Source organism: Leucoraja erinacea, chromosome 21 (genome assembly GCF_028641065.1).
Source record: "Leucoraja erinacea ecotype New England chromosome 21, Leri_hhj_1, whole genome shotgun sequence".
Classification (NCBI taxonomy): Eukaryota; Metazoa; Chordata; class Chondrichthyes; order Rajiformes; family Rajidae; genus Leucoraja; species Leucoraja erinaceus.
This window is the reverse complement of record NC_073397.1, coordinates 7,302,074-7,367,686: the sequence shown is the minus strand read 5'-3', so window position 1 is coordinate 7,367,686 and position 65,613 is coordinate 7,302,074. Positions and strand designations below refer to the sequence as shown.

Genomic DNA, 65,613 nt, shown 5'->3' with positions numbered 1-65,613 from the left:
TCCATCCTCACAATGGTTACACAACAGAAGAAACCATTCGGCTCATCAGACAGTGCAGCTCTTTGCAGAACTGCCAGAATGACGACCTGATCTTCATATCTTTCCCAGCAGTCTTGCACTGCCTGGGTGTTGTTGTTGCCCTGAACATGGTTTCTTTATCTTTGACGTTCAATTAACATTGGAAGTTGTAGTAGTAGTTCCAGACACTTCTTTCCATGAGTTCACAATTGGGGTATTTTGTATCCAAGTATCCATCTTTCACAGTTGGGAAATGTGATGGAGAAGTGACAGATGGAATTTAATCCTGACAAGTTTGAGGTAATATACTTGAGGAAGTCAAATTCTGGCAGACACATGGGGTACATGGCTGGGACCTTAGGAGCATTGATGTGCAGAGAGACTGAGGTACATGTGCATAGGTCCTGAAAGTGGTGACACAGGTGGATGGGGAAAGTCAAGAAAACACTTGGTATACTTGCCTACATAGGCTGAGGCATTGTATATATACATACATGTGTTGTCATGTTGTGCTTGTACAAAACTTTGGTTAGACTGCACTCAAGAGTACTGTGCATAGCTCCACACTACAGGTAGGATGTGACAACAATAGAGAGAGTGCTTTTCAAAGTTACAAGGAGTGTAGATTGGATATATAGTCAATCTTTTCATCCGAGCAGAGTCCAGAAAGAGAGGAAATTGTGTAAGGTGAGAGGGGAGAAATGTAAAGATCTGATGGATTGGTTTTTCCACACAGAGGGTGCTGATTATTTGTAATTAGCTACAGCAGGAGCTAGTGGAGGAAGATACTATTACAATATTTAAAGGGCATTTCGACAGGCAATTGGATAGGAAAGACATAGACATAGACCCAATGCAAGTGAATGGGATTAGTGTCCCAATTGGCATCATGGCCAGAAAGAGCCCAGTTCTATGCTGAATGTCTCCATGATCCTGACTCCTTCACTCATAGACCAGATACAGTGCCCTCCATAATGTTTGAGTCAAAGACCCATCATTTATTTATTTGCCTCTATACTCCACCATTTGAGATTTATAACAGAAAAAAAATCACATGTAGTGCACATTGTCAGATTTTAATAAAGGCCAGTTTTATACATTTTGGTTTCACAATGTAGAAATTACAGTAGTGTTTATACATAGCCCCCCTCCCCCTCCCAATTCAGGGCACCATAATGTTTGGGACACAGCAATGTCATGTAAATGAAAGTAGTCATGTTTAGTATTTTGTTGCATATCCTTTGCATGCAATGACTGCTTGATGTCTGTGATTCAGGATGTCTTCTCTGGTGATGCTCTTCCAGGCCTGTATTGCAGCTATCTTTAGCTTGTGCTTGTTTTGGGGGGGGCTAGTCCCCCTTCAGTTTTCTCTTCAGCATATAAAAGGCATGCCCAATTGGGTTCAGATCAGGTGATTGACTTGGCCACTCAAGAATTGACCATTTTCTAGCTTTGAAAAAACTCCTTTGTAGCTTTAGCAGTATGTTTGGGATCATTGTCTTGCTGTAGAATGAACGGCTGGCCATTGAGTTTTGAGGCATTTGTTTGGACTTGAGCAGATCGGATGTGTCTATACACTTCAGAATTCATTATGCTACTATCATCAGCAGTTCAGTGAGCCAGTACTTTCAGCAGCCATACATGCCCAGGCCATAACACCCCCACCACTGTGTATCACAGATGAGGTGGTATGCTTTGGATCTTGGGCAATTCCTTCTCTCCTCCATACTTTGCTCTTGCCATCACTCTGATATGTTAATCTTCGTCTCATCTGTCCACAAGACCTTTTTCCAGAACTGTGGTTGCTCTTTTAAGTACTTCTTGGCAAACTAACCTGGCCATCCTGTTTTTGTAGCTAACCAGTGGTTTGCATCTTGCAGTGTAGTCTCTGTATTTCTGTTCATGAAGTCTTCTGTGGACAGTGGTCATTGACAAATCCACACCTGACTCCTGGAGAGTGTTTCTGATCTGTAGGACAGGTGTTTGGGAATTTTTCTTTATTACAGAGAGACTTCTTCTGTCATCAGCTGTGGAGGTCTTCCTTGGCCTGCCAGTCCCTTTGCGATTAGTAAGCTCACCAGTGCTCTCTTTCTTCTTAATGTTCCAAACAATTGATTTTGGTAAGCCTAAGGTTTGGCTGATGTCTCTAACAGTTTTATTCTTGTTTCTCAGTCTCGTAATGGCTTCTTTGACTTTCATTGGCATAACTTTGGTCCTCATGTTGATGAACAGCAATAAAAGTTTCCAAAGGTGATGGAAAGACTGGAGGAAAGACTAGGTGTTGAGAGCTCTCTTATACCTGCATTAAGGAGGCATTTAAACACACCTGAGCATTACAAACACATGTGAAGCCATGTGTCCCAAACATTATGGTGCCCTGAAATGGAGGGACTATGTATAAACACAGCTGTAATTTCTACATGGTGAAAAAAAAGGCCTTTATTAAAATCTGACAATGTGCACTTTAACCACGTGATTTATTTTTTCTATTACAAATCTCGAAATGTGGAGTACAGAGGCAAATAAGTAAATGATGGGTCTTTGTCCCTAACATTATGGATGGCACTGTAAATGTAAAATTGTCCCTAAAGGTCACTTGGATAGGCAGGGTGAGTGGGCAAATGCATGGCAGATGCAGTATAATGTGGATAAATGTGAGGTTATCCACTTTGGTGGCAAAAACAGGAAAGCAGACTACTTTCTCAATGGTGGCCGATTAGGAAAAGGGGAGATGCAACGAGACCTAGGTGTCATGGTACACCAGTCATTGAAAGTAGGCATGCAGGTGCAGCAGGCAGTGAAGAAAGCGAATGGTTTGTTAGCATTCATAGCAAAAGGATTTGAGTATAGGAGCAGGGATGTTCTACTGCAGTTGTACAGGGTCTTGGTGAGACCACACCTGGAATATTGCGTACAGTTTTGGTCTCCTAATCTGAGGAAGGAGATTCTTGCAGTACAGAGAAGGGTCACCAGACTGATTCCTGGGATGTCAGGACTTTTATATGAAGATAGGCTGGATAGACTCGACTTGTACTCTAGAATTTAAAAGATTGAGGGGGGATCTTATAGAAACTTACGAAATTCTTAAGGGGTCGGACAGGCTAGATGCAGGAAGATTGTTCCCGATGTTGGGGAAGTCCAGAACAAGGAGTCACAGTTTAAGGATAAGGGCGAAATCTTTTAGGACCGAGATGAGAAAAACATTTTTCACACAGAGAGTGGTGAATCTGTGGAATTCTCTGCCACAGAAGGTAGTTGAGGCCAGTTCATTGGCTATATTTAAGAGGGAGTTAGTTGCGGCTAAAGGTATCGGGGGTGTGGAGAGAGAAGGCAGGTACAGGATACTGAGTTGGATGATCAGCCGTGATCATATTGAATGGCGGTGCAGGCTCAAAGGGCCGAATGGCCTACTCCTGCACCTATTTTCTATGTATCTATGTTTCTAATATGTGTAGGGTAGTGTTACTGTGCGGGGATCGCTGGTCCATGTGGACTCGGTGGGTGAAAGAGTTTGTTTCTGCACTGTACCGCCAAACTAAGGCCTAAAGGTCCTGTCCCACTATGGGGACCTTATTTGCGAGTTTAGGAGAGTTTGTGCTCGCCACAAGCACGCAGCATGGTCGAAACGTGGTCGTAGATGGTCACTGGTAAGTCTCCTTCATGGTCGAGAGAAGTTCCCACACAGTTTGGTCGAGGAATATTTTTCAACAACCTGAAAATTTTTCCCCCAGCAAAAATTGGTCGGCATGGAGAAAATCAATACTTTTGAACTGGTAGTGCAGTGGTACTGGGGTCGCCATGTCATTGTAGGTCGTCTAGGTTGCAGTAGGCAATCTCCTTTGCTGACCGGGCATTTTAATTGGCTCATTGGGGGGAAAAAAAAACGTTAGCACGAGTTTTCAGAACCAAGGAAAACCGACCGGTAATGTTAAATGCCCGCTAAACTTCACAACTATGTGTCTCTAGCTTATTAAAAGTTGTCTGCCTTCTTAAAAGTGTCTCCACTCCTTTTCTCCCCTTTCCCCACTTCTCTTCCCGTCGATCCAGCTCGTGGTTTTTCAGGCGAGTGCCCCCGACCTTGAAGGTCGCAGCCAGTTTGTTGAAAAGTCGCGCAAGTGGGACAGGCCCTTAAGGCGTATAGTCTGGCTATTAATAACTCCACCAACTGGTTATCATTTGCTCAGTTTATTGGTCTGCATGTTCACTTTGGAGATATAAAGCATCTGACCTGGTGCAGATCCAAGATTAGTCAGTGCTACAGGTCAGCCTGGTCCTCGGAACTGCGACTACAGAAACCGTGGTCCGGTGCGCAAGAGGACAGGGTAGGGCTCTCGGGAGAAGAGTCCCCAATGGAATAGCTGGAACAAAAGACTTTAGCAACTGGTTAAGTTCTGGTTGACTTCAAAGCTATCAGGAATTTTGATTCAAAGTCTTTAGTGCCTTCAATCACTTTGATGCCTCAGGTTCTGTTTGGAATGCTTTAGAATGTTTTGATCAAAAAAGTATTCAAGCTAGCAAATGATCAGGATTTTGAAATCAAAATAAGCAAAGTACTAGACTCCTTTGTTTGGAAAATTTTAAATGAACTAACGCAAATTTAAAAAAAATAAGTGAAGTTGGACAAAGTGCTGCAGGTCAGGCAGTTCATGTGTCTGGATGATGGCCTTTCATCAGAATGGTTCAATATAGAAATCCTGTGCTTGCTGTCCAATGCATGGAAATGCATCAACAGAAGCTCAGGTGAGTATCAAGGTTTTGCTGCAAGATCTGAAATGTGAAGTTTGTAAATTAACTCTGTTTAGCTCGCACAAAGCAATAAAAACAAATTCTATACTGATCATTCAGGAAGTCTTGCTCACACGCACTCACACTCACACACAAACACTCATACACATGCACAGAACACACACACTCAGCAAGATCTATATCTCCCTCTCTCTGCAAAGATACGGTCTCACTCTCAACTTCTCAATCTGACTTCATACTCAGTAATTAACTTCCATTCACACATATTTATGGACATGTACTTGTACGCTGTCTCACTCACACATATACTTAACTCACTCTCACTTAGTCCTGTGGGAAATTTGACCCTTGTCATGATTTTGTTGTTGCCGTGATAAAGAGACGTTTGAAAGGTAGGAGCTGGCAGTGAGGGTTTACTCTCCTCCCTCACAGTGCTGAGCAAGCAAAACCCGTCTCCAAGGAGATGTCAAACAAAACTCTGGTCACAATCACCAGCCGATGCCACAAGCAGTGAAACACTCAAGTGCTTGACAATTTTTACCCAGACTTTGTGGGGTGGGGTTGGGGTGGGGGGGTTGGGAAAACTGCTTTGATTTAATGTGATTTTAATGAAGGGCTCCACGCCAGGAGCAGTATTATCCATTTTTCAGCAGCTGGTCAAAGTGAGGGGGGGGTCCTGTTACTGTAACCCCCTTTGACACGTCATGGTGCCGAGGAAGACCTTCGACCTGGGAGTCCACCTGGAGGCCACAGGGGAGAAGTTCCGAATAACCGAATGTTCTAACAACATGACGATACAGGAGATGAAGTCTAAGCTGGAGCTGATTACTGCAATCCCCACCAACTACCAGAGGCTCTACTACATTGATGAGGGTAAGGCTCTGGGCTTCCTCTCCTTCCCGGTTCTCCTTTCATCATCACTCCATCTGGGGGTGAGGGGGGGGGAGGGGGTGAGAAGGTCAAGACAACATTGACCAGTTTTTCTGCCTGGCCTTCCACAAGTCCCATTGGTCACATGTTACCCACCATTGTTGCCTTAGTCCATCTTCCCAGCCAATAATAAAGCAAGCCGTGTCTTTGTTTTCCAACAGAAAACTCATAAGGTCATAAGAGATAGGAGCAGAATTAGACCATTTGACCCATCAAGTCCATTCCACCATTCAATCATGGTCGAATTGTCTCTCCCCCACTAATACTGCCTTCTCCCCATAGCCCCTGACACCCACACTAATCTATGTCTATACCTTAAAAATATCCATTGACTTGGCCTCCACAGCCTTCTGTGGCAAAGAATTCCACAGATTCACCACCCTCTGACTAAAGAAATTCCTCCTCCTTCCTAAAGGAAAGTCCTTTAATTCTCAGGGTATGGCCTCTAGTCCTCGATTCTCTCACTAGTAGAAACATCTTCTCCACATCCACTCTATCCAAGCCTTTCACTATTCGGAACATTTCAATGAGGTCCATCCTCATTCTTCTAAACTCCAGCGAGTACAGGCCCAGTGCCAGCAAACGCTCATCATATGATTCTTGACAGTCGGGCAAATGGACTTTCCCCTCAACATGTTTACTACAAAGACATTCAAACATGTCTGAACATAAACCCCCCCTGGGCTTTCCGTTGATAGTCTCCTGGAGATGTATGAATGCCCATGGACCACAGAATAATCTGAGAACATTGACCACATTTCCAGGAGCAAGGGTAATTATCCTCTGCTCGCCTTCACCCTTTCACCCCTTAACTGCCCCTCCCTGGTCTTGCATTTCATTGTTGCTTGGAAACAGGTCCTGTTAATGTATGCTGGCTACATAGGTGCCATCCTTGCCATACCACTGGGTCGCTGGAGGCAATTGACACAATGGATTCGCACGTTGTGTAGGCACGGGGTGAGCATTCTGCTGAAATCATTGAATGAGTCTAAATAGTATTGCAGTAACAACATCCGTGACATCTGGGGCAGGTCAGTGATCTTGCTGGGTACCACCTTCCAGCAAGGATCAAGGTAGTTAGTTTAGTTTGGAGATACAGCGCGGAAACGGGCCCTTCAACCTACCGCCCAGCAATCCCTACGCACACGCACACGCACACGCACGCACACGACAATTGTACCGAAGCCATTTAACCTCAAAACCTGTACGTCTTTGGAGTGTGGGAGGAAACCAGAGAAAACCCACGCAGGTCACGATGAGAACGTGCAAACTCCATATAGACAGCACCCGTAGTCAGGATCGAACTACTCCCATAAAAATGTTTGGCATCATCACCCGCATATCTGTTGCCTAAAACTTTCCATCTACGCTCCCTGGTCCTTGAATCATCTGCTGGTGGGAAGAACTGTTCTTTATGAAGTCCAGTTATCATCTTGTGCACCTCTATCAAATAATCTTCTTAAACTTCCTTGCTCCAGTTGGATGGAATTGCCGTGGCCTGGCGCTGTAAGGCAGCAGCTCCAACGCTGTGCCACCCAGTAACTGGGAGTTGGAGCTGAGTCTGATTTCTCCAAGCTTTACACTTGCTGACTAACCTTGTCTGCTGTGATACCTTCTCTGCTGTCTATAGTCGGTGTTCAGTTATGTTTTCCTTTACAAGCCACTTTTATTGGATTAAGAGATCACTTGTAGTCCGTTGCTGCCTAAACTATGGGTATCTTTTATTCTCTGGCACGTCATCATATGTGGGCAGAGTGGTTGAGCTGCTGCCTCATCGATCCAGTGATCAGGGTTCTGTACTGCCTTAGGGGAGATTATATGTTCTCACTCTGACTGTAAGGTTCCCCCAGCTGCTCAGCTTTCCACCATGTGGGCTGGTGATTAGATGGGCCACTGCAAATGACGCCAATGTGTAGCTGTGTGAGAAAAACTAATGAGAGAATCTGGTTGATCTAAGAGTCAGCATAATCTCGACGGGCCAAATTCCCATCTATGTCATAAGGAAATATGAAATCATTGTAATGGAGGTAAATTGTAGAGACAACCTGAACACAGCTTGATCACAGAGATGGATCACTGGATACTAGGGTTTCAATTACAGTCATGGAGTCATAGAGCTGGATAGCACGGAAACGGGCCCTTCGACATATCATTGTTACTTTTTCGTTTTCACCCTACAAACAGCTAACAATGGCCTGCTTCCTTTGTCATCGTTACTTTTTTTGTATATCTTTCATTCATTGTTCTTTATCTCTCTACATCGTCTTTATCTCTCGTTTCCTTTTCCCTAACTTCCACATATCTCTAGTCTCCCTCTCCCCTGTCTCTCAGTCCGAAGAAGGGTCTCGACCCGAAACCTCACCCATTCCTTCTCTCCAGAGATGCTGCCTGGCCCACTGAGTTACTCCAGCTTTTTGTGTCCCTTAAGCACACCTTGCCCATGCTAATTAAGGCGGCTAGTACCGTTTGCCTGCATTTGGCCCATAGCCCCATCAACTATCCATGTATATCTATCCAAATGTCCTTTGAACGTTGTACATGTATCTGCTTCTATTGCTTCATCTGGCAGCTCATTCCAGATATGGACTAACATCCACGTGAAAATGTTGCCCCTGAGGTCTCTCTAAATCTCTCTCTCCTCATCTGAAGGCCTATGCCCTCTACATTGAGAATCCTCTGCACTGGGAAAAAGATTGTGTTCACTTTACCCGTGCCCCTCATTATCCTGTCCACCTCAGTGAGGTCACCCCTAGGTCTCCTAAACTCTAAAGAAAAAAAGTCCCAGAACGTTAAGTGGCCAAATGCTCCGACTTGGCTGCCCCAAGTCACCTGGGTTTGTGCGACTGGTTTAATGCCTCGACCACTTCAAGCACAGCATTGTACCCCAGTTTTCAGTGTTGATGAAACTTAAAGGTGGCTACAAAATGATCATGCTTAACACTGCATGTCCTTCACAGGAGAAATGCCCGACAACGTCACCCTGAAATTCAACGGCATAATCAGCGGTGGGATAATAAGATTGAAAACCTGGCCTCAGGATGGTTTGGATAAACTGTTCGAAGCTGCTGCACTCGGTCATATGGATGAGGTATCACTAACCTAATGCGCAACTCCTACAAGTTTGACACCCAACATATCCGAGCATATGAAAGGTCCCTTCACCCTCTCCACATTCCTTCCTTGATTAGATAACCTCGGCACCACTTTCCTGCACTAATCCAAGATGTCTGAATGTGTTTTAGTACAGTTCACAACAGCATAGCAGAGACTAGAGATGGACATTATGGCAGGGTGTACGATTTCCCCATTAGAGTTTACAATGGCGATGGAGTTAGTGATTAATCACGGTGGGTCATTGGCATAAAGAGACGGCAGGACAGACTGTGCCTCCAATCAAGGCCTATATGGATGATATGATCTTGGTGACCACAACAGTAGCTTGTACAAGAAGGTTATTAGGGAAGATGAATGATAATTTTAAATGGGCTAGATCGAAGATTAAGAGGAAAGGTTTCATGTCGATGAAGAAGAAATCCTGTCTCTAGTGGAGAAGCCAGTTAAACGTATGGGTTGGCGGTAAAACGGGGAGTTGGATGACATTGAACCGGTTCAGCAACTTAGAAAAGATGTTACTGATGGATTAGAAAGGTTAGAGAAATCAGGGCTTCCAGGCACGTTGGAGCCGTGGTGTTTGCAGCTTGGGCTGTTCCCAAGGTTGATGTGGCCATTGACAGTTTATGAGATGCTAATTTATAAGGTGGAAAGGTTAGAGAGATTGGTTAGTTCATATATTAAGAAATGGTTAGGTGTTCCATGGTGTCTTTGTAATGTGGCTTTAAATGGGGAAAGGTATTCTCCATTTGCCATTGTCTAGCCTAAACTCCTCTGGGTTTAAGTGTGCTAAGGTGAGGTTAGAGATGCAAGGATACCTTGGTTAGTAATCTGGTGCCAAGTGTAACTAGAGGGAGGAAGTGGAACTCAAAGCAGTTAGTAGAAGAAGCACAAGCAGCTCTGAGGCATACTGACATTGTTGGTAGGGTGCAGCACGGGTAGGAGGCTTGGGGCTCAGCATAGGGAAACCAGTGTGGAGTAACACTCCAAAGACGCACAGGTTTGTAGGTTAATTGGCTTGGTAAATGTAAAAAAATTGTGTGTGTGTGTGTGTGTGTGTGTGTGTGTAGGATAGTGTTAATGTGTGACGATCGCTGGTCGGCGCTGACCCAGTGGGCCAAAGGGCCTGTTTCTGCTCTGTATCTCTAAACTAAACTTTAAAAAAATCATAGCTGCAACTTTCAAATCTTGGGATGCATCGGGTCCTGAGGTTACCTTGGCTTTGAACCCTGTTAATTTCTCCAATGCATTTCTTTCACAATGTCAATGTCTTCCATTCTGTTATTTGGTCTGTGCCTGCTCTCCACTACTTTGCAGGAGGCCTGTATTTTGCAGGAGACTTATTCCATGTACACGGGTACACTTCTTTCCTAATATAACGTCCCCTGCCTCAGTCTGGAAGAGATGCTGGCTTGAAGGGCCGAATGGCCTACTCCTGTCTCTTGTCTATCCACATTAACTTGTGCTAATCTTTTCCTTTATAAATATCTAGAGAAACGTATGGTCTGTTTTATAAAATCTTTTCACGGGTGCACCCTGGTGTTCTAGGTTCTTTATCTGGGCCTTGTACCTACTTTGTTGAATTCATAGAGTAACACGCCCTACAGCCAAACTCATCCAAACCAACCAAGATGCCAATCCAAGTTAGTCCCATTTGTCTGCATTTGGTCCATATCCTTATAAACCTTTCTTATCTATGTACCTTTTAAATGTTGTTGTTATACCTGTCTCAATTAGCTCCTCTCGCAGCTCATGCCTCATACCCTCTGAATGAAAATGTTCCCCCTCAGGTTCCTATTCCAATTTTCCTCTTTCACGTTAAACATATCCTCTGGTTCTTGATTCCCCTGGTTGACAAAAGATTCCATGCATTCCCTATCAATTCCCTTCATGATTTTAAGGTATAAAATCACCCTTAACCTTCTCTGCTAAAGTCCTATTTTGCCAAATCTCTCCATATTGCTCATGCCCTCGAGTCCTGGCAACATCCTCATAAATCTTTCCACCCTAATGAAGAGATGGCACAGTTAAGCAGCTGGTATAGCTGCTGTCTCTCAGCGCCAGGGGCTTGGGTTTAATCCTGACCTTGGGCGCTGCCTGTGTGCAGTTTGCACATTATCCCTGAGACCACGTGAGTGCCCTTTGGGTGCTCCACTTTCCTCCTATGTCCCAAGTACGTGGCTGGTCTGCAGGTTAATTGCCCTCTGTAAATTACCCCCAGTGTGAAGGGAGTAGATGAGAAAATAGCTAGTGTGACTGGGTGATTAATGGTGGGCTGTATCTCTAAAGTCTAGAGGGTTAGAGAGTCATGTAGCTCAGAAACAAGCCCTTGTGCCTAACTTGACCATGCTGGCCAAGATGCCTAAGACTACACGAGTCCCACTTAACTGTGTTTGGTCCTTATCCCTCTAAATCCGTCCTATTTATTTATTTGTTTATTTATTTTATTATTTAATTCGAAAAGAATAAAAAGCAAATGTGGAACAGCATACAAAAAACAAAACAAGAATATTTATAAAGTGTCATAAACAATATCAATAAATAAATTAAATCATATGTGTCCAAAAAAGAGCAGTAAGAAGCCAAAGCTTATTAATTCCCACCCCTTATTCAACTGCTCTTATACAAATTTAGCAGCTATATGTACACCAGCCACTATATGTACACCAAATTATTTACATTTGAACACTAATCAAATATTTACAAAGCCATACAAAAAAGAAAAAAAGAAAAAGAAAAGAACCAACCCGCATATACTATACAGTATCTTAGTCATATATACAACCCATCACTCTATAATCACCCTTCCCAATACAATCAGTATAACAAATATCACAATCGCCTATCCTCATCCCAATATCCTTTTAAACAAGTGTTTTTGTACATCTTTTTAAACTGAATTATGCTTGTGCTAAGTTTTATCTCCTGTTCCAGACCATTCCACACATTCACACCACAGATTGCTATGCACATACTTTTAAGAGTTGTTCTGACATTGAGTTTTTTTAAATTATGTTCCCCTCTCTAATTATACCCACCCTGACTTTCCATAAACAGTTTTTGTATATTTCTTGGAAGTAAATTATTTCTTTATTTATAGGATCGTATATTTAGTTGACTTTGATTCATTCTCTTCTAGTGTATATGAAATGAAGCCATTCAGTCACCAATGGCCTTTATTCCCTCCCACTGTGGGCAGTTTGGCGCTTGGACTTCATGACTGCCAGTCCACATTTACTGCTGAGATCCTAGTTGCTAGCATCTTCTCTCAAAGATGCTGACTAGCAAGTTAATGGAGGTGTGCAGGTGAGGAGGTATCAGCAGATAGCGTGGTCCTCTCCATGCTCAGATACCGTCTCCAGCAGGAGTTAGCGGAGGATGGACAAGGGCAAGGGTTGAGGTCAAGTATTCATTCTGGGGACATATCATGTCCCTGCAGCATCTGCTGAGGGGATGAGTGAACTCCAGGGAACCTCAATGGCCCTATAGTTATTATGGGAACACCTTCACCACACAGATTGCCATGGTTTGTTGTGGTCGCTCCTCATCACTGCCTTCTCGGGTATGTGCTGGTGTGCCACAGAAACCAAATTTGGTGCTCATTGCCTTGCAGCTCCTGGCTCTCGGCGTTACCAAGGACAGTGACTATACCACTCCAAATTCGAAGCGCATGGATGCCAAGGCGAGGGCAGCCTGGATTTCGGAGCGTAACTTTGTTGCGTTACTTATCGCCGCTCACAGAGGGCACGTTGACATCGTCAGGTACCTTCTGAAGAATGGTAAGAGTCTGGTACAGACTGTGGAGTGCCCAAAAAAATGTAGGACTCTTGTTTAAAATGTATATAGACATTTGCAGGTCAACATGTACACTTTATCACCTCTTGCAGTCAGTCTGGGGGCTACTACCTCACAGCCTAAATTTGGGATGAATTGTAGGCACAGACTTGTTGGGCCGAATGGCCTGTTTCCATGCAGTGTATCTCAATGACTCCAGAGAGATATTTGGGCTTTCCCCATGGTCACTAACTGGTGTATTGGATTGGAGTTGGACCAGGTCAAGGCAGTACACACCATGATTCTCTCTTCCCTCCTCTGCTGGATTCTCTGTCAACAGGTTCCAATCTGAACACCAAGACAATAGATGGGCACTCTGCCCTGCACATGGCAGTGGTTGGGGCCAGTGGTCAGTGCATCACCTTCCTGCTGTCGGAAGGGGGAATTGCCATTGGTGTTGACCGTACAGGGCGGACAGTCCTGGACATGGCTCGTGTAACGGATCACAAGGAGAACGTTGGCAAGCTCCTGCAGTACCAGTGGATGAAGCGGACCGCTGACCTCAAACCGGCCGCCCCCATTGAGGAGGCGGACCTCTTTGCCCATCAGCGTTTCGACTCCACGCTGAAGACGTGGAAGACGGGCACGCACGGAAAGATCTACATGGCCAACCTGCTGAAGCCACGGGGGCCCCGGGGAGCCCGGGCTGAGCAGAAACATCACATCCCACGCAAGGGTGGCAGAAAGAGGCCCATGCCTGGCATCAGAGAGGCTCGCCCATCTGGACTAGACCTAGCCAGCAGCAAGGCCCACATGTCATTGGAACACATCTAGGCGGTGCCAGCCGCCGCTGCTGCTGCTGGGCACCAACGCCAACAGCCCAGTGGCAACTACCAGAGCTCAGCTCCCCACCTCAGACTGGCTGGATGGATGAGAGGGGGCATGGAGGAGACGAGTGCGAGTAGGGTTATCAAAGGGGAAGGAGGCTGGTGTGGGAGGACGGGGGGGGGGGGGGGGAGGGGTTTGGGGAGGGGGCAAGGCAGAGGAAATCGAGTGGAAATAGATGTGGAGGAGAGAAGAGATGGCAGTAGCAGGGTATGCTGGAGGAGGGGGATGTTGTGGTAGAGGTGTGGAGTGAGAATGGAGGTTGTGAGTGAGAGGGAAAGTGTTGGATGAGAAGGAACAGACGAGGGAGAAGTGGGGAGAGCAGGGACGAGTGGGAATGGGAGATGAAGGGGGTAGGAGGTGGAGGGCCACGGAGGAGGGGAATAATGGGAAGGTGTAAGATGTGAAAATGGGGGAAGATGGGAAGGGGAAGGAAGAGTGGAGGAGGGGATGGAGGAAGGGAGGGGGAGTGTTGCAGGATGTGAATAAGAGCGAAGAGGAGAAGGGCGAGGATGGGGGTCGAGGCAGTGAAGGGCACTGCAAGTACAGGGAGCAGGGAGCTGGCCACAGCTGCTCTGTGGTTGTGAAGCCTCTGCCTTCGAGCAGTAACTCATTGCTTGTAACCCAAGTCGATGGCCTGGTGCAGGCCCAATGCCCACCTCTGCCCATGAACTGTGTCCTCTACCCCCTATACGCCAAACCCTGGCCTTTGCCCCCTAAACTCTGCACCTTGAACCCTGCCCTCCACACCCTGCATCCTGCCAACATCCACAATTATCCTTCATGCTGCCGCTGGGACTGGAGACAGATGAAGGGAACCAAAGGCTAAACCCGCGGTGAAGTGAAAGGTTGTTGATCAGGATCGGGCACTAGACGTCAAGGGCATCAAGGTTGAAAAATAAAAATAAATCTTATCTAAAGTTTTCTGCAGTTCCTTGTCTAGTGCAGGTGAATGAGGATGAAGCGGTGATCCTGTGGAGGGTGAACAAGACATCACAACATCACCCACAGAGGTTGCTGATCTCACTCGTCAGCCCTGGCAGCCTGCAATTGATGTAATTCAAACTATAGCCTTGTCTTCTGGAACCTTGTGTGTTATTATAGCTATCCCTGAGCACCATGATATTTATTGTCCCTGGCCACACTCTAGCTTGGGAACACTAGACATTTAACCCAATCTCTTGGAGACCCAGTAAAATACTGATTAATTGTTACTTTCGTATCATATGTGACATGGCCCAGTGAAATTGTTTGTTTTGCGTACCATACACAAAGTAGGCAAAGAGTCACCACGTATAGGGCACCGACATAGTCACTAAATGTCCAATGTAGTCCCCAATGGTCACTTTTTGTTCTGGGTGCCCCTCTCACCCCCCAGACCGGGTCCCTCTTTGTTCTCTCGGCAGCGCGTCCACGACTGACCTCCGGCACTCATCGCCGGCCCGTCCGACCTCCGACACCCACCACGCACGTATCCGACCTCCAGGACTAATGCTGGCCCGTCCTCGGCCGCCAGTCACCGGGTCCACTCTTGGACAGCTCTGTGCGGGGGCGGGAACTTCCGACAGCCCATATACCCACCATCCTCTGTGTGGAAAGCCTATCCCTCGGGTCCCCTGTAAACCTTTCCCCTCTCACCTTAAATGATGCTCTGTAGTTTCTGTCATTGGCAGTCTAGTGGGCGACTGAACCCACAGCTGTGGCTCACATAGGATTCTCAGATACCACTCTCCTCACCACTGCCTGCTCCTCTCAATCCCTATGATCCATGTCTTCCCTTCATCACCCCCTGCCATGTGTGGTGGCAGGCAGGAGATAGGACTGTTCGGTGAACCTTTGTTACTTTGTCGGCACCTGACTCTTGTGTACTCCCAAGGTGAGCTCTGTGGTGTGACTTTACCGGGATGGACACAAAACCAAACATTTGATTGTACCCAGGTACATGTGACAATAACGATTTATTGAGATACATGCTTCCTCTGCAGCAGTCATGACACCTAAAGGGCATTTCCAGTTGCTTTCCGGGCGGCAGCTGCGGAGGTGGGATTGGTTGTCATGCTCCTGTGCTCCCCTCTAGACTCATGAGCTGGTCTCCTGTAAGCACCCTCCGTCTCCTGAGTGACTGACTGCTGTCTGGAGGATTGTGGAATAGCCGCTATCTTCAATCCTCAGCGTTGAATTTAAATCCACCGGTCATCCCATCTCCCACTGGATCACCTACAAAATCCTGGTCCTCGCCTACAAAGCCCTCCACCATCTGGCCCCCCTATATCTCACTGACCTCCTCTCCCCTACCAACCCTCACGGTCCCTCAGATCCACATCAGCCAGTCTCCTCTCCATCCACAAATCCAACCTCTGCAGTTTTGGGGACAGAGCCTTCTCCAGGGCAGCTCCCAGGCTCTGGAACTCCCTCCCCCAACTGATCCGCAGTTCCGTGTCCCTCACCATCTTCCAGTCCCGCCTCAAGACCCATCTCTTCACCTCTGCCTATCCTTAGCCCCACGTCCCCCTCCCTTTTCATCTGTGCTTGAATTGCCTCATATTGTGTTTTGAATTGAATTCTGTCTTTAATTTGTGTACTAGTCATGTCTCTACTATTTATTTAATTCCGCATACACGTTTTTCCTCTACTTGCTAAATTTTTGTAAGGTGTCCTTGAGACTCTTGAAAGGCGCCCATAAATAAAATTTATTATTATTATTATTCATTCTGTTTCTCATACTCCACACATGAATGTGATGATGAATAATTATTTGAAATGCATCAGAACATATCAATTTCAAGTGTGGGGGGGTGGTGGGTGTATGTATATATAGTGTGCGCGCGTGAGTGTATGTGTGCGTGTGTAAATGCGTGTGTGTGTGTGCGCGCACGCTCGCGCACGTACATTGGAATTGGTGGGAGAGGTGGAATATTTCGTTGGGGGACCAGCCCTCCCGTGTGAAGCTCGGACCCAACTGGTCCCACTTAGTCTAGTGTGCTATCAAAGTTGCCAGGAGTAACTGGGACGACAAGGGTTGGGGAATCCATGCTCTGGGGCAAGGATCTGAAAGAATTGCTGATAGATCAGATCTCATAACTTTTTTTTAATTTTCATCGATGGGAAACGCCCTCGAGGCTGGCTCAGTGGAGGAGGACGTGAGTAAGGTGGCCAAAAAGCACAGTGATACAGAGTAGCGTTTTTTTCTAAAATTAATATACAGCGCAGACAGGAAGTGGTCAAGATGAGACTTTTAATGATATCGATAACAATGTTATTTCACTTATTTATGAACAACTAATGATGAGTAGATACCGGTACACCAGAACTAAACACAGTCAGTCAATAAGAAAAAATTGTACAAATCCAGAATCAACAAATGTACCCCCTGGGTAGGTGAAATTTACACCCTGGGGGTAAATTTACCCCAGGTTGGGAACCCTTGCCCGAGAGGGATCTATCCTCTCGATGAAGTTCCTTCCTGACAGATATTTCCCTCTACATTCCTTCACCTCTCTATCTGCCCCCATTCAAACAGTTCAGGTAATAATCCAGGGATGGTCTCAGCCGCAGTCCTATTCAAACAGCTTGGCATTGTAAATTATTGTCACATACAGTACACAAATATATCATGGAAAACTTGGTGTTCTATCCAGATAAATCATCCATACATGATTACACTCAAACTATACGTGAGGGCGCCAGCTCGCTCGTAATATTTCCCTGTGGACCTGGGTCCTTGGAGTTGTGATTCAGTAAATTTACCCCCCCAGGTTGGGAACCCTTTCCGAGAGGGATCTATCCTCTCGATGAAGTTCCTTCCTGACAGATATTTCCCTCTACATTCCTTCACCTCTCTATCTGCCCCCCATTCAAACAGTTTGGGTAATAATCCAGGGATGGTCTCAGCCCTGTCCTATTCAAACAGCTTGGCATTGTAAATTATTGTCACATACAGTACACAAATATATCATGGAAAACTTGGTGTTCTATCCAGATAAATCATCCATACATGATTACACTCAAACTATACGTGAGGGCGCCAGCTCGCTTTTCCCTGTGTTTGATGCAATATTTCAGCACCCGGGGTTTGGAATGGACCTGGGTCCTTGGAGTTGTGAGGCATCGGCTCCACTAACTGCACCACTGTGCTGCTGCACAGAGAACTCTCCACATCTCAGCCAGTGTTGCCTCACCCGCTGGGTATTTTCAGAATTATTTGTTTTATTTGTAAACTAACAGTCTGCTATATGTCTGATGTTGTGGTTATTAAATGCTCAAAGAGACATTCTGCAAGAAGAAATGTTGGTGTTGTATGCCCTTTGGGGGAAAGACTGCCAAGCCATGCAAAATGATCTACAGTTTCCAATTCGAAACTGTCCGTGCAGATGTTCTTTGATGGGACTGATGACTGATTAGTGCCAGCAAAGGACTGATGAAGAATATTTATGGAGACTTGTGGAGAATGTTTGTTGTATTGTTAGCTCCAGACTATTGTAAGCTTCATGTTGGTAGTTAAAGGTTGTAGGTCCTTCTTTGAGAGTTTCACCACAGCACCGTCATCTGTCTACAAGAGTTTGATTTTGGTTGTTGATGTTAGTGTGAGGGTGAGAGGGTTAAGAAATTGTTGGATCTCTGAGGTTGACTGCTAATGTCCCATGGCAGGAGCTGCTGGGAGAGTAGAGGAGAGGATGGGTGTCAGTATACAACTGAGAAGGCAAGGAGCCCACAGGCAGATTAACTGGACCAGAGGCTAGCAGGTGATTGTGGAGGAGCCTTGCAATAGTGGGGAACTCGTTCAGAAACATCACCCTCAAGCAGAAGTCAAAAGCAGAGCTTTCGCCATCAGCTCAAAGGTGTGGGTTAGAGGAGTGGAGAAATCAAAGAGCTATCGTTATGTGGATAAAGACAAACACATCTCAGTGTTTGCTGACACAATTGAGATGGGGAGTTTTCTCCATGAAGCAAAGATGCTCTGGTCCAACCTCACATGGCTCAGTGGTGCAGAGATCTGAAGATGATGAGAAAATCATTGTTTACACACTGAGTGCTGAATCTGTGGAATTCTCTGCCACAGAAGGTAGTTGAGGCCAGTTCATTGGCTAAATTTAAGAGGGAGTTAGATGTGGCCCTTGTGGCTAAAGGGATCAGGGGGTATAGAGAGAAGGCAGGGATGGGATACTGAGTTGAATGATCAGCCATGATCATATCAAATGGCGGTGCTGGCTTGAAGGGCCGAATGGCCTACTTCTGCACCTATTTTCTATGTTTCTATGATAGCAGCCATCAGGACCCTCAACATGATGACCCACTGTGAACAGCATAAATGAGAATGATGGTGATCAGGGAAATCCCAGTGGGAGGGGAAAGGTAGATAAGATGGCTAATTTCAAGAGAGAGTTAAATAGAGCTCTTAAAGTTAGCGGAGTCAAAGGATGTAGGGAGAAGGCAGGAACAGGGCACTGATTGTGGATGATCAGCCATGATCACATTGAATGGTGGTTCTGACTCGAAGGGCTGAATGGCCTACTCCTGCACCTATTGTCTACTTGGGTTTATAAATACAGAAAAAAACATCACTTTAGAAATTTGTAAATGAGTGCTGGGACCTCAGCCGAGACATTGTGGAAAGTGTAGAGGGGATGTTTGTTAGGATATTAGCAGGGATAGCGATGGGGAGTGATTGGCGACACTACCACTAATCTTGAAACGGAAAAGGACACAAAGTGCTGGAGTAACTCAACAGGTCAGGCAGCATCCCTGGGGAACATGGATCGGTGATGGTTCGGGGTTGGGACCCTTCTTCAGACTGATCTTATAACAGGTGCTGAAATGAAGATGGAGTGTTTGGAAGATTTTTTGTGGATGTCAGATGTACTGTCTAGTGGGGCACCATTGCTGATGGTGCAGATTGGGGTTTAATCTTCCACCAATAATACTTCTGGCCACTCCACGGGGTCCTGGTGGACGAGCTGTTATTGAGGCATAAACCTTGAGCTGGAAGTTCAGAAACTGTTCACAGGGACAAACATGAATCTGCACCTTAAAGATATCTACAGGAACATTTGCCAGACGGGCATGGAAAGGCCAGAGTGAATCCTCGGAAAAATAACTGAGTAAACTTTCAGATTTATCACTGTCATAACACAGAAGGTTTCTCAGTCCCAGGTGGACATAAAGGATAGAGATGTACAACTTTTACATGCATGAGAGGGGAATATCATCCTCACTGGACTAGCCCTCCCAACAACAGCATTCCACTCAAATGATAATGATGAAATGGGGAGAAAGATACCTTCCTTCAGACTGATTCCAATCTACAACAAGTTACATAGACACAAACAAAATCCCTATTTGTTGAGGAACAATTTATTGCAAAGCTGAATTACAGTTTCTAAGTGAGATAATGCCTTGCGAATATTTCTCATGGGTTTTTCTTGTCAATTAAGACAGAATAATTAAAGAGCCCTCACTGACTGAACAGTCTGCACTCTGCTATTCTATCTCAATTGGCGTTACATTCTTAAAGATAGTGGAATAAATACTGACATTGAGGATTATTGTGTCTGAGAGTATTATGGAATTGAGATTAGTTTGTCTATGACTCGCCAAGTTTAAAGGAACTTGATGGTATATAAGGGACAAGGGGAAGGAAAGAATTCAAAAGATATTTTGTGGAAAGACGCCTTTCTTTCAAAGGTTTCCAAAATGCTTTTTTAAATCTAGTGGAAGGAACGGTATTTCCAATTAATATACAACTTTAAAAACCGCGTGGACAACCAGGAGTAGCGACTACACTGAAATTAAAAGCAGCAGTCTTCAGCATCATTGTGAAGACCAGCGGACTCGCGGTGAAGTGATCAGTTACTCGATGCTGTCTTCTGGCCACTTCATCTGATGGAGAAAGCTCCATTTTCCTCGCCGGGGGCTTCCATATCGCTCCAGCTCCAGTCCTGGCACCGCTGACCTCCAGCCAATGAGACCTTGCGTTGTCTGTGGAACAGCGGGAGACGGCCCCACCTACAGAAGCAAACACACACACACACATACAGATTTGCAACGAAACATATATAACTAAATAATGGTGGAGATGGGGTGAATATAATACTGGAAGGTGGAAATACAATCAAGCAGTTTGCAGGTACAATCGCAACGTTTAAGAAACATTTAGACAGGTACATGGATAGCTAGATAGATATAGATATAGATATGCCATTTATTGTCACTATACATGTACAATGAAATTAAAAGCTGCTCGTACTCAGTGCATACATATAATTTAGTACAAAAAACAAGAAACAGAAAAAAACAAAAACAGAATGGAGAAGGGGGGGGGGGGGGGGGGATAGGGGCACAATTCTGTGGCGCTATATACATATATACAGATGGAAGTCCGGGTTTGTTTAGAGGGATATGGGCCAAACCCAGGCAGGTGGGACTAGTGTAGAAGGGGCATGTTGCGTCCAAAGGGTCTGTCTCCACGCTGTGAATGGCTCCTATGACTCTAATAGTAAATGCTGGAAATGCTCAACAGGTTTGGCAGTATTTATGACGAAAGAAAGAACTGTAACATGTCACGCCGAGGACTTGTATGTAGAGAGCTGGGGAAGTGGGTGTGGTGTGGGGAAGACTAAAAGGGAAAGTTGGTCGGCAATAGGCAGGAGAAATAACATGACCATGGTGACAATGGCGCATTGGTGAAGGGGGGAGGTGAATGAGATGGTGTTAGGACAGAAAACAATGGGTCTGGAGCAGGTGTGAATGAGAATACTAAAAACCAAAGATCCTATATAGCTCTCTGCTATATAGCTCTGCTATATAGCTCTGCTATATAGCTCTGCTATATAGCTCTGCTATATAGCTCTGCTATATAGCTCTGCTATATAGCTCTGCTATATAGCTCTGCTATAGGATCTTTGCTAAAAACATCGCAGTGTGGTCAGGATCTGGACGTAATGTTGAACAAGGAAGGCTACATCAGACCCTCATTCCTGTAAACGTTACATCTTTAACCGTACCTGTATAAGCATCAAACCAGGTGAAGATTATTCTGTTCTTCTGTGAATTCTTCTTTTCCATTTACATCCCCCAGACATGTCCTTTGTTTGTTTGCCTATTACTGCTGCCTCTTGCCTTGCATCACCATCTATATTTGTCATTTAATTTCTCCTGCCCTCCATTCTAACACAGAACCTCCCTTTCCTCTTTTCTCCCCACACCTCCACTCTACCCCCCTTCCCCTCTGGGGATACTCAGCATTTGTGGAGAACAGAACGGTTAGCATCCTGGGTCAATTATCCATTGATGCTGCTTTAAATATGTTTGTAATATATAGATGTAATATATTTGGATAGAAATGTAAGTGAGCTGATTAGTATTTTGATAGATGACGATAAAGTTGTTGTGGAGAGTGAGGAAGTGGCAAAGGGATTGAGGAGGATATCGATCAGTTTGAAATTTGGGCAGAGAAATGACAGATGGAGTTAATTGCGGACAAGTGTGAAGTGTTGCAATTTGGGAGGTCAAATGTAAGAGCAAGTTATACAAGAAATGTTAGGATCCTAAGGAACGTTGTACAGAGGGATGTACAACTCCAGAGCTTGCTGAAAACGACAATATAGGTAGATAAGATAGTAAAGATGGAGTATGGTATATGTCCCTTCATAGATTGGGTTGTTGAGTATAACACCCAACCAGAGCTGGGCCCTGAACTGTTTTTCCCATGGGAACGATCAATGTGCCCCTGCAAATCTTCATGATCTTGGCTTTGCTGAACTGGCCTGTTCCGTTCATTTCTGTCTCCCCTTTGTGGGAATGTACTCACTCCCCTTGTTGGACCTCCGCAAGGGGAAGATGTTCCCAAGGAGCTCCATAATTATGTTCTAACAACCAGGAAAGAACGATCCTTAATGGGGGGGTGAAGGTGAGAAGGCCATGATCTGAGTGGGATTGAGAGATTTGTACAGAAGCACGGTGTGTGCCAGGTAACATGGGATCTTGTTTAACTGGAATTCAACAGAATGAAAGGCACTCCAACCTTGATGTACTTGCTGATTGGGGACGCTGGCCGAACCTTCAGGTGTTCGGGAGTAAGCAGTCTGCATTTATTTCTCAGCTTCTCCTGCTCAGCCTTAATCTGAAAGAAATGAAACGGCTCTTATTGTAATGGGCTTCTCATTCCCCATCCAGCTTTGACTTTGACTCAGTTACCCTTAGGGAGAATGTTAGCAGGTTGTCTAAGCACGTCTTCACTTTCCAGCTGAGGTCAAAGGATTGGCTTTGACAGCAAGGATGCTGTGGTAACTTGGCTGGGGCAGGTTCAAACTCCGATGGTTAAATCTCAGCTGCTGCCTGTGCTTGGAGGTCAGGGTGGAAAGGATGGACCTGGGCTTGCACAAGATGGACTGAGAAATGCAGAGGAATATGGTACATTTCCATGCTTGCGAGGGAGCACACAGGGGCCATTCAGCCCTTCATCTGCTCCACTGTCCATCGAGATCCTGATAACTCATGTGATAGAACCATTGAGAGTTACAGCATGGCAACACGCCATTCAGATCACCGAATACATACCTACCATCAACCACACTATATTACCTTGTACGGTGGGACATTTTTGTTCCTTCCCACATTCCCATCATCGCTCCCCAGATTCTACCCCTTTCTACACACTAGAGATCATTTACAGCAGCTAATTAACCTGATATCCAGCGCCTCTTTGGGATGTGGGAGGAAACCAGGACACCTGTATGAAATACACGCGGTCACAGGGAGAACATGCAAACTCCACCCAGGGTTAGAAGTTAGTGGCTTACACGCTGTCCCACTGTACTACGTCTTGGGTATCTCTTAAATCCCTGCTGAGGAAACACCTATCATTCATAATTATAGAATTTTTGACACTCTTAAAGCCCTGTCCCACGGTACGAGTTCATTCAGGAGTTCTCCCAAGTTTCGCCTGATTCGAACTTGGAGATTTACGGTCATGGCCACTCGTCGGTACTCGGGGCTCTCGTGGACATTTTTCAACATGTTGAAAAATCTTCACGAGTGTTCCCGAGCTTACCTGCCGCTAGCGAGTCTTCCCGAGTACCTGCCGTTAGCGTTACGAGCCGCTAAGAGACGACCCCGAGCTCCGACGTACCCGTTGCGTTCGTTCTACGTGCTTACCACGAGTTTGATTTTTTTTTTTAAACTCGGGAGAGCTCTTGAATGAACTCGTACAGTGGGACAGGGCCATTATTCAGATTATGCACGTTTGAGAAATGCTTCTCAACAACATTTCATGTCGTGATTTCACAGGATTTGTCAAGAATGGCCTTTTTTAAACTATCTGATGGAAATTCCTCGATGCACCATTTCAGCCAATTCTTGGGGGTTCTTCATGGCAGGCAGCATTAGTCTGTGGTTAGACACAAAATGCTGGAGTAACTCAGCGGGTTAGGCAGCATCTCTGGAGAAAAGGAATGGGTGACGTTTCGGGTTGAGACCCTTCTTCAGACTCAGACTTCTTCAGTCTGAAGAAGGGTCTCGACCTGAAACATCACCCAGTCCTTCTCTCCAGAGATGCTGCCTGTCCCACTGAGTTACTCCAGCTTTTTGTGTCTATCTTCAGTTTATACCAGCACCTGCAGTTCCTTCCTACACATTAGTCTGTGGTTTGTGGATCTAATGGGATGTTCCTCTTGCAGCTTCTTCCTGATGCCAGAGAGCCTTCTGGAGCCTTGTCACCTCCTTTCCCTCCTGATCCACAGTTTCCTGAACCCTGGCCCAACCTGGGATACCTCCCTCCACTTTAGTGCAAGGTGGTGAATGGGATCACATAGGCCTGGATCGAGTGGATATGGACAATATGTTTCCACTAGTGGGAGCGTTCTAGGACCACAGGCCATAGCTTCAGAATAAAAGAACATGCCTTTAGAAAGGAGATGGGAAGGAATTTCTTTAATCAGAGGGTGGTGAATCTGTGGAATTCATTGCTACAGACGGCTGTGGAGGCCGTCAATGGATATTTTTAAGGCGGAGCAAAGGGAGCGCTGTTGAGAGGGAAAGATAGATCAGCCATGATTGAATGGCGGAGTAGATGTGATGGGCCAAATGGCCCTGCTCCTAGAATGACCTTATGACTAAGACTGTGCTCTGAATGGGCAGGCTGAAATACGTCCGGGACTGAATAAATCTGGCAACTTTGAAAGTTCCAAACAGCAAACTGTTTACACGGCATAGGAAGTGAGGTCAAATGCTGTGGCTCCACAGTTTCCTCCACTCTGCCCCATTTTACAGGCCATTCCCTTCCATTGCTGGTGATTATAGTTGGGATTACCTGGTCGCGCTGGGTCACCAGGAAGCCCCATTTGTTGACCCATTTCTTGGCTGCCTCTGTCTCCAATCTGATTGAATTTGCCCTTTAACAAAGAATACGGCATTTAAGGTAGATGAAGCATGAAATTGTTTCATTCTGCTATGCAACTTGTTGGCCCAGATTTTACAGCTGACCTGCCAACATCAGCACAAAAGGGCTCCAAGTGTAGGGAACCCCTAAGCCACGAGGTAGCAGGCACTCACTGATACCTGATATCATGGGAGAGGGGTTGGGCTGGTTATCACAGGATTATCTCATCAATGTCCAAGGGAATTTTGCAGCCACTCGGATGAGGTGCAAGAGTCTTTCAGCCACTCACAAGAATAGCTGTGTGCTATTCTTATGCTACACTGACTCCCCTCCACTCCACCCCCCCCCCCCCCCCCCAAATCTTTGCACATCCCCAATCCTTTCCACTCGTCACTTTAATTTCATGTTTCATGTCTCTTGTGCTTTATGAATGTTGGCAGATCAATTTCCCTCCTGGGATAAATAAAGTCCTATCGTATCATGAGCCTCTCCCAAGAGTTTGATGACATAAACACTTTTTCAGATAGTCCTTTAACATAATGGCCTAAAAAGGCCCAACAGAGGATGTACTTCCTGCGGCAGCTGAGGAAACGCAATCTGCCACAGGCAATGATGGTCCAATTCTATACTGCTATCGTAAAGTCTGTCCTCACCTTCTCTATCATGGTCTGGTTTGGCTCAGCCACCAAGCACGACACCTGGAGGCTGCAGTGAATCGTTCGATCAGCTGAGAAGGTTATTGGCTGCAACCTTCCCTCCATTGACGATCTGTACACTGCAAGGGCCAGGAAGCGAGCGGGTAAGATCATCACTGACCCCTCCTACACTGGCCACAAACTCTTTGAATCACTTCCCTCTGGAAGGCGACTCCGGACGGTCAAAGTCACCACAGCCAGACATAAAAACAGCTTTTTTTTTTTTTTCCACGAGTAGTAGCTCTACTCAACAGCCAAAAATCTGTAGCCTCCATTTGCTCTGGTATTTTATTTAATAGTAAGATTGAACGAGTACTTACCAGTACGAAGTTTGATCTGTATTTTATGAGGAGTTACGATGAGGGATTACGTGAAGAACCCACCCAGCGCGCAGGCGCGGCATACTTCCAAGCAGCGGTGTGGAATCACAGATAGACACTAGTTGAAGTAAAGATAGTAAAGACGAACGAGACATCAGTCCGAATTTGATCTATATAATGAGGGTGGGAGCGGAGGGCACGTAATCCCTCATCGTAACTCCTCATAAAATACAGATCAAACTTCGTACTGGTAAGTACTCGTTTAATCTTACTATTTTACTTCGGAGTCACGTGAGTGACTACGTGAAGACTTCAAAGGTCTGTGATTTCAAACCGTGTAACAGTTATATCACTCACTGCCGAAAGATCATCGAGGGAGGAAGTGGTATCTAAAGACCAACAAGTTTGTTTAGTTATAAAAGAAATGTTTATTAACTACAACAAAAATAGCTCCCCTGGGCTTTTAAATCATAACTTTGCGGTTTCTAAAATGCTTTCCGCAAAGACGTCCTGTTCCATCAGCGGTTTCCTGTAGAATTTTTGGAATGTCGATTCCCTTGACCATCCCGCTGCTCTGAGGATGTGGTCTAGGGGAACCTGCATCCTATCCGCCGCTGAGGTGGACGCTGCCCTGGTTGAATGGGATTTAAAAACATCTGTGTTAATCCCTGCCATGTTAAGGACCTGTTTCAACCATCTGGATAAAGTCTGGCTGGTAACCCGTCCAAAAGGCTTTTTGTGGCTAACCCATAAGGCTTTTTCTCTCCCTCTAATAGTTTGGGTAGTGTCTAAATAATGATGAAGGTGGGTCACCACACACAGCCTAGGTTCTGGAGGGTATGCCCGGAAGATCAACGGGGAGTTGGATGTACCTGGTCTGCTTTGTTTTACCAACCCCGGCATGGTGAAAGTAATGGTATCTGGGGTGGTCACCATGTAGTTCAGATTTAGCTGATGGAGCGACTGAACCCTTTGAGCTGAGACAAGCGCCATGAGCATAAGGGTCTTATAAGTGGACTGTTCCAGGCTCAGGGATCCCACCGGTGGCCAACCTCGAAGGTGTGTCAGAACTACACTCACATCCCACATATGGGTGTATCTAGGTGTAGGGGGTTTGGTGTTAAAGATCCCCTTAAGGAGTTTGATGACCAGAGGGTGGGATCCCACACTATGCTGTCCTATCGGCATGAGGTATGCGGACAGTGCGCTCCGAGCTGTATTGATGGCACTGTAGCTCATCTTGAGGTCATGGTGCAGGTGGGCCAGGAACTCCAGCACATCCGAGATCGAAGCCGTCTTGTAGGATGTCCCTGCTTCCAGACAGTACTGTTCCCATTTCCTGATGTAGGTCAGGTACTGTTTTTTGGTGGAAACTCGCAGGGATGCCGACATGGTGGTGATTGTTCTCTCTGATAACCCCAATCCCCGGTAAGGTCTGTTCAAAATCTGGAAACCAGGAGGTTCAATTTTTGGTGGCATGGATGGCTAATGCCAGTTACCGGGTGAGTCAATAATTGGGGGTGGTTATGAAGGACCATAGGTGTCTCTACCACCATGTCGTGGAACATTGGGAACCATGGTTGGGTAGGCCAGTCGGGCACGACCAGAATGCCAGAGGCTGAGTCTGCCTGAATTTTCTGGAGTACCCGACTGATGAGGCAGAAGGGAGGGAAAGTATAGAAAAAGAAATTTCCCCAATCCAGCGTGAAGGCATCTACCGCTGCTGCCTCTGGGTCTGGTTCCCAAGCCACATACATGGGTAGTTGTGATTTAACCTAGACGCAAACAAAAATCTATATCTGGCGTACCATATTGCTTGACAATTTTAGCAAATAATTTTGGGTCCAACATCCATTCGATGTTGTCGTTGAATTTTCGTGACCTGGTGTCCGCCACTAAATTTAGCTTGCCTGGTAAATAGGCAGCTGATAGCCAAATATGTCTCTCGACACACCATTGCCAGATTATAGCAGTTAATTTGTCGCATGATACTGATTTTATGCCACCCATGTGCTGGATATAAGATACCGCCGTAGTGTTGTCGATCATAATCCTAACATGCACGTGCCGCATATCAGATGCATATGCTTTTAGCCCATAAAAGGCGGCGAGCATTTCCAAGAAGTTAATGCCCAGTGATTGTAGTAGCGATGCCTCTGAGTTAGTCCATCTGCCACCTGTGCTGTCTATGGAGTTAGTAGCTCCCCAGCCTAAAGCACTGGCATCCGTTGCAATGGTTATGTTAGGATTGGTTACGGCGATAGGACTGTGACTGTGCCAAATATTATCAACCCACCACTGAAGTTCTGATTTGGCTTCAGCGGGTAATTCCATTTTGCGATCATAATGCCCCCTATTAAGGCGTAATGCATGAGTCCTTGCTCTTTGTAAATTTTGATAATGCAAGGGCCCATGTTGGGCAGCCGGGAATGCTGCTACTATAGAGCCAATAACTCTGGCTACATGCCGTATCCTAGGTTGCGGTGTAGCAATTAAATGGTTACAAGCTTCGATGAGTGAAACTTTTTTGTCTCTGGGCAGAGTGACAGTCATGTGAATAGTGTCAATAGTGAAGCCTAGGTAATCCATGTTAGTAGTAGGCTCCAATATTGATTTATCTGGGTGAAGGATGAATCCCAAAGTTTCAAGGAGTTGTTTAGTGGCTAAAACTCCTGCGACAGCTTGTTCCCTTGTTCTCCCTAATATGAGAACATCGTCCAGATAGGCCACGACTAAATGTTTTAGTTCTCTCAATTTTTTCATGGCCACTTTGAGAATTTTTGTAAATAGTCTGGGAGCTGTCGTTAAACCATTGGGCAAGGCTCGGTACTGCCATAGCTGGCCCATCCAGATAAATTTCAGATATTTATAATAATCTTTATGAATGGGTACCAAATAGTAAGCATCTTTGATATCTATGCTTGCCATGTAGTATCCCTTGGAGATCAGTTGTCTGGCAGTGACAAATGTCTCCATTTTGAAATGTTGATACTCAACAGACTGATTAAGTGACGTCAGATCAATAATAATGCGACATCCACCATCTTTTTTGGATTTGAGAAAAATATTTGATACAAATTCTTGCGGCTCGTGTGTGGTCATTTCTATGATGCCTTTAGCCACGAGCCGATCAAGTTCAGCTTGTCCTTCTACCTTCTCAACTGCTGAGGGAAGGAATACCCTTTGGGGCATGTGCTGAACTGGCGGTTCTATGCCTGGTTTGAATTCAATTTTGTATCCACTAATACTGTTGAGTATAAACTTATTGTTAGTAAGGGAGCACCAAACATGCTTGAAGAACCTCAAACGTCCTCCTGTTAATACAACACCCTTTGTCTGTGTATGTTGACAGGAACCAGACCCACCTACCTCCATGTTTATTTGTGGGGCCGTTTTCGGTAGGTTTGGCCCAAGGTTGTCCGTGTTGGTGCTGCGGTGGGGCGGCGCATCTTCCCACGGCTCCGCCCTGGGCCCCGCTCTAAAAAAGAGCTCTGGGGGTAGTGGGAGGCGGTCACCAGGCTTTCACCAGCTCGGTACCTGCTGGTGGCTGCCGAGGCATGCTGCCAACTGGGTGTCTTCACCCTGCTCGGTCCTGGCCCTGCCCTCATGAGGCCTACTGGTTTGGCCGCCTCTTCCAACTCCTTCAGTCTTTTGGCCAGATCTGCACCAAATAGCAGCGCCGCTTGTTCGGGCGCTGGAGCTTTGCAGAGGCCTGCGTATGTTGGGTTGAGGGCAGGCCTGATGTTGTCCCGCCGTAGGCTATTGAGCTCATAGGTGGTGCTGCACATCAGTGCGAGAGCATCCTGCTGGGGTATGGTTAGGTCTTCATTCCCAACGGACCGAGCAAAGGCGGTGATGGCTGCTGAGTGGAGCTTCAGGACTCGCTGCATCTTGACTTCGTGAGCCCTGATCTGCTGCCCCAGCTGGTTCCATATCTGCCCATTGACCGTTTTGACCCTCAGCGCCTCGCAATTCTCTGGCGCTGTGTACGTGTCAAGGGCCTGCTGGACGGCCTTGTCCTGCAGCGGGTTGTTGGACAGCCTGTTTATGCTGGCCGCCATTCTGGGTGGCAATACCATCCCAGTCGTTGGGGGCGCTGCGTATCGGCCCACTACACCCAGTAGCTCTTCTTCTAGCACGCCCGGCATGCTGATGGTATCCTCCGCCTGCCCTTGGGATAGGCCAGCCCAGTCCTGGCCTCCCTTACTGCCCTCGAACATAGAGGGTACAGAAGGGTGTGGAGAGGAGGAGGCCAAAGCCCGTCCTCCTGGGAGATGCCTAGCCTGCATCTCCTCATCAATCATGCGCTCTAGGAGCTGCCTCATGCAGCTGATCCGAGCGTCTCCCCTTTTCGGTGGTGGAGAGTGTTCCCGTTCCTCCGAATCGGAGGACACCGGCCGGTCGGTTTTATGAGTGGCTTTCCTCCCTGTGCGGGGCGTCGATATCTGCAGCACAGGGGGCGGCTCGGTGTCGGGTGAGCGGGAGCGTTGAAAAGGCTCCTCCGCTGCGAGAGGCTGCCGTCCAGCTATGGACCCCTCCTCGGGTGGAGTTGGGCAGGCAGTCCTCCTGGCTGGTCGCTTTCGAGAGGCCATAATTCTCCCTGGAGCGACTCTGTAATACAAAAAAGGCACTTACCAGAGGTCTTGTCTTTATGCTGCAGCTGGAGAGCCTGGCTCCAGCTGCTGCCGCTGTTGCACTGCTGACGTAATGCCGCGCCTGCGCGCTGGGTGGGTTCTTCACGTAGTCACTCACGTGACTCCGAAGTAAAATTCACATGTTTAAACTATAATGTTTTATTTTTAATGTTTTATATTTTATTCTTGATTGTTTACTGTATATCGTGTTGTTACTTGTGAGCGGAGCACCAAGGCAAATTCCTTGTATGTAAACAAACTTATTTAAATTCAAATTCAAAATGTCCTTCTAACTCTTCAAGTTTTAAGCCAGAAATGTTTCCTTTTAGGTTTCTAATGTATTTGAAGATGCTTTGTGTTTCTTTTCTTGATATTCTTAAAGTTTGATTGCATTTAGTGGCAACGTTTTTGCGAGCCAAGGTGAAGATTGGGTGATACCCAGTCGATCAACTTTGGTGACCACACTGTCGTTAGTAAATGTGATTGGTTTTATGCAGAAGATTGACACTAAATGCTGGAGTAACTCAGCGGGACAGGCAGCATCTCTGGAGAGAAGGAAATGGGTTTCTCTTCAGAGATGCTGTTTGTCCTGCTGAGTTGCTGCAGCTTTTTGTGTCTATCTTCAGTGTAAGCAGGCATCTGTAGTTCCTTCCGACACATTGGTTTTATGCATGTGATCTGCATTTAACCATCCTCCATTCACTGCATCTTCAGGAGAAATTACCCTGCCATTGCTGGGAGATGCGTTTCCCATTTCCTTTGCTCTTTAAGGGCCTGTCCCACTGTACAAGGTAATTCAAGAGTTCTCCCGAGTTTTCCCCTGATTCGAACTCGGAGAATGTCCGTAGCGGGTCCGTAGGAGTTTGTGGATGTCTCGTAGCGGCTCGTACGAGTAACGGTAGGTACTCGGGAAATCCGGTAAACTCGTGACGTTTTTTCAACACTGTGAAAAATGTCCACGAGTAAAAAAATACACGTGATGAATTACTCGTACGAGCCGCTACGAGACATCCACGAACTCCTACGGACCCGCTAATGACATTCTCCGAGTTTGAATCAGGGGAAAACTTGGGAGAACTCTTGAATTACCTTGTACAGTGGGACAGGCCCTCTAAACGAGTAAAGTCAAGAGTGTTTTATTGTCATATGTTCCAGATAGAACAATGACATTCTTATTTGCTGCAGAACAACAGAATATGTAACCATAATAAATAATATAACAAAAACTCAGAAAAAAAGAACAAACAATAACAGTTCAATAATAATAATAATAATAATAAGTCTATTGTAGTTCAGAGCTTATGAGGTTGTAGTGTTTAATAGTAAGATTAAACAAGTTTATCAGTTTGAAGTTTGATCTTTATTTTATGAGGAGTTACGATGAGGGATTACGTGAAGACCCTGCCAGCACGCGTGCACGACATTCTTCAAAGCAGCGGTGTGGAATCACAGAAAATAGTAATTGAAGTAAACATAGTAAAGACAAGGAGAACTAAGATACCAGTTGACCTTTATAATTGAGGGCAGGAGCAGAGGGCACGTAATCCCTCATCGTAACTCCTCATAAAATAAAGATCAAACTTCAAACTGGTAAGTTCTCGTTTAATCTTACTATTTTACTTCGGAGTCACGTGAGTGACTACGTGAAGATTTTAAAGCTCTGTGATTTCAAGCCGTGGAACAGTCCATGCTTCACTCACTGCCGAAGTCATTCAAGGGAGGAAGTATGTTATTGTATTCAGACATGCATCCAATTCAGGCAATAACAATTTATTTTAACAAAATAATCCTCCCTAGGGCTAAATATATTGCAGAATTCAAACTTGATTCTGCAATACTGCAGGTTTGGTTCCCGGCTTATTATAAAGAATTGGAAGGTCTTTCTCTTGACCATCCTGCTGTAGCCAGGATATGGTCCATAGGCACTTCCTTGTCTCTAGCTGCCGGTGTTGCTGTTGCCCATGTGGATAGAAACTTAAGATGTCAGTATCCACCCCAGCAGCTCCCAAGCCTGTCTGAGCCATCTAGCGATGGTTAGTGCTGATACCCGGCCATTAGGCTGTTTGTGGCTGCCCATAGTGCTAATTTATTTCCTCTTATGTTTTAGTAGTTTCAAGGTATAATAGAAGGTGTGTCATTACACATAGTCGGGTGACAGTTGGGTATATCTGGAATTCCAAATTTTGTCCTGATGATCATGGTCTATCTTGTTTAACAAGCTCTAATATGCAAATTTATCTTTTCTGGAGATGCCATCATTTATCCCAGTCTCAGTTTATGTAGAAACTGGACCCCTAGAGCTGAGACCAGTGCTATCAGCAGACAGATCCCATGGAGAGTTGTCGTGGCGCCGTTTAGAGGGAGTCGGGTTTAAAACGACTAGGCTATTCAAATCAAGCTTGTTCAGCCTACTTAGTTTGCTGACGAAAAATCGCTTGGAGGTTTGTTTGCTGGAGCTATTTTTACATTTTATGGGTTTATTTAATTATTATAGTAGGTTAAATATTATCCTCTAAACCCGCGACCGCCGACAACGGGCCAGATCTCATGCAGGTGACAACGGAAGGTAGGTTGTTTATTTTTACATTAAAAAGCGCTTCTTAAGAACCAGCGCGTTTCACAGGATCCCACTCAAAAGCTGATCTAAATGGCCATTAATTTACAGCAATTGAACACTAAATTCCTTCCATTTGGCCTTTAAATTAATGTAAATAAGATTTAAAAATCATGTTTTATTGTGAATTCTTTGTGAATGTTATTTGGACACTTAGGCTATTTAAAAATGTTAAACTTTTCTTAAGAAATGGATAGATGTTTAGATCTAGTAATTGAAGTTTGGAATTAGCTACAATTGGGTAACTAAGTAATTATATGCTTTAATTTCAGGTCATCCAAGTAAGATTGTTTTATATTTGTTTCAGAAAGCTTCAATCTAAGATAACTGAAAATTTCATTCAGTTCTCTTAATTTTTAAGAAAGTTATGGGCTTTTGACTGTCCACGATCACAGCTTTTTTTGTTATGTCCATAGAAAATCAATAGGGAACATGATGCTAATTTCCGAGTATGAAAATGGCCATAACTTTTTTGATACTTGAGATATGAAAGTGAATTAGGTGTTAAATTAAACTTCTTTTTATGCTTTATCTGATGGGATAAATTGCAGACTTGATTTTTAAAATCTCAAAATGTTGTAACGTTGCTACAAAATGCACAGTGCCATTCAACAAGACTGCACCAACACATAGACTCGAGGCACTGGGACCACCATTGTCTCCATGTTCCCCTCGAGCCAGGTACCATTGGTTGTGAGGTTAAATCCTGGAATTCCCAATCCACCCTGGTAATCCTTTGTGGCAGTCCAAGACCAATTCCTCAAGGGAAATAACATCCCATGAAAGCATGAACACAGAAGAAAAAGCCAGAAGAAGGGTCTCGACCCGAAACGTCACCCATTCCTTCTCTCCGGAGATGCTGCCTGTCCCGCTGAGTTACTCCAGCTTTTTGTGTCTATCTTCAGCATCTGCAGTTCCTTCTTACACAAAAAAAGCCAGTCTTCTTATACTTCTTACTTCTTACACTTTACCAGTTCCCATCCACCAATACTCTCATCCATCTGGCTGAATATATTCCCAACTTGAGCAACTCCTTTCAACGCTGTGGCCTTCAGCGCTTGCATGGGTCCAGCCATGTCTGTCTTTTCATTTAACTATGTTTAGTCCTTGTTCCAAATCTATTCTGGTTCCACTCCCCAAAACTTTTTTCTGTTATGATACAATAGAACTTCATTAATCTCAGGAGGGAAATGGATCAATTAGTATTGAAGCTGCCTCCTGCGCCCATGCAGAACTTATCCCATTCATCTCCTTCACCACACTTACTTCCATCTGCCCTCAAATTCACTTGGACTATATCTGACACTTCTCTTCCTTTTCTGGATCTCTTTGTCTCATGTCAGGAGATAAACTATCCACTGACATTGATTACAAACCCAGGGAGACCCACAGCTACCTTGATTACCTTCTTCCCACCTTGTCTTTGTATGCATGCCACCCCCTCTCTCTCAGGTTGTCAGTCTCTGTCACAACTGCCCTTACCGTGAGGCATTCCATTTCAGGGCATCTGAAATGTCCTCCTTTTTCAGTAACCAGACTTCACTTCTACAATGTTTGATTCAGCATTCTCTTGTACAGCCTTCCTTTTCCAAACTTCTGTTCTCACCCACCTCCCTCCAAACACGAACTGTGATAGAGTTCTCTCCTCATCCTCTCCTTTCATCCACCTAGCCTCCGCATCCAGCTCATCATCAAACAATCAATCAAATACTTTATTGTCACTCAAAAATACACCAACAAATGCAGATCTGAACGAAATGTCATTGCATCTGGCTCACCGTGCAACATAAAATAACAAAAGGATAAAATAGATAAAAAGATAAAATAGATAACAGTGGCGGCACATTATATGGGATTCAAGAGTCTGAATTCAAGAGTCTGATGGCTCGGGGAAAGAAGCTGTTGCAGAACCTGGCCGTCCTGCTCCTTATACTGCGATACCTTTTGCCCAAGGGCAGCAGAGTGAACAGTCCATGTGATGGAGATGTGTGGGGTCTTTCAACCCCCCTCGACTCCGTTCAAGGACCCAAGCAATCGTTCCAGGTGCGACAGAGGTTTACCTGCATCTCTTCCAACCTCATCTATTGCGTCCGCTGCTCTAGATGTCAGCAGATCTATATCGGTGAGACCAAGCGGAGGTTGGGCGATCGTTTCGCCGAACACCTCCGCTCGGTCCGCAATAACCAAGCTGACCTCCCGGTGGCTCAGCACTTCAACTCCCCCTCCCACTCCGCCTCCGACCTCTCTGTCCTGGGTCTCCTCCATGGCCACAGCGAGCAGCACCGAAAATTGGAGGAACAGCACCTCATATTCCGTTTGGGGAGTCTGCACCCCGGGGGCATGAACATCGAATTCTCCCAATTTTGTTAGTCCTTGCTGTCTCCTCCCCTTCCTCAGCCCCCCTGCTGTCTCCTCCCATCCCCCAGCCTTCTGGCTACTCCTCCTTTTCCCTTTCTTGTCCCCCCCCCCCCCCCCCCCCGATCAGTCTGAAGAAGGGGTTCGGCCCGAAACGTTTCCTATTTCCTTTCGCTCCATAGATGCTGCTGCACCCGCTGAGTTTCTCCAGCTTTTTTTGTGTAACCTGCGATGGGATCCATCCACGTCTCCCCCTCCCCACCCTTTTCTGCTTTCTTCAGTGACCACTCTCTCTCTCTCTCTCTCTCTCTCTGGTTCACTCATCCCTTCCCACCTCCCTCCTCCCTGACTCCTGACACTTCCCCCGGCAACCTCGGGAAGGGGCAACACCTGTTATAGAGAGACATGGGCCAAACGCAGGTGGGTGGGACTACTAGTGTAGATGGGGCACGTTGATCATCGTGGGCAGGTTGGGGCCGAAGGGGGCTGTATGACCCTCCTTCCTCACCACCATTTGCGGACACGAAGAGCCCTGCAGGGTTGCACCATCGTCCACCTGGTCTACTGGACCGAGATTGGCAAGACCAAGCACAGACTCGACATTTATGCTCTGTCCACAATGGCCATGCCGAGCTCCCAGATGCATGTCATTTCAACTCCACCTCCCATTCCCCCCACCCACTTCTCTCTGTCCTTGACTTTCCCCACTGGCAAAGTGACAGCAACTAGGCGAGCAATACCTGAAATTCCACCTGTGTGGTCCACAACACATTGAATTTGCCAAAAGAATAGACACAAAAAGCTGGAGTTAACTCAGCGGGACAGGCGGCATCTCTGGAGGTGAGACCCTTCTCTCCAGCGATGCTGCCTGTCTGTCCCCGCTGAGTTAACTCCAGCATTTTGTGTCTCTCTTCGATGCAAGAATACATGATTGTCCCTCAACTCGTTGCTGCTGTTCCTGGGGACACGACTACCTCTGGCAGTGGGCAGCATTTACCATCCCCGGAGACACGTACAGGTAGACAACAATGCTGGAGAAACTCAGCGGGTGCAGCAGCATCTATGGAGCGAAGGAAATAGGCAACGTTTCGGGACGAAACGTTGCCTATTTCCTTCGCTCCATAGATGCTGCTGCACCCGCTGAGTTTCTCCAGCATTTTTGTCTACGTTCGATTTTCCAGCATCTGCAATTTCCTTCTTAAACACACGGTGTTTCACCGCCTCGGAGCCAGCGATAGATATCTGCATCCAAGCCCGGGATACAGTGCATGCAACGCCGGCCAACCCCACATCCAACCCCCCCGGCTCCGCAACGTTACCACATCGTGTCCGCAGCCACGAAGTTGTACAGCTTCATGTCGGTGGCCGTCTTGCTGGCAGCCATCCCGCCCCGGTCCCCGGTCTCCGGTCCCCGGTCCCCGGTCTCCGCCCGCGGCCCCGGCGGCTTCACTTCACCAACAATCGCCCATTGTTCCGCCCCGTGTCCCGGCAACGCGACGCCGTCCCGCCCCCACTGACCGGGGCACAGAGCAGTGACGCCTGCCACACACACACACACACACACACCCCTAACACATCCCCAACACTGGCCCCTATACACCCCATACACTAATCCCCCCCCCCCCCCCCCCCCCCACACACCCCTCTACTGCAACCCCTCCCCACACTCCACCCCCCACACTCCCCCCTATGCTTCTCCCACATTACCCCCTCCCCACCCTCCCCCCTATGCTTCCCCCTACACTCCCCCACTACCCCCCCCCCTGCACCCCCTCCCCACACTCCCCCCTATGCTTTCCCCCTACCCCCCCCCATACACTATCCCCCACACCCCCATACACTACCCCCCACACTCCCCCACACCTCCCCACTACACTATCCCACACCCCCCATACACTACCCCCCAACACTCCCCCACACCTCCCCACTCCACCTACCCCCTCCCCCCCCCCATACTCCCCCCTACACTCCCCCCAACACTCGCCTGAGTAGCAATGTTACAAAATTTTGAGATTTAAAAAGTCAAGTCTGTAATTTATCCCATCGGATAAAGCATAAAAAGAAGTTTAATTTGACACCTAATTCATTTTCATATCTTCAGTATTAAAAAAGTTATGCCTATTTTCATACTCGGAAATTCCCATCCATTGCTTTTCCATTGACTTAACTCAAAAGCAGTGATCGAGGACAGTCAAAAGCCCATAACTTTCTTAAAAATTAAGAGAACTGACATAAATTTTCAGTTATTGTAGATTGAAGCATTCTGAAACAAATATGAAACAATCTTACTTGGATGACTGAAATTACAGCATATAATTAGTTAGATACCCAATTGTAGCTAATTACAAAATTCAATTACTAGATCTAAACATCTATCCATTTCTTAAGAAAAGGTTAACATTTATAAATAGCCTAAGTGTCCAAATAACATTCACACAAGAATTCACAATATATCATGAATTTTAAATCTCATTGTCATGAATTTATAGGCCAAATGGAAGGAATTTAGTGTTTAATTCCCGTAAATTAATAGCCATTTAAATCATCTTGCGAGTGGGATTTTGTGGAACGCGATCGATTGGAACATTGCGGTTGCGGTGAATTTAAACCCCAGGAAAAACACTGCCGGTTCGTATGGGGCCTAAATCACCTTATCGCAATGTAAAATTTGGCTTAAGGTAATCCTAAGAAGCACGTTTATATATAAAAAATAAACAGCTTACCTTTAGCTGTCCCGTACGCGAAATCCGTCCCGTTATCGGCGTTTACGGCATTAGAAGCGGATTTTTATTTTACTGCAGCGCTGAAATTGTCCCGCGTTAAAAAAAAAAATTAACAGAACGGCAGTCGGAACAATTCTCCCACATTAGCTGCAGCCCGAGAAAATAAAACTCCGGCAGGTAGGAGAAAACCGCATTTTAACCACGCCCCCCCCCCCTCAAAGGCACCAAAGTCGCGCACACGGCCAGTGGCAGAACTGCAAGGTAAGTCTTGTAACATACACTACCCCCCTACACCTCCCCACTACACCCCCCCCACATACCCCCAAAACTCCGCCCTACACTCCCCCCCTACACTCCCCTAACGCATCCCTAACACTCCCCCTACACTCCTCCCTGCACCCCCCTAACACTCCCCAAGTACATCCCCGACACTCCCCTCATACACTCCCCAAACATTCTTCTGACACTCCCTCCCAGACTCCCTTCCCCCTCAAACTCTCCCCAAAGCTCTTCCAACATTCTTCCAACATTCCCGCATACACTGCCCTCATACACTGCCCTCACACACTCCCCTTATACTGCCCAAACACACCGCACGTACTTAATCCAACAATTCCCCACACCTCCCTCAAACACTCCCCTCGAAATTCATCAACATGCCCCCTGAAACTCCCCGAATACTCCACAGATACCTCAACAAACATCTCCACATAGGTCGCCCCACACATAGGGAGAACCACCTATAAAGCATTTAAAGACCCCAAACCCACACATATCCCAAGGTGGCACGGTGGCCCAGTGGCAGAGTTGCTGCCTTACAGCACTTACAGCACCAGAGACCCGGATTTGACCCCGACTACGGGTGCTGTCTGTACGGAATTTATACGTTCTCCCCGTGACCTTGTGGGTTTTCTCTGAGATCTTCGGTTTCCTCCCACACTCCAAAGACGTAGAGGTTTGTAGGTTAATTGGCTTGGTGTAAATGTAAATTGTCCCTAATGTGTGTAGGATAGTGTTAATGTGTGGGGATCGCTGGTTAGTGTGGACTCAGTGAGCCGAAGGGCCTGTTTCCATGCTGTATCTCTAAACTAAACTGAACCTGTACAGATACTCTTGACAAGGGTTCAAGAGCACACCAAATGGCCTTAACTGGAGGAGACAGGGACTGTGCAGGTACTGTCTTCAGGCACACATATGGAACAGGAGGTACACAAAAATGCTGGAGAAACTCAGCGGGTGCAGCAGCATCTATGGAGCGAAGGAGATAGGTAACGTTTCGGGCCGAAACCCGAAGGAACGTTGCCTATCTCCTTCGTTGCCTAAGAACAGCCCCTAAGAAACGTTGCCTACCTCCTTCGCTCCATAGATGCTGCTGCACCCGCTGAGTTTCTCCAGCATTTTTGTGTACCTTTGTTTTTTCAGCATCTGCAGTTCCTTCTTAAACACAGATGGAACATCAAGGTCCAACATTCAGAAGCACTAATAAAGTATTACAATTCTAATAACTAAAGCTAAAATCAATTAAACTTGAGATAATCGATGACAAAAGCACCTAACATTCTTAAATAATGAAATATTTTCACTAAACTTAATAATCACATATACAATGCAAATTACTTGATAGCTATTTCCCTTGTGGCTGTGCCTCACTGTTCAATGAGTAAATGTAAATTAAATACTGTAAATGTGCCTCGTTACATCTGACACAGATGGCGTGAAGGTTTGAATCCATCGGTGGAACTCCATAAGGAGTGTAGTATTTGGAATGTAATCAGAAGAGGCAGCCCCCAAGTAATCTAGGTTCAGTTACAGTTTAGAGATAGAAACATAGAAACATAGATACAGTGTGGAAACAGACCCTTCGGCCCACTGAGTCCATGCCGACCTTTTCACAGTAGTTCTGTGTTATCCCACTTTCTCATCCGCTCCCTAGGCATTTAGGGGAAGTTTTACAGAAGCCAATTAGCCCACAGCCCTGCAAGTCTTTGGGAGGAAAGTGGAGCACCCAGAGGAAACCCACACGGTCACAAGAACAACGTGCAAACGCTACAGAGACAGTAGCTGAGGTCAGGATCGAGCCTGGGTCTCTGGCGCTGTGAGGAGCAACCCTACCAACCAGGCCACTGCGCCTCAATCCACGAGCATTCACACATGGATCTCAAAGTGGCACCTACGTGAGGAGCAGCCATTTCCCTGCAAAATCAGGCCCATTTGCTCAGAACAGCAACATAGCCCCCTACAAGGAGATTGGAGATGCAACATAAATTTAGTCAAGAATAGGGCAAAGGAACGGGCTTGGGAACAACATAAAGATTTAAGGTGGTAGTTAGGAAAGATCAAATGACGCAGGATGATACTATTAACAAAGATGGAGAACAAACAAAGAGGCTTGTTTCTGACCCGTGGATTCTAAATTGAACTGGTCACCAAAATACAAAAGCAAAAGACAAGAATTGGGAAACTAAACTGAAAGGCAGAACAGCAAACCACAATGACCAACTTTAAAAAAAGCACTCACTTTACAACAAATATTTTAAGGTGAAAGATGGTACTAGATCATTGGAAAGATGTTGTCAAGCTTGAAAGGGCTCGGAGAAGATTTACGAGGATGTTGCCAGGACTAGAGGGTCTGAGCTATAGGGAGAGGTTGAGTAGGCTGGGTCTCTATTCCTTGGAGCGCAGGAGGATGAGGGGTGATCTTATAGTGGTATATAAAATCATTAGAGAATAGATCGGGTAGATGCACAGTCTCTTGCCTAGAGTAGGGGAATTGAGGACCAGAGGACATAGGTTCAAGGAGAAGGGGAAAAAATTTGATAGGAATCTGAGGGATAACTTATTCACACCAAGAGTGATGGGTGTATGGAACAAGCTGCCAGAGGAGTTGGTTCAGGCAGGGACGATCCCAACGTTTAAGAAACATTTACAGGTACATGGATAGGACAAGTTTGGAGGGATATGGAACAAGCGCAGGCATAGTGGGACTAGTGTAGCTAGCACAAATCAGCCAGTGTGGGCAAGTTAAGCCGAAGGGTCTGTTTCCACGCTGTATCACTCTATGACTATCACACTGGATCAAAGACATAGACTCAACGTTGTGATGCAAAGCAGCTAGCCTGAGGATTGGGAAAATGCCTGATATCATCAAAGGTGGACAAAGGCATTCCTATGGTACAGCTTGGGGTTACAGAACATCCCGCAGTCTAGGCATAAGCTCAGGGGAGACCGCGCCTTTGCGGTTGCAGCTCCTAGACTGTGGAACAGCATCCCCCTTCCCATCAGAACTGCCCCCTCCATCTACTGTGTTAAATTGAGACTTAAAACTCATCTTTACTCTCAAGCCTTTCTTGACGTCCTCTGAAGGAGGGCTATATGTCTGTATTTATGTATGTACTTAATCTATGAACCACTGTTGTACCAATCCACCAAGAGTAAAATGCCTATAGAAATGGGGACTGCCTCCTGCGACCATGTAAGCTTCTGAAGGCACCTGGACAGCAGCATGCCTGCTTTTTACGTGGTTTTACCCTATTCCAAACATAGTACCCAATTCGAGGAATCGGGGAACACTCATAAAACCGGCAGGCTAAAAAAAGCAGCATTCTACGTAGTTTACCCTGGAGCAATTCAGGAGGGGAACACTCATAAAAGGCAGGCTAAAAAATAAAGTGCTGGAGCAATTCAGAGGGCAAGGCAACATCTGTGGAGGGAAGTAGGCAGACAATTTTTAGGGGCTTTACTTCAGGCTGATGAAGTAATAATAATAATAAATAATAAATTTAATTTTTATAGCGCTTTTCTAAGACTCAAAGTCGCTTTACAATAGTAACAGACAATAGCAAACGGAGAAGCAGCGAACAAACAGCGCCAGCGTCCTCTCCGTGCAGCACATAAAGAAAGAACACAGACATAACAATAATAAAGACATTTAAACATAAAAACATCCCCCCACAATGGTTCCCATTATGAGGTCCAGTCCCCATCCCATGTCCACCCATAGTCGGGCCTATTGAGGCCTCCACAGTTGTCTCTACGGAGGCCCGATGTTCCAGGCCGTTCTCGCCGGGTGATGGTGCTCCGGCGTCGGGAGAGTCCTCACAGTGGCATGGGACACCTGGAATGGCCGCTTCCATACTGGAGACCGCGGCTTCCGAAGCCAACAAGGCCGCGCCGGATGGAGCTCCACAACTGGTGATCTCGTCGAGAGATCCCAGGCTCCCGATGTAAAATCACGCCGCCGCCCGCAGCTGGCCGCTCCACAGTCCCGCAGCTCCGCGCTGTTATTTATCGCCGGTTCCCACCATACGTGTTCCAGCGCGGCGACCCGGGCAAGGCATCGCCCGCTCCGCGATAATGCTCCAGCTCTGTGCCGCCGCCGAAGCCGTGGTACTGGGCGGTCCCCGACAGGAAACGCCGCTCCAGGCCCGCTGGTAGGCCGCGAGGACGGGTCGAAACTGCAGCCCAGAGAAAAGCTGCCTCTCCGACCAGGTAGGGACCCTGAAGGATAGTTTTCCCCTTCCCTCCCCCAACCCCCCCCACATTAAAAAGTTTAGACCTCCAAACAAAACACTATAACTAACTAACAATTTAAAAACAAAGATGAAGAGACGGACAGCTGGTAGAAAGAGGGGAGGGGAATGGGAAGGACAAGAGCTAGGAAGTGATAGGTGGATACAGGTGAGGTGGGGGTTGTTAGAAAGATAAGTCAAATGGGGGAGATTTCATAAGTTCACAAGTGATAGGAGCAGAATTAGGCCATTCGGCCCATCAAGCCTACTCTGCCATTTAATCATGGCTGATTTATTTTTCCCTCTCATACGCCAGTGCTAGTTACCAGGTTAAGTTAAAGTAACAAGAGACGAGAGATAAGGCGTATCTTGCCCGTACTATCCACCTTTCTTCATACTGGTTGGTTTGGTTTGGTTTGGTGCTACACAATTTGGTTTGGGAACTGCTCTGCCCAGGACAAGAAGGCTCTGCAGAGAGTAGTGCCGAACACACGATGGGAACTACATTCACCCCCCCTGCAGGAACTATACATCAGAATGCGCAAATCCAGAGCCAACAAGATCATGGGGGACCTCTTCCACCCCAGCAACAGACTGTTCCAGCTGCTACGGTCAGGCAAACGCCTCCGTTGCCATGCTGTGAAAACAGAGAGGATGAGAAGGAGTTTCTTCCCAGAGGCCATTAGGACTGTAAACTCCTATCTCACCAGGGACTAACTTACTGTACCAATTTACTGTTGTGTGGTGTCTTTTTAAAATTGCTGTTTCTTTTTTTTTCTCCCACAAATATGTAATTCCATTCTGTTTTGTAGTCTTTTTGCACATTCCGCAAGCATTGCCTCTTTTCATTTCACTGCACATCTCGTTTGCGTGTGTGATGAATAAACTTGACTTGGCGACTTGACTATATTGGTTTCAATAATAAAAAGGTTTGTTTCACAGGCGTGCGGTGGAGTGAGCTTGGATGCGGATGAAGTTATTGAATGACGGAGCTATGCAACAAAGTGACATCCCTGAGTGAATATTCATCAGCGCATTTCATTAACAAAGTGAGATCTCACTGGCTGACACTGACATAAGTGAAAGATTCTCCTTCGATCACAAGCCATCAATTATTTCAGCATTTGTAAATTATTTACCAGCTCTATGAGCCTGAATATTGTAATGTTAAATATTTAAACCTATTCACACTAAACAGCTGCTAAGCTGAAAATACGAGGCATATCTGTTTGGCTTAAGGTAGTTGTTGTTCCCAGGGAATAATGATTTGGTGACCATGACGCATAATATTTAGAAGTGTAGGATGAGTTTGCAGATGGTTACAGAATGACATAAGAATGATACTGAGCTCCTTCACACACACACATTGTTTCTAAATCGACCAAACCCAACTTTCTTAGTAAGAGCATACATTAGTCTAATATCATTCAATGTAAGGATGTACCAAAGCACCTTCTTGTAGGTTGAGAGATAAATATGGACATGGCACTTCCTCCTGTTGATGGGACACTTCCTGCTGTGGACATCATCTCCTGCAACGGACATCATCTCGTCTTGTTGACAGGACTTTAGAGATACAGCATGGAAACAGGCCCTTCGACCCAATGAGTCTGTGTCGACCAGCGATCATTACACTAGCACTATCCTACACACCAGGGACAATTTACAATTATACCAAGGCAATTAACCTACAAACCTCCCTGCTTTTGGAGTGTGGGAGGAAACCAGGACACCCAGATAAAACCCACGCGGTCACAGGGAGAACGTACAAACTCCGTACAGATAGCACCCGTAGACAGGATCGAACCCGGGTCTCTGGCGCCGTAAGGCTGCAACTCTCCCGCTATGCTACTGTGCTGCCCATCATGCTGTCCATGGTGTCCTGTGGACATCATCTCTACCTGTGGCAGAACACCTCCTCCACTGGCAACGTTCCAACCACTTTGACCTCATCTCAGCAGCAGTGGGTTGCCAGTAGTAGCCTTCTGTTCACCCCGAGGCCCTTTGATTGAGGACAATTTGCCTCCATAACTTTCCTGATGTGGATCATGAAGTGGTTGATCTGATGCTGGAGGGGAAATACAGGTGGAGATTTTGTGAGGTTTATGCGCTCTGCTCCCTCAAGTCTTACAGTGGATGAGTCCGTGATGACCAAGACTCAAGTCTCTGAGTATGGCTCAATGACTGAAGGGCCTGTCCCACTGTACGAGGTAATAATTCAAGAGTTCTCCTGAGTTTCCCCTGATTTGAACTCGGAGAATTACGGTAATAGCCGTTTGTAGGTACTCGGGGCTCTCGTGGACATTTTTAGCAGTGCTGTTAAAACTTCACGAGTTACCGCGTTTCCCGAGTACCTGCCGTTAGCGTTACGAGCCGCTACGGACATCCACGAGCTCCGACGTAGCCGCGACGTACATTCTACGTACTTACCACGAGTTTGATTTTTTTAAAACTCGGGGGAGCTCTTGAATTACCTCGTACAGTGGGACTGGCCCTTGAGGCTGAGCATGACTGTCCTGGAATGGGGGTGACCTGGAATCAACAGCTTCCGATGTGTACTGTAGATGGCGCCAGTGGGCTGCTCTGGCTGTTATGAGGACAAGGGAGGCTACACAAGGCTGGTTTATACCAAAGATAGACACAATCTGCTGGAGTAACTCAGCACGGAAGACAGCATCTCTTGAGAATAAGGGTGATGTTTCAGGTCAGGACCCTTCTTCAGACTACACCAACTACACAGACTATACAAACCTGCCCTCACTAACACATAGGGTCCTTGATAATGTTTATCGCTTTCCCGAGGCAGTGTGAAGTGTGGATGCACTCAATGGTGGAGAGGCTAGCTTGAGTGATGGACTAGACTACATCCACAACGCTCTGTAATTTCTTGTGGTCTTGGACAAAAATGCTTCCAAACTAAGCAATGAAATCGTCTCTACGGCACATCTGTAGAAGTTGGAGGCAAGTCAAAGATGTTGGTGTGCTTTATTTGGCTGTAGCTTCAATGTTGTTGGTCCAGGACATGTATCTTGGTACATGTGACAATAATAACCAATACCAATACTATTTCAGAGGGCAGTTCAGATTAATCGAAACTGCTGTGAAGGAATGGGCCAGATTGAGTGGCGATGTCAGTAGAGAAGAAGATACGTTAAGAAGATGGGATTTTATACCGATCCATTAACGTTAGTAGCTGCTAAATTCCAGATTATTCAATTGTGACACTGACTTCTATAGCGGCCATGTTAGGACATGATTTTGGATCTTTAACCCAGCTTTCTGATCTACTAGAGACACAAGAGACTGGAAACTAGAGTTGAAACACAAGTGTTGGAGGAACTCAATGTGTCAGCAGTATCTCCTACTCTCTTCCCTTTAACTCTGGCAATTGCCTGTCCATGCCACTAAAATCTCTTTTTTCAATGGACTTGATTCTTGATGACAGATCTAATATATAACACTTCATTAAACACCCTTTGGAAGTTATTTCCCTGCACGCGCTTGAATCTTGAGCAGTGATCAAAGTGCTGGAGGAACTCTGTGGGTCAGACGTTCATATTCTGCTTGGATGGTCCACAACGTAAGGGGATGAAAATTGAATTCTGCAATAACGAGTAATATTCCCCGACCCTTCTTTCTCTTTTACCTTCCCCACCCCCTCCACATTTCCCAAAGTACCCGTCTCTCTGTAATTTCCCACCTCCGAGTACCCCATTTCTCTTTTATCCTTCCCGTCCCCCTGTCCCCAGCCCCCTTCCACTCCTATCCCTCCCTCCGGCTTAATATGAATACATAGATACATAGAAAATAGGTGCAGGAGTAGGCCATTCGGCCCTTTGAGCCTGCACCACCATTCAATATGATCATGGCTGATCATCCAACTCAGTATCCTGCACCTGCCTTCTCTCCATACCCCCTGATCCCTTTAGCCACAAGGGCCACATCTAAGTCCCTCTTAAATATAGCCAATGAACTGGCCTCAACTACCCTCTGTGGCAGAGAGTTCCAGAGATTCGCCACTCTCTGTGTGAAAAATGTTTTTCTCATCTCGGTCTTAAAGGATTTCCCCCTTATCCTTAAGCTGTGACCCCTTGTCCTGGACTTCCCCAACGTTGGGAACAATCTTCCTGCATCTAGCCTGTCCAACCCCTTAAGAATTTTGTAAGTTTCTATAAGATCCCCCCTCAAAATAGTTTGGATAGTTTAAATTTCAATAAGACTATTTAATGGTTGAAGGCTGCGTTCTCTGTTTTCTGAATGTTGTGGTGTTGTGGAGCTAGGGAATGATCTCCCTGGAGACAATGATGCAAACATTAATGCCCAATGTGCGAAGAGTCACAGACGGTTGCGGAACAGGATTGGGGAACGAGTGGTGTGAGCACTTCCCTCCCTTCCCAGTGACTGTCATTGGTGTTCACACTGAAGCAGCAATTCTCTCGGCATATTGCTAGTCTCTCACATCTGACTCCCACAACACAGCAGTCTCATCATAATGAATCAGGCCAGACATGCTGTTACCTTCACACAATCAGCAGCAGACACAGCTTGGAGATATTGCAAACTATATGTCTGCAATTGTAACCCTTCCATGTCTGTGGTAATCTAGGGATCCACTGCCAGCACCCATAGCGCATGCTAATGCATCAAAATAATGCATCCTCTTTATTGAGGTGAGTTTCATGCTCAAATCTAGCTCACAAGTTGATATTTTTTATAGAAAAAAGCAAAGTATGTCAGGATTGAGTTACAAACAGGAATCTAATCCAGAGTTTAGTGTCGTTTGGACACAAGATAACTCATACTGAGAGCAGGTTACGGCCTGGATTCTGGCTCAGAGGTGGTTAGAGTCATAGTCATACAGTGTGGAACAGGCCCTTCGGCCCAACTTGTCCATACCGGCCAACATGTCCCAGCTGCACTAGTCCCCAAAAAAAACAACTGAAGTTCTTGAATGATTTTAAATAAAATTGCACAATGCAAAACCTGCTTCCATTGAGGGTAATAATAGGTGGAGCCTAAATGAGTGGCATTTCCAAAACCAACCTGTGCTGCTGTAGAGCTGGTTTATCCAGGAACTATCATCGTCAGAGGTGGGATGTGACTTGTGGTTGGACAATGTCTGTTAGGTCACTCAATGATGCTGACGGGTTTTCACTCAGAGATGGAGGCAAGGTGGGCGGCGCGACTCTGGTCAGCAGCGGCCTCTGCAGTCTGTCCGCGTTTTATTATTTTCTGTCTGTGTTTTTCTGTAGTTTTTGTTATTTTTGTTGGGGGGGGGGTGTGTGTGTGTGGGGGGGGGGGGGGGGGGGTGGGGTTGGAGGGGGGGGGGGGGGGGGGGGGGGGAACTTTTTAAATCTCTCCCTGCACGGGAGACCCGACCTTTTCTCGTCGGGTTTCCGTTGTCGTTGGGGCCGCAACGAGGAGCGGCCTCCAACAGGAAGAGACCGGGGACTCTGGTGCTACGACTCACCGTCGCCGTCGCGGGGCTGGCCGAGTCCGGAGCAGGTGGAGCGGTGGAGGAGCGCTGCTGCTGCTGCTGCTGCTGCGGCCCGACCGGAGAGTCGGAGGCTCCAACGGCAGGTCTGTGGATGGCGGCACCGGGAGCCCGCGGGTCCCTGGAGGGAGACCGCTTTTCAGGGCTCTCGCAACGGCGACTTACCCCGCCCGAGTTGCGGGGTTGAAGAGCTCCTGGAGCGGGGCCTACATCACTGCCCCGCGCGGCTTGGAATGGCCGCGGGACTCTGCGAGCGCACACCGGGGGCTCTAACACCAAGAACCGGTGTGCGACCTCGCACCACCCGGCGTGGCTTTAATGGCCGGGGGACAATCGCCATCGCCAGCCAGGGGCTTTGACTTTGACTCTGACATCGGGGGGGGGGGAGAGTGCAGTGGAGAGATAAGTTTATTTGGCCTTCCATCACAGCAATGTGATGGATGTTTATGTAAATTATGTTGTGTCTTGGGTCTATGTGTCTGTAATGTATGGCTGCAGAAACGGCATTTCGTTTGGACCTCAAGGGGTCCAAATGACAATTAAATGTATCTTATATCTTGTATCTTGTAAGAGTGACCAGTCAGATCTGGGAGTGCACCACAATTAGATTCAGACCAAAAACCACCACAGTCACCTCCCATTTATGGGCCAGTTTATCTGATCCAATCACTGCTACCATGTCCTGGTTAAGTATCTCACGGTGTTTCTCCAAGTCCCTGCCGATGCCTCTGTCCCATTTCACACCGTCCAACCTTCATGGCTGCATGGGATGCCTTGTGACTGGGCCTTGTGCTTGTGTTGATGAAACCACACACATTAAAACCACGCACATCCATCCTATACTAATGACTACTTTTCACTCTATTCAAAGGCTGCTGTTAAAGGTTTTCATAGAACTGCTCCAGTAACAAATGTGAGTGATTCAATCCACAGAATTAATACTAATCAGTTATCATCAAAATCTGGGCAGTCGTTCCATTGCATGCTTGGTCATAGTCTTCCACTAGTCACAAACACTGGGCTACCATCTTCCCAGTCTCTGACACTGGGCTATCATCCCCAGTGAATAACTATCTCCCCCAGTCTCCAACATTGGTCTTTAAGAAAGAACTGCAGATGCTGGAAAATCGAAGGCAGACAAAACGTGCTGGAGAAACTCAGCGGGTGCGGCAGCATCTATGGAGCAAAGGAAATAGGCAACGTTTTGGGCCAAAACCCTTCTTCAGACCTTCCGACATTGGTCTACCATCTCCGATGGAATACCTTCGCCCCCTGCCTCGAACACTGGGCTACCATCTCCAAAGGGCTATTATTTGCCCCAGTCTCCATTACTGGACTACGATCCCCCCTAGTCCCCGATACTGGGCTACCATCCCCAATGGGCTCATTGTAGGCCCATACTACAGGATCCATCACACCCTTCCCCTCCGGGCTTGCAGGACACTCCATGCTGACCACTGATGGATTTGTAGCCAATGATGTTTGTCTGATTTTTTTTTAATGAAGTACAGGCAAAGTCCAAATGAAAGGGACATTGCTCAGCAACAAGGCTTGTCCCACCCTTCCCAACTTGGAGGACATACTTTGGTTCCACTCACAGCTTGAGGCAGCCACACACGTAGGTGGTCCACAGGATGAAGGTGACGTTGGGTCCATTTTCTCCCCTTCCTTTATCACACAGTAGGTGCGTTCCATCTTTGGTCTCAGATCAAAGGGAAAGGGCTCAGGTATCTGTCGCAGCAAGGAGGTGATGTATGGACCACACCTGCACCACGTACAGTGTCTGCTCCAACCAATTTTTCCTCCGCCCATTCTCCTGGCTCCTCCGAACCAGATTCCCAGCACCTTCATGTAGTCACACCTGTTGGTGAGGGGTGTAGAGGAGTAATCAGGCCAGTGAATACCACCAAAGAGTGATAAAAAAACTGCAGATGCTGGTTTATACCAAAGGCAGACACAAAATGCTGGAGCCACGCAACGGGTCAGGCAGCACCTCCGGAGAAAATGGACTGGAGACGTCTAAGGTCGGGACCCTTCCTCAGTAATGGTCTAAGATGGTGCCAGCAATGGCTGGCTTGCCCACATGTCTGTCTGTCCCTTCCTTCTCTTGTTGTTTGTTAGTATGTGTTAAATGTATGTTTTTAGTGTTCTTTAGCTTGTTTTATGTGCAGGGGGGGGGAGTTGGGGGAAACTTTTTCTAGTCTCTTACCTCGAAAGAGATGCAATTTTTTTTCCCGTATCGTATCTCCATCCGCACTGCGGCCTAACATAGAGGGGTTTGCTGGAGACAGAGTTTGAGAGCCTGTGGTCTTGCCATTGTGGAGCCCATGATCCCTTTGCCAGGGATCGACCTCTGAGCTCTATTACAGATGCATGCGGACTTTAACACCGCGGAGCCTAAAGTCTCTGGTTAGAGACCGAATTCGGGAACCCCAAGTTGCCGGAGCTTTGACCACCCCGATCCGGGAGCTTCGACCGCCCTGACTGCACATGGTTCGACTGCCCCGACCGCGGGAGACTTAAAGAGGAAGAAGATTGGACTTTATTGCCTTCCATCACAGTGAGGATGTGGAATCCGCTGTGGTGGTGGATGCTTATGTCAACTTTTATGTAGTTGTGTGTCTTGTTGCTTTTTTTTAAGTGTGGCTGTATGGTAATTCAAATTTCACTGTACCTTAATTGGTACCCAGAGAGTGGTGAATCTGTGGAATCCTCTGACACAGAAAGTAGTTGAGGCCAGTTCATTGACTATATTTAAGAGGGAGTTAGATGTGGCCCTTGTGGCTAAAGGGGTCAGGGGGTATGGAGAGAAGGCAGGTACGGGATACTGAGTTGGATGATCAGCCATGATCATATTGAATGGCGGTGCAGGCTCGAAGGGCCGAATGGCCTATTCCTGCACCTAATTTCTATGTTTCTATGTTGAAACTTGAAGGTGTCGCCTGTCATTTTCTCTGGAGGTGCTGCCTGGCGGCTGAGTCACTCCAGCAGTTTATGCCTATCTTCAGTTTCCTGCTCACTGTGGTTGACTCTGGTCCCTGACACTAGCTCACGGCAGATGCTAATAATCTGCAGACAGACCGTGGCTCCGAGTGGAAGATGGTGCTATCAGTCTCTGAAACACAAAGGAGGGCTGAGGCCACTGCCCCTCCTAGACCATGAACAAGTCTGAGCTCTAGATCTTCAAGCGCCCTTTTCCTCAATAGACCAAAGACAATGCTGGCACGTAGAGGTCTGATGAATGTTATCATCAACATCCTTCTACCTTCAATATGACTCCTGAGATCTGGGGATTGGAATACATTTTCCAGAGTCGCACCATGAGCCTTGTTGTTGGAGGGCAGTTTAGTGCAGCAGAACAGTTGTTGGTACAGAGGACCCATGTCACATGGATGTTGAGTGTAAGGTCCCTGTCAATGAGCCAGTGACAGCCAAGGTGCAGTGATATGGTGTGAGCTGTAGGGGGCTCTCCAGGCACGTTGCCGGGTGATGATGAGATGGGATGTCTCGGTAACACACAGTGAGCTGTTTGAGCCGGAGGGACATCATCATTCATTGTGCGGTCAGCTTGTGTGACCTGTGGGGTCGCCTCCAGTAATTGTGCACTGTGTTTGTGTGACCTTAGGTGGATTTCATGTCATAAGGTCGTTAGGTCATGTCATGGAGCAGAATTAGGCCATTCGGCCCCATTAAGTCTGCTCCACCATTCAATTATGGCTGATCTATCTCTCCCTCTTAACCCCATTCTCATGGCTTCTCCCCATAACCCCTGACACCCGCACTAATCAAGAATCTATCTATATCAGCCTTTAAAACATCCATTGACTTGGCCTCCACAGCCTTCTGTGGTAAAGAATTCCACAGATTCACCACCCTCTGACTAAAGAAATTCCTCCTCATATCCTTCCTAAAGGTATGTCCTTTAATTCTGAGGCCTCTGGACCTAGACTCTTGCACTAGTGGAAACATCCTCTCCACATCCACTGTATCTAAGCCTTTCACTATTCGGTGAGTTTCAATGAGGGATCTCCTCATCCTTCTAAACTCCAGCGAGTGCGTCAAACGCTTTATGTTAACCAACTCATTCCCAGGATCATTCTTGTAAACCTCATATTTCTGGGTATAGCGAGACCCCCAGGAGGATAGTTGATCCCGTTGCCTGTGGGTTTTGCAGGGAGGTCTCAGCATGAGCCACTGTGACCTGGAGAGAGATCTTCGGGTGCAGTGTGGGCCCCCATCACTGTTGTAGTGAGCTGTGTGGCCTGTAGGGGGACCTCCATACACGGAGATGCAGACTTGTGTGACTGGTGTCAGAGTGATTGAGCACTTTTTAGTCATGTCATTTGTCTATGTGTTATTTCTCTGGCCAACATAGAGGTCCATTGCACGAGAGGAGGCCATATGGCCCATCATCTCCATGTTGAACAAATATACACTTCCCTAACATGGAAATAGGTCCATTGGCTCCTAGTGTATGCTGGCCACTGAGTCCCTATCTACATTCAATGAAAAACTGAAATAAAAGCAATAAGAATGGAAACACTCAGCAGGTCAGGCAGCATCGGTGGAGAGAGAAGCTGTTCATGTTTCCGGTCTGGTACCATTCATCAGAATGGGGAAAAAGAGAAAGCAAATTATTTTTTGTAGTAGAGAAGGTGGGAGGAGGGGAATGTGTGGAACAATGGGAATATCTGTTGGGTGAGACGGGATGAGCTCCTTGTTCTTGTCGTGTCCACACTGTTCATCGGCATCTGCATACAATGGTGTCTGTCCTGTCGGCTCTTGTGCTTCTTGTGTGCGTCTGGTGGAAAGATTGATGGAAACAGGGCCGCGGCGTGAACGCTCTTTCCTTGACCTCGATGAGCTGCTGAGGCTGTAGAAATCAGATTAATCTTCGTTACCTGTGTTATATGTTGTTAATGACAAGGCCCTGGGGCCTGTCCAGCAGGAGAGAATGCAACAAAATGGAAAACAAAAGAAAATTGGAGCTAAAGTGATAGCGAGCAGCATTGGCCAGTTCCAATACAGACAGAGAGACAGAGAGACAGAGGGAGGTATCCAATGTTGGGGGAATTCAATCCTGCAAAAACAGCATATCCAGATAATAGATGAAGTGTTGTTCCTCAGGTTTGCATTGGGCCTGTTTCTGGTGGTGCAGGAGGGTACTACAGTGGCTCACAGAAAGATCAACAGTGGGAAGGAGACCTACACAGAGATAGGGAATTCCCCGGATGTAAGTTGCTAGGCACACGGTACAAAAGGACAAGGAATAACTCAACCCCAGGTCAGACAGCATCTCTGGAGAAAGGAAGGATGGAGGGTTGATGTTTCGAGTCGCAATGGGTGGATGTTTCTTGAGGTAACGTCCGCAGACTGGCTGAAAATTTCGTTGTACAGGTGATACAATGACAATAAAGCCTGCGTTTGGTTTCTGTCAATGTAGAGAAGTCCGCACGGTGAACTCTGAAGGCAGTGCACTAGATTGGAAGAAGTGCAAGTCAATTGCTCTTCCCCTGGATAGATTGTCTGTCTCTGGGTGGTGGGAAAGGGAGAGGTGAAAGGACAAATTGTGCAGTTGTACAGGGGAGTGGGAGACAGGGAGGGAAAGAGTGGACCAGGGAGTCATGAAGGCAGAAATGCAGAGAAAAGGAGAGGAAGATGTGTCTGATGGTGGAATCTTGTTAGATCTGGCAGAAATGGCCAATGGCGTGGAGGGAGGGTGGTTAGGTTGAAGGTGGAGACGAGGAATTCTCTGTTCTTGCTTTGTCCAGGAGGAGAGGGGAGCAGCGCTGAGGGAACTAGATGTGATGTGATCAAGAGCTTTGTCCACTATTGCAGAGCCGGGGAAGCGAGGGTACAGAAACAAGGAAGACTTTTCCGTGGCACCTGGATGGGCCGTCTCATAATTCCAGTCCCTGCTGGTACCTTCGGTGCTTTGATAATTCAAATGCTTATCCAGATACTTCTTAAATGTTATGGGAGTATCTATACCTATCTCCACTAACCCTTGTGGGTTTCCTCCAGGTCCTCCCAATTCCTTTCACGTCCCAGAGTTGTGTGGGTGGGTAGGTTAAATAGCCTACATTATTTGTCCCCTAGTATGTAGGGTCTCTCTCTCTCTCTTGGTTCTTTTCTTGTTGTATGACTGCAGAAACCAAATTTTGTTTGAACTTCATTTGAGGCTCAAATGACAATAAACGGTATTGTATGGTATTGTAAACGTAGTTTCTTGAAGGCGGCAACACAAGTGAAGAGGGAGGTGAACACGGCATTTGGCAAGCGCATCTTCATCAACCTGGGTATTGAGTGCTGAAGTTGGGAAGTCATGCTAGAGTTGTACAGGACATGTTGGGGCCATATGTGGAGTACCGTGTACAGATGTGATCAGACCGTTCTGTGGTTCAGCTTTAGTTGTTATATTGTTGTATCTGTCATTACACCATAAACATCAAGTGCCCAAGGAATGTCTGATGTACATGACGATAAATGAATGTACTCTAATCTAATCTAATTCGTTTATTTTAGAAATACTGTGCGGAAACAGGCCCTTCTGCCCACCGAGTCCACGCCGACCAGCGATCCCTGCTCACTAACTCAATTCAACACACACTAGGGACAATTTACAATTTTACCAAGCCAATTAGCCTACAAACCATAGATTAATTAGATCTAATCTAATCTAATCTAATTAAATCTAATCTAATCTAACCTAGCCTAATCTAGCCTAATCTATCTTAATCTAATCTATAGAATTCTAATCTAATTTAATGGCATTAAATTGGAATAGGTGTAAAAATATTGATGAGAATGTTACCAGATCTGTAGAGTGTGATCTATAAAATGGGGGTTGGGTGGGCTGGAGTGTCGGGACTGAGGGGTGACTTTATGGAGGTTTATATGATCATGAGGGGCAATGGTAAAGAGATTGGTCACAGTCTTTTCATCCCAGGGTATGGAAACCAAAATCTAGAAGGCATGGGTTTATGGTGAGAGGGGAAAGAATTAAAAGGGACCTGAGGGATACTTTTCCACACAGAGGGAGATGCATTCATGGGATGATTTGCCAGAGGAAGTGGTAGAGGCATGTGGGACTAGCTCAGTAAAGCAACTTGGTTGGCATGGACGGGTTTGGCCAAAGGGCTTGTTTCCCTGCTGTATTACTCGACAACTATGAAACCATATCTCTTTATCCTGTGAATGTGTTAAACCTATTGATATCTGTGTTGAATATACTCAGTGACCGAGACTCCACAACTCTCTTAAGTAGAAAGTGCCTGTGATTCACCACCCTCTGCATGATGACATTTCTTCTCATCTTTGTTTTGAACGGTTGAGTCTGCGACCCCTGTTCCAATGTATCATGGACAAGGGAAACATTGACACAAATCTGTGCTCCACAGCGTGGTCAGAATACTACATGTTTCAATGAGATTACCTGTGCTGGGTAATCTCCTGGGTGCAGCTCAGTTTCTTCTCGGCTAACATCGTTCTGGTGAACCATCACTACCGTCCCTTAATATAAGCATCTCCAAGGCAGCGACGCCAGGCATGTGCACCATATTCCAGATGTGCTCCAGAGAATGGAGCAGCTGGGCTTGTACACTCTGGAGTTTAGAAGGATGAGAGGGAACCTTATTGAAATATATAAGATTGTTAAGGGTTTGGACACACTGGAGGCAGGAAACATGTTCTCGAGGTTGGGGGAGTCCAGAACCAGGGGCCACAGTTTAAGAATAAGGGGTAAGCCATTTAGAACTGAGACGAGGAAACACTTTTTTTCACAGAGAGTTGTGAGTCTGTGGAATTCTCTACCTCAGAGGGTGGTGGAGGCTGGTTTTCTGGATACTTTCAAGAGAGAGCTAGATAGGGCTTTTAAAGATAGCGGAGTCAGGTGATATGGGGGGAAGGCAGGAACGGAATACTGATTGGGGATGATCAGCCATGATCACATTCAATGGCGGTGCTGGCTCGAAGGGCCGAATGGCCTATTCCTGCACCTATTGTCTGTTGTCTATTGTCCATTGTCCATTGCTCTCATCAGTGTCATCCATAATTGGAACAAGCCACTTTGAACCTTGCTCAAATGCCAAACCTTCTTGTAATAGTGCAGCGGGTAGTGCTACTGCCTCAGAGCTCCAGCATTCCAGGTTGTATTTGAACCCCTTCAGTGGAGTACAGAGCGGGGCATTGCGACTGATAGAACTGATGGAACATTGGCGAAACCAAGCGCAGGCTCGGCGATCGTTTCGCTGAACACACCACCGCTCAGTCCGCCTTAGCCGACTTGATCTCCCGGTTCCTCAGCACTTTAAATCCCCCTCGCATTCCCAATCTGACCTCCCTGTCCTGGGCCTCCTCCATTGTCAGAGTGAGGCCCAGCCCAAATTGGAGGAACAGCACCTCATATTTCGCTTGGGTAGCTTACACCCCAGCAGTATGAACATTGACTTCTCTAACTTCAAATAACCCTTGCTTTCCCTCTCTCTCCATCCCCTCCCCCTTCCCAGTTCTCCCACCAGTCTTACTGTCTCCGACCACATTCTATCTCTGTCCCGCCCACTCCCCTGACATCAGTCTGAAGAAGGGTCTCGACCCGAAACGTCACCCATTCCTTCTCTCCAGAGATGCTGCCCATCCCGCTGAGTTACTACAGCATTTTCTGACTAACTCCGATGGAATTCTCTGCTGGGAGCTGGCATTGATGGGTCAAGTATCCTTTTTTGTAGATGGACACAACATGCTGGAGTAACTCAGCGGGACAGGCAGCATCTCTGGAGAGAAGGAATGGGTAATGCCTTCTGTCATTATAAGATAATTGACTGCTGAACCTTCTTATTAAATTCCAGTGTTCGATACACAAGAACCCTCAAGTGCCACTGAAACATCAATGCATGTTCAAGAAGGAACTGCAGATGCTGGAAAATTGAAGGTAGGCAAAAGTGCTGGAGAAACTCAGCGGGTGCGGCAGCATCTATGGAGCGAAGGAAATAGGCAACGTTTCGGGCTGAAACCCGAAACGTTGCCTATTTCCTTCGCTCCATAGATGCTGCCGCACCCGCTGAGTTTCAAAACATCAATCCATTTCAGTCTCCCACTATTTAAAAACACATTGTGTTTTTCTATTAATGTGATCAAGCTCACCTTTTCAACATTAGATTCCATCTGCCATGGAGCCATGGTCATAGAGTGATACAGCGTGGAAACAGGCCCTTCAGCCCAACTTGTCCACACCGGCCAACATGTCCCCATTGCCACCAATTTTATCTAATGTTCAGTCAACCTACTGTATCTGCTCCAAAGTTCCTTTGTATCCTCAACACTGTCTACAATGTCATCCAATTTTGCTTCACTAGCAAACTTGGATATATCATGCTTGATCCCCTCATCCAAATCAATGATATGGATCATGGACAGTTGGTGGGTCAGTGCTGAATGCTGCAGAACATCATTGATCACAGCGTTACCGACTTCATTCCTATCCCATGCTTTGTGTATGCTCTAGCATTTGCCACTTACTATAGAATGAAGGAAAACTGGCAGCATTTTGTGAAGCCAGCACCTCAACAGTTAAACACAGAAATTCCACCTGGCTGATGCTGTGATAGTTTGTCGCCTGCATGGTTATGATGTGACCTTCTGCAGCATAATCTATAGAAATCAGCAAATGATGAGGACTGCAGGTAATTCAAACTGTGTAACACGTAACCTTGAAAATCTTACACCTTGAGATGTTAATATGTTTATCGTGTGGACTAAGACATAAGAGCAATGTTGCAAACATTTGTAACTTAACTTGTTAAGTGTTCATTCAGATAAATATTTTAAAATAGCACCGTTCAAAATGCAGTTAGGTAGCATTGGGAATGTTTTATGTAGTTTTGGTCGCCTCATAACAGGAAGGATATGGCGGCTTTGCAGAGGATGCAGATTTACCAGAAGGCTGCTTGCGTTAGCGGGTATTAGCTATCAAGAGAGGTTGGACAATCTTGGATTGGTTTCCCTGGAATCAAGAGTGTGTCGTTGTAATATGTACTGACAATGGAACGATGAAATTCTTATTTTAGTCAGAGGGGGATGAATGTGTGGAATTCATTGCCACTGAAGTCTGTGGAGGCCAAGTCAGTGGATATATTTAAGGCAGAGATAGATAGATTATTGATAAGTACGGGTAGCAGAGAAGGCAGGAGAATGGGGTTAGGTGGGAAAGATAGATCAGCCATGATTGAATGGCGGAGTAGACTTGTTGGGCTGAATGGCCTAATTCTTCTCCTATCACATGATCTTATGAGCTTACTTGCAGCAACATAACAAGCTTGTAAACATAATACTCACAGATAATTTTTAATTTAAAAAAATCAACAAACGAATAACCGTGAGACTAATGCAAACAATCCTAAATCCTTAGCGCAACCAAAGACTATTCATGAATCTGGTGGCCATAGGTTTCAAATTCCTATATTGTAGGAGAAAAATGATTGCGGTCAGGGTGATGCTGGTTTTTGATGATATTGTCTGCCTATTTGACCCCTTTGATGATGGGGTCAGTACCCATGGTGGACCAGGCAGTGTCGACCACTCTCTGTAATCTCTTTCATTCCTGGGTGTTAGAGTTGCCGAACCGAGACTTGGTGCAGCCAGTCAGTTTGCTCTCTCCCACACGTGTGTAGAAGCTCAATAGAGTTTTTGTCTACATACCAAATCTCCATAATCTTCCAAGGAAGTAGAAGCATTGATGGGCTTTCTTTGTGAATGTATCAATGTGCTGAGGCCAGGACAGATCTTCAGGCACTTGAAGCCGTTGAGTCTCTCCACCGCCATCCCGTCAATGAAGACAGGCTCATGGATTCTCAGCTTCACCCTTCGAACGTCAACAATCAGTTCGCTGGTCTTGCTGAAATTGCGAGCAAGATTGTTGTTCTGGTGCCATCCAACAAAATTTGTAATCTCTTTCCTGTACTCTGACTCGTAATTACCTACCAGTTGTCCAACATTAGTGGCATTGTCAGTCAACCTAAAGATGGCACAGAACTGTGTCTGGCTGCATGGTCATCGATGAAGAGAGAGAGCGGTGGATTGAGCTTACGACCCTGAGGTGCTCCCGTGCTGATGGTTATCGAGGAGCGTGCGGTCTGCTATTGAGGAAGTCAAGGATCCATTTGCATAGGGATGAGCAGAGACACAGTTCCCCGAGTTTGATAACAGTTTGGAGGGATAATGGGGTGGAAACTGATAGAGGTTTATAAAATTATGAGAGACATAGAATATTTTCCTTAAAAATGGAAATGTCAAATATTGGAGGGAATATTTTTAAGGTCTAAAGGGGGAACGTTTAGGGACCAGTTTCAGGGGTTGTGGTGGAAGCAGATACAATAGTGGAGTTTAAGCTTTTTTAAATGGGTACGTGAATATGCAGGGATTAGAGGGATATAGACTGCATACACACAGAAGGGATCTGTTTAATTTGTTATCATGTTTGGCATGGGCATCGTGGGCTAAAGCGTCTGTTCCTGTGCTGTTCATCTCTGTGCTCCATATTCTCTGCAAAATTAGAGCACATGGTATTGTCGGTAGGGTATTGTCATGCTAGAGAATTGGTTGGCAGACAGGAAACAAAGAGTAGGAATAAACGGGCCCCTGTCGGAATGGCAGGCAGTGGCGAGTGGAGTGCCGCAAGACTCGGTGCTGGGGCCGCAGCTATTTACAATATATATTAATGATTTATAGAAACATAGAAACATAGAAACATAGAAAATAGGTGCAGGAGTAGGCCATTCGGCCCTTCGAGCCTACACCGCCATTTAATATGATCATGGCTGACCATCCAACTCAGTATCCCGTACCTGCCTTCTCTCCATACCCCCTGATCCCTTTAGCCACAAGGGCCACATCTAACTCCCTCTTAAATATAGCCAATGAACTGGCCTCAACTACCTCAACTATATGATGGAATTAAAAGTAACACTAGCAAATGTGCAGATGACACAAAGCTGGGTGGCAGCGTGAACTGCGAAGAGGATGCTAGGAAGTTGCAGGGTGACTTGGACAAGTTGAGTGAGTGGGCAAATGCATGGCAGATGCAGTATAATGTGGTTAAATGTGAGGTTATCCACTTTGGTGGCAAGAACAAGAAGGCAGATTATTATCTCAAAGGTGCAAGATTAAGAAAAAGGGAACGAGACCTGGATGTCCTGTACACCAGTCACTGAAAGTAAACATGCAGGTACAGCAGGCAGTGAAGAAAGCTAATGGCATGTTGGCCTTCATAACGAGAGGCTTTGAGTATAGGAGTAAAGAGGTCCTTCTGCATTGTACAAGGCCCTAACGAGACCACATCTGGAGTATTGTGTGCAGTTTTCAGATTCAGATTCAGATTCAACTTTAATTGTCATTGTCAGTGTACAGTACAGAGACAACGAAATGCAGTTAGCTTCAAATATTATAGAGGAGCAAAATAGACCACTCCTCGAAAAACGCGTAGTATCACGTGTGTGATTGTGGACGCCATTTTTCGAGGCATTTATTGTGCTTCCCCCACACTGTCATGGCGCCCTTATCTAAATTTCATCTCACTGCTCTGCTATCAAGTATTCTAATCGGAAATCTAAACGACCCGACCTGTCACTCTTTAGGTTCCCCAATAAAAAAGAAAGGTGAGAAAATATTTTTATTATTTTCAGTCGATATTCTGTCGTGAAGATGTTATTTTCTGTTCTCCCATCAACGGCCATTGGGAAACTAGGTTTGTCGGTAAATTAGAAAGTTATTAGACTTATTTTTAATAGATCTTTACTTACCATAATAATAAAGACCATTTTAACACTTCTGTACGTTTTTGGTTTTGTTCTTGTAAGGGATTGGTCTCCACAATATGGCCCGCGGGACACATTAGGTCCAGTGACCAGGAGATTTTTCGAGCTCAGATTCAAGTCCGAGAATGGGCGGCTGTTACCCATTATATCCCTCGAATTGTCAAGGCATCACAAGCAAAGATCACAAGCCCGCCGTGAAGAAGGGTGCAATCAAATATTATACAACTCTGCTCTATCATCTTTGGGTGCAATGGTGGGCCGGGGGGTTCGGTGGCGGCGGCCGCAATCAAAGATACTAGAGGAGCTCTGCTCTATAATCTTTGGTCGGAATGGGACGGCTGCGCGTTATAATGTGCTATCGTTCCACTCTCCCTCTTCCCCTCTCCCCAAAGATCCTAGAGGAGCGTCTCCTCTCCCCTTCTCCCTCTCCCCTTCTCCCTCTCCCCCCTTCTCCCTTCTCCCTCTCTCCCCCTTCTCCCTCTCCCCTTCTCCCTGTCCCCTTCTCCCTCCCCCCCTTCTCCCTCCCACCCTTCTCTCTCTCCCCCCTTTTCCCCTTGTCCCTCCCCCTTCTTCCCTCTCCCCCCTCCCCCTTCTCCCTCTCCCCCCTTCTCCCTCTCTTCTCTCGATCTCTCTCTCCCCTCCACTCGATCTCTCGCTCCCCTCTCTTCTCTCGATCTCTCTCTCCCCTCTCTTCAATCCATCTCTCTCTCCCTCTTCTCTCGATCTCTCTCTCTCTCTCTCCCCCTCTCTTCTCTCGATCTCCCTCTCTCCCTCCCTTCCATCTCTCCCTCCCTTACCTCTTCATGAGAGCTGGCAGCTCTGCTATGCCTTGGGTCCAAAAGAGGATAGAAAGAAAATACTTAATGGTCTTTGTAAGAAGATTTTAATATGCTCTTCTACATTTAAGGTAAATTGACATATTAGAGGCAAAAAGCATCTTCAATATACAGGTCTCTCCACACAACTGAAAACAATTGCATTTAAGTGATATATCATCCATTGTGCAGGCATGTAGCACCAAGTTACAATAAACTTCCTACATATTCCAGGAATGCATCTCATAAAAATGGGAGAGGCTTAAATGCATTGTAAAATCATAAATCCATGTTGACTTGGACTAATCCTTTTACTGCTATCCAAATGCCCCATTATTACATCTTTAATAATTGACTCCAGCATCTTTCACACCACCAAAGTCAGGCTAACTGGTCTGTAATTCCCCGTTTTCTCTCTCGCTCCTTTCTTGAAAAGTGGGATAGCATTAGCTATCCTCCAATCCACAGGAACTGATCGTAAATCTATTGATCGTTGGAAAATGATCATATGTATAAATATATATGTATGTGTATATATGCATGTATGTGTATATATGCATGTATATGTATATGTGTGTATATATGTATGTATATATGTTTAAATATGTGTGTATGTATGCATATAAATGTATCCATATGTATGCGTGTATTTGTATGTGTGCATATGTATGTGTATACGTATGTATGTATGTGTATATATGTATGTGTGTATATATGTATGTGTATATATATGTGTGTATAAATATATATATATATTATGCATATATTTATTATTACTATATAATTATATATATAATTGCCTTTATGGTTTATGTATATCATCTTACAAGACAAATAAATTAATAGTGATTATTTAAATCAAAGTTGCTTCTGATCCATGAGAATAAACTTTATTATCTCTAACTTGCCTCTCACACACAGACACACATTCATATAAATATATAAAATATGTATACGTTAAATTTAATTTTGTGCAGTGTGTGTTAAAGCAATACAAGGAAAACTGCACAATACAATGCAAGGGAAACTACGCAAAGGAGGGGGCTGTTCCCGCTACAAGATACTCGAGGATCTTTGCTTTGGATCAAAGATTATAGCGGAGCTCTATAATCTTTGCTTTGGATCTCAGCGGGTGGCATACCGGAAGTCGCGTGTCGCATTAAAAAATGGCGGCCGCGACGTTCCGTCACGTACTACACGTCAGTCCATTGGATTTCGGAGGAGTGGTCTATCTTGCTCCTCTAGGATCTTTGGTTAGCATCTCCCTGGTGAGCGACATAGAATATGACTTCAATAAATAAATCTATTTACATGCATACAGTCATACTGTTTTTCCTGTGGGAGGAGTGTTGGGGAGGGGGGGTGGTGATTGGCAGTCACCGAGGTACATTGTTGAGTAGTGTGACAGCCGCAGGGAAGAAGCTGTTCCTCGACCTGCTGGTTCGGCAACGGAGAGACCTGAAGCGCCTCCCGGATGGTAGGAGGGTAAACAGTCCATGGTTGGGGTGAGAGCAGTCCTTGGCGATGCTGAGCGCCCTCCGCAGACAAAGCTTGCTTTGGACAGACTCAATGGAGGGGAGTGAGGAACCGGTGATGCGTTGGGCAATTTTCACCACCCTCTGCAATGCTTTCCGGTCGGAGACAGAGCAGCTGCCATACCATACTGTGATGCAGTTGGTAAGGATGCTCTCGATGGTGCAGCGGTAGAAGTTCACCAGAATCTGAGGAGACAGATGGACCTTCTTCAGTCTCCTCAGGAAGAAGAGACGCTGGTGAGCCTTCTTGACCAGAGTTGAGGTATTGTGGGTCCAAGAGAGGTCATCGGAGATGTTGACCCCCAGGAACCTGAAGCTGGAAACACGTTCCACCTCCGTCCCGTTAATGTGGATGGGGGTGTGCGTGCCGCCCTAGACCTTCTGAAGTCTACAATGAGCTCCTTGGTCTTCTTGGAGTTAAGGGCCAGGTTGTTGTCAGCGCACCATGCTGCTAGGAGCTGGACCTCCTCCCTATAGGCCGACTCATCGTTGTTGCTGATGAGGCCAATCACCGTTGTATCATCTGCATACTTGATGATGGTGTAAGTACCATGTACAGGTGTGCAGTCGTAGGTGAAGAGGGAGTAGAGGAGGGGGCTCAGCACACAGCCCTGTGGAAATTCGGTGTTCAGGGTGAGGGTTGAAGAGGTGTGCTTGTCTAACCTCACAGACTGGGGTCTGTTGGTTAGAAAGTCCAGTATCCAGTTGCAGAGGGAGGGGTCGTTGCCCAGGTCACCGAGTTTGGTGATCAGTTTAGAGGGTATAATGGTGTTGAATGCTGAGCTGTAATCGATGAACAGCATTCTTACGTAAGTGTCTCTGTTGTCGAGGTGGGAGAGGGCGGAGTGAAGTGCCGTTGAGATGGCATCCTCCGTACTCCTGTTCTTGCGGTAGGCAAACTGATAGGGATCCAGTGTGGGGGGTAGGCAGCCATTGAGGTGTACCAGGACCAGCCTCTCGAAGCACTTGGTGATGATGGGAGTAAGTGCAACTGGGCGGAAGTCGTTGAGGCTTGCCGCAGTGGAGTGTTTTGGCACTGGCACGATGGAGGTGGTTTTAAGGCAAGTGGGGACAACTGCTTGGGCAAGTGACAGGTTGAAGATGTCAGTCCAGACGTCTGTCAGCTGCACAGCACAGGCCCTGAGGACGCGCCCGGGGATGCCCGGGGTCTCCTAATTTGAGGAAGGACATCCTTGCTATTGAGGCAGTGCAGGGTTGGTTCATGAGGTTAATCGCCGGGATGGCAGGACTGTCATGAGGAAAGATTGGAAAGACTGGGCTTGTATTCACTGGAATTCAGAAGGGTGAAAGGGAGTCTTATAGAAACATATAAAATTATATAAGGACTGGACAAGCTAGATGCAGGAAAAATGTTCCCAATGTTGGGGGAGTCCAGAACCAGGGGCCACAGTCTAAGAATAAAGGGGAGGCCATTTAAAACTGAGATGTGAAAAAAACGTTTTCACCCAGCGAGTCGTGAATTTGTGGAATTCTCTGCCACAGAAGGCAGAATAGGCCAATTCACTGGATGAACTTAAAATAGTTAGATAGAGCTCTGAGGGCCAGTGGAATCAAGGGATATGGGGAGAAGGCAGGCATGGGTTACTGATTGTGGATGATCAGCCATGATCTCAATGAATGGAGGTGCTGGCTCGAAGGGCCCATGTTAAAATGAAACTAAATAATTCCCAATTTGTTTTTACTTTTTTAGTTTGCAGCTTTATCTTGTTTCATTTGGTGCTGCAAGATATTTTAAAGGCTAATTAAAAATTTAACTTTTTACCTCCTGCTTTGGAGACAGCGAAGTTTCTTCAGTGTGATTGTGAGTGTGACATTGTCATCTTTTGATGAGCTCCATGTCTCTTCCAACTCATAGCTCTGCTGGCTGGATAAAACCCCAGTTGCTGGGTAGCCATCAACTGATGCCTGGTATTCAGTGAAGGGAAGTGCATACTTCAGGGCTGGGTCAAGCTTCCACCAGGCCAGTGGTGAGGGAGCATCATTTACAAGATACAAGATACAATTTATTTGTCATTTGGACCCCTTGAGGTCCAAATGAAATGACGTTTCTGCAGCCATACATTACAAACAAATAGACCCAAGACACAACATAATTTACATAAACATCTATCACATTGCTGTGATGGAAGGCCAAAAAAACTTATCTCTCCACTGCACCCCCCCCCCCCCCGATGTCAGAGTCAAAGTCAAAGCCCCCCGGCTGGCGATGGCGATGGCGATGGCGATTGGGCCGCGGCCATTAAAGCCACGCC

At 46.3% G+C, this 65,613-nt stretch overlaps 2 protein-coding genes across 2 annotated transcripts; one reads left to right on the top strand and one right to left on the bottom strand.

Moving 5' to 3' along the window:
* Nucleotides 1-5,348: 5,348 nt before the first annotated feature.
* On the top strand, nt 5,349-13,559 carry LOC129707200 (ankyrin repeat domain-containing protein 60-like). Its single transcript, XM_055652025.1, has 4 exons — nt 5,349-5,637; nt 8,652-8,782; nt 12,419-12,584; nt 12,920-13,559. Exons 1-4 carry the CDS (start codon nt 5,469-5,471, stop codon nt 13,411-13,413), a joined length of 960 nt encoding a protein of 319 aa, XP_055508000.1. The 5' UTR covers nt 5,349-5,468; the 3' UTR covers nt 13,414-13,559.
* A 3,680-nt stretch (nt 13,560-17,239) lies between these two features.
* On the bottom strand, nt 17,240-36,935 carry LOC129707199 (uncharacterized protein C20orf85-like). Its single transcript, XM_055652024.1, has 4 exons — nt 36,776-36,935; nt 24,770-24,851; nt 22,484-22,582; nt 17,240-20,466 (listed from the first exon to the last, which is right to left on the bottom strand). Exons 1-4 carry the CDS (start codon nt 36,838-36,840, stop codon nt 20,311-20,313), a joined length of 402 nt encoding a protein of 133 aa, XP_055507999.1. The 5' UTR covers nt 36,841-36,935; the 3' UTR covers nt 17,240-20,310.
* Nucleotides 36,936-65,613: the final 28,678 nt, after the last annotated feature.

Coding starts and splice junctions, on each gene's coding strand:
- LOC129707200 (XM_055652025.1), top strand. CDS start 5,469: ATGGTGCCGAGGAAGACCTTCGACCTGGGAGTCCACCTGGAGGCCACA. Junction 5,638..8,651: donor GCTCTACTACATTGATGAGG/GTAAGGCTCTGG, acceptor TGTCCTTCACAG/GAGAAATGCCCGACAACGTC. Junction 12,585..12,919: donor CAGGTACCTTCTGAAGAATG/GTAAGAGTCTGG, acceptor CTCTGTCAACAG/GTTCCAATCTGAACACCAAG.
- LOC129707199 (XM_055652024.1), bottom strand. CDS start 36,840: ATGGCTGCCAGCAAGACGGCCACCGACATGAAGCTGTACAACTTCGTG. Junction 24,852..36,775: donor GTGGCTGCGGACACGATGTG/GTAACGTTGCGG, acceptor TCTTTGTTAAAG/GGCAAATTCAATCAGATTGG. Junction 20,467..22,483: donor CAATCAGCAAGTACATCAAG/GTTGGAGTGCCT, acceptor TTGCTTCTGTAG/GTGGGGCCGTCTCCCGCTGT.